The sequence below is a fragment of the Camelina sativa genome, chromosome 1 (genome assembly GCF_030686135.1).
Source record: "Camelina sativa cultivar CO46 ecotype springtype chromosome 1, ASM3068613v1".
Taxonomy (NCBI): Eukaryota; Viridiplantae; Streptophyta; class Magnoliopsida; order Brassicales; family Brassicaceae; genus Camelina; species Camelina sativa.
In genome coordinates this window covers 26,674,444-26,733,033 of record NC_141880.1, presented here as the reverse complement: position 1 = coordinate 26,733,033, position 58,590 = coordinate 26,674,444, and the positions used below count along the sequence as shown (strand labels likewise).

General features: G+C 35.1%; 5 protein-coding genes, 3 non-coding genes and 4 pseudogenes across 12 annotated transcripts; 8 read left to right on the top strand and 4 right to left on the bottom strand.

Moving 5' to 3' along the window:
* Positions 1 to 11,537: 11,537 nt before the first annotated feature.
* LOC147950455 (uncharacterized) lies at positions 11,538 to 12,987 on the top strand. Its single transcript, XM_087513348.1, has 2 exons — positions 11,538 to 12,812; positions 12,898 to 12,987. The coding sequence occupies exons 1-2, from the start codon at positions 11,538 to 11,540 to the stop codon at positions 12,985 to 12,987; spliced, it is 1,365 nt and encodes a 454-aa protein (XP_087369474.1).
* LOC109125994 (uncharacterized) lies at positions 12,878 to 17,396 on the top strand. Its single transcript, XM_087463192.1, is given in 2 exon segments — positions 12,878 to 14,237; positions 14,240 to 17,396. Coding segments are annotated over 2 exon segments (4,101 nt in total). The 5' UTR covers positions 12,878 to 13,015; the 3' UTR covers positions 17,119 to 17,396.
* Positions 17,397 to 26,592: 9,196 nt separating this feature from the next.
* Positions 26,593 to 28,888, top strand: LOC104699095 (F-box protein At2g14290 pseudogene; annotated as a pseudogene). Its single transcript, XR_015564545.1, has 2 exons — positions 26,593 to 27,943; positions 28,663 to 28,888. The product of XR_015564545.1 is annotated as an F-box protein At2g14290 pseudogene (transcript).
* Positions 28,889 to 35,045: 6,157 nt separating this feature from the next.
* LOC147950454 (glucan endo-1,3-beta-glucosidase 12-like) lies at positions 35,046 to 37,271 on the bottom strand. Its single transcript, XM_087463183.1, has 3 exons — positions 37,052 to 37,271; positions 35,621 to 36,949; positions 35,046 to 35,288 (listed from the first exon to the last, which is right to left on the bottom strand). The coding sequence occupies exons 1-3, from the start codon at positions 37,107 to 37,109 to the stop codon at positions 35,254 to 35,256; spliced, it is 1,422 nt and encodes a 473-aa protein (XP_087319309.1). The 5' UTR covers positions 37,110 to 37,271; the 3' UTR covers positions 35,046 to 35,253.
* Positions 37,272 to 40,191: 2,920 nt separating this feature from the next.
* Positions 40,192 to 40,328, top strand: LOC147950453 (uncharacterized; annotated as a pseudogene).
* A 1,608-nt stretch (positions 40,329 to 41,936) lies between these two features.
* LOC147950452 (small nucleolar RNA U49) lies at positions 41,937 to 42,001 on the top strand. Its single transcript, XR_015565688.1, has one exon. It is a non-coding gene; the product is annotated as a small nucleolar RNA U49 (small nucleolar RNA).
* A 206-nt stretch (positions 42,002 to 42,207) lies between these two features.
* On the top strand, positions 42,208 to 42,358 carry LOC147950451 (small nucleolar RNA snoR2/U65). Its single transcript, XR_015565681.1, has one exon. It is a non-coding gene; the product is annotated as a small nucleolar RNA snoR2/U65 (small nucleolar RNA).
* A 40-nt stretch (positions 42,359 to 42,398) lies between these two features.
* Positions 42,399 to 42,479, top strand: LOC147950450 (small nucleolar RNA snoZ7/snoR77). Its single transcript, XR_015565652.1, has one exon. It is a non-coding gene; the product is annotated as a small nucleolar RNA snoZ7/snoR77 (small nucleolar RNA).
* Positions 42,480 to 42,755: 276 nt separating this feature from the next.
* Positions 42,756 to 46,198, bottom strand: LOC147950449 (nucleobase-ascorbate transporter 1-like). The gene is made up of 13 exons (XM_087463179.1): positions 45,826 to 46,198; positions 45,329 to 45,426; positions 45,032 to 45,208; positions 44,828 to 44,928; positions 44,638 to 44,713; positions 44,479 to 44,538; positions 44,201 to 44,388; positions 44,028 to 44,124; positions 43,848 to 43,934; positions 43,691 to 43,749; positions 43,519 to 43,610; positions 43,346 to 43,423; positions 42,756 to 43,264 (listed from the first exon to the last, which is right to left on the bottom strand). The coding sequence occupies exons 1-13, from the start codon at positions 45,899 to 45,901 to the stop codon at positions 42,891 to 42,893; spliced, it is 1,563 nt and encodes a 520-aa protein (XP_087319305.1). The 5' UTR covers positions 45,902 to 46,198; the 3' UTR covers positions 42,756 to 42,890.
* Positions 46,199 to 50,116: 3,918 nt separating this feature from the next.
* LOC147950448 (putative transport protein YPL264C) lies at positions 50,117 to 53,158 on the bottom strand. Of its 3 annotated transcripts, none has more exons than XR_015564539.1 (10): positions 52,866 to 53,158; positions 52,521 to 52,677; positions 51,978 to 52,152; positions 51,673 to 51,788; positions 51,496 to 51,563; positions 51,243 to 51,381; positions 51,072 to 51,138; positions 50,869 to 50,940; positions 50,707 to 50,772; positions 50,117 to 50,349 (listed from the first exon to the last, which is right to left on the bottom strand). XR_015564539.1 is itself a non-coding variant. In XM_087463169.1 (10 exons), exons 1-10 carry the CDS (start codon positions 53,067 to 53,069, stop codon positions 50,209 to 50,211), a joined length of 1,197 nt encoding a protein of 398 aa, XP_087319295.1. In that variant the 5' UTR covers positions 53,070 to 53,154; the 3' UTR covers positions 50,117 to 50,208. The 3 variants fall into 3 exon arrangements, 2 of the variants coding, with proteins under 2 accessions (XP_087319295.1, XP_087319297.1); XM_087463169.1 differs by having other exon boundaries at positions 51,504 to 51,563; positions 52,866 to 53,154; XM_087463171.1 differs by having other exon boundaries at positions 51,504 to 51,563; positions 51,978 to 52,147; positions 52,866 to 53,154.
* A 161-nt stretch (positions 53,159 to 53,319) lies between these two features.
* On the top strand, positions 53,320 to 56,262 carry LOC147950447 (glutamyl-tRNA(Gln) amidotransferase subunit B, chloroplastic/mitochondrial-like; annotated as a pseudogene). The gene is made up of 8 exons (XR_015564535.1): positions 53,320 to 54,040; positions 54,132 to 54,341; positions 54,441 to 54,581; positions 54,669 to 54,872; positions 55,013 to 55,210; positions 55,292 to 55,360; positions 55,726 to 55,843; positions 55,923 to 56,262. The product of XR_015564535.1 is annotated as a glutamyl-tRNA(Gln) amidotransferase subunit B, chloroplastic/mitochondrial-like (transcript).
* Positions 56,263 to 56,422: 160 nt separating this feature from the next.
* Positions 56,423 to 57,382, bottom strand: LOC104709677 (putative proteasome inhibitor; annotated as a pseudogene).
* Positions 57,383 to 58,590: the final 1,208 nt, after the last annotated feature.

Below are 58,590 nucleotides of genomic sequence, written 5' to 3'. Positions count from 1 at the left end.
ACATTAGTTTTGTAAAAAATTACAATCAAATGTCATTGGTTTTCTGACCAATTTCACCGATCCAATCCTATAGCCCCTAATTCTTTTTCTTTGGTCAAGTTTTTATTCCAAAAAAAGTTATACTGAAAAAGTGCGGTCGAATCCATTTTAAATTTGATAAATCTGCATAGACCGAACCATATTTGTACTGCAAAGGAAACTTTGCAACTGTTAATCTGCATATACTTAACCATGAAAACCATGAGTACCTTCTTTTAACGATACAGCGCAGGTCGTGGTGATAGAGTAATTATATTCTAAATTTATAAGAATATCGATCATGACCTGTCTCAAATAAATTTATTAAAGTTTATTAAATATAATATTTTAAATCTTTTATAAAATTTTATTAACTATATAGAAAATAACAAATTCAGAGTAAAATAGGTAACATAAGATTTAACTTCATACTAAATCGATAATTTACTATTCCATTTGTATATAAAAAAATCTTAAATATAGACATTAAAAGATAGTTAACTTCATACCTAAAAGGCATGGCCACGAATATAAATTCATGAGCATGTAATCTTTGCTTCTTTCCATTAGATTCACGAGCATAATCGATTAGTGATTAGTTTTTCTAAATCTAATTAAACTTGAAGAAGAATGTTATAGAAATTAAATAACTTTGTGCAAATTAGATGTCATTGAATAATGATGTAACTACAACTATATTATATTTTTAATAATGTAGAAAATTCTATATATTGAAGACAGGAAATCTGGAGGAATTTATTTTAAAATTAAAACTTTAAAATAATTAAATAGGATTGGTTGGAGCAAATATAGAGTTTCCTATAATATTGGAATGACAAAAAATTTGTTTAGTTTTGCAGAAAATTAGGCTGGGAAGTGGAGATAATTTAGGAACATGAGTCAAGATTTTTGGATGGATAGGAGGATATACTCGATTCACATACCTTATTTTTGCATATTTCAATTTTACCTTTTAATTTTTTAATAATATGTTTTAATGATAATGGCATTGGTTGTAAATACTTTCAAACTTCAAGACTACTTTGATAAAACTGCTGTAAAAATGTTAATATAGACATTAATTTTGTAGAAAATTACATGAAAATGCCATTAGAAACATTTTTTTTGTTTTTTTCCTACTAAATATTATTGAGAATTATTATTAGGCATGGGCGTTTAGTTTAATCGGGTTATTCGGTTTTTCAAAATTTCGGTTTTCAAAATTTTGCCGAATTAACCCGAAATAAAATTTGGTTCGGGTTATTCGATAATTGGTTTATTCAGGTTAGTTATCTGCTCTAAAATGTTTTCTGAACTAAACCGATTTTTTTCTATTTCGGTTTATTTTAACCGAATTAGAATAAATATACAGAATATAGGCAAAAAATGAATCTGAAAGATCTAATAACAAGCCTAATTACAATTTCAAAACTAAGCCCATTACCAAAATCCCATCGGCTTAGCATGGCAGGAGAAAAATCCCATCCAATCGCGAGGTACGAAACAAATCCCATCCAATCGCCAGGTATGAAACAAATATCCTGTTCGTCCAATTACCAGGTACAAACCAATCCCAGGTCCGCCCATCACGAGGCACGAAACAAATCCCATGTTCGTGTCCCCACACACAATCTCATTTCATATCACTACACATCAATCATCAAGTTTAATACGAACTCCCTAGGATGAAACTCTGATGGAGGCTGATGACAGGTAAGAGGCGACGTGAATTGATGGTGATGATGCACAAGTGGATTGCGAGTGACGGCAGGTGATGTTCGAGAGAGAAAAGCAATGATTCGATGGTGAGAAGTGTTAGATGGTTATATGGATTCGAAAATAAAGTGAAGAGTTTCTTAATCAGAAAGTGTTTAGAAACTCGGAATAATGAACGCATTCACGAGTTCGGAATGAGAGAAGAAAGATTCAACAATACTTGTTACATAAAACTTCGTCGCTACCCAACAAGGAGGCGTCACTTTTGGGTTTTATAATTAACCCTAAGGCTTGACACTCCAAACAACAGGAAGTTCAAAATAAAACAACAAGGCGTGTAAAGGAAATAAGAAAACAACGAAGCGTCTAGGTGATCTGTAGTAGTACAGAAGTCACTTGTATTAGTACAGAAGTCATGGTGACTTGTACATTATCCCCTATTGGTAATGACTTCTAAATAACTCGACGTAGTGATCCATTTGCCTCATTAAAAACCATACCGAGAAAACCCATTGGGACAAAACTCAGCTATGGGAAAAAGAGTACAAACTTCACACCTAAGTTATCTAGTTATCATTACCGGGTGAAGTCTTCAGGGTGGATATGTTGAAGACTTGGATCCTCGGTAGATTGAATGACCCGTCAGCTATGAGTGCATGAGCTTCCTTGGCCATCTCCTTAGCTCTTGAACGAGTGATCCTTCCCACGATCTCCGGTTTCTCTGCGGCTTCTGTCTCCTTGCTGGCCACGATCATATCATCCTCCCCCTCTTCAAAAGGATTTGTCCTCAAATCGGGATCTGCATAATAAGGAAGCAAGTCAGAAACATTGAATGTTGAAGATATATTATACTTACCTTGAAGATCAATCTGGTAGGCGTTGTCGTTGATCTTCTTGATGACTTCAAATGGACCATCAGCTCGTGGTAGAAGCTTGCTTTTCCTCTCTTCTGGGAACCTATCCTTGCGTAGATGAATCCACACCAAGTCTCCTTCTTCGAAAACGATCTCCTTTCTGCCCTTGTTCGCATGTTTCTCGTACTGCTTGGTTCTTTTCTCTATGTTCTCCTTAGCTTTAGCATGTATCCTCATGACCTGTTCAGCCTTTTCTTTGCCATCAAAGCTACACTTCACACTTAAAGGAAAAGGAATCAAGTCTAGAGGTAATTGTGGATTAAAACCATAAACAATTTCAAAAGGAGAGAATAGAGTAGCAGAATGCTTAGCGTGATTATATGCGAACTCTACGTGTGGTAAACATTCTTCCCATGACTTGAGATTGCTTTTCACTAAGGTCCTGAGGAGTGTAGATAGCGTCATGTTCACCACTTCGGTTTGCCCATCTGTTTGCGGATGACATGTGGTTGAGAATGATAGCTTGGTTCCGAGTTTAGCCCATAGCATTCTCTAGAAGTGTCCTAGAAACTTAGTATCTCGGTCTAAAACGATTACTTGAGGTATTCCATGCAGACGTACTACTTCCCTGAAAAACAAGTTAGCTACAATAACAGCATCATCCGTCTTGTGACTGGCAATGAAGTGAGCTATTTTGCTAAACCTGTCAACCACAACGAAAATCGAATCTCTACCATTTCTGGTTCGAGGTAAGCCAAGAACAAAATCCATAGAAATATGAGTCCAAGGTTGAGAAGGGATAGGGAGAGGAGTGTACAAGCCGTTGGGCTGTACTTTACCCTTGGCCATTTTGCAGATATGGCACCTAGAACAGACTTTCTCAACGTCTTTCTTCATTGGAGGCCAATAGAAGTGTTCTTGCAGTCCAAGTAGAGTCTTTGACACTCCGAAATGTCCAGCTTGTCCACCTCCGTGAGCTTCTCTAATCAACAGTTCCCTTATGGATCCTCTTGGTATGCACAATCGATCCTTATAAAATAGATATCCATCCTGCCTATAGTAGTTTTCAAAAGCAAACTTATGGCATTTGCTATAGCTCTCAGCAAAATCGATGTCAGTCTCATAAAGTTCTACTATTTTATCAAAACCTTCAAGCTTAGAAGACAAGGTAGAAACGAGAGTGTACCTCCTGGATAATGCATCTGCGATTACATTATCCTTACCTTTCTTGTATTTAACCGTGTAGGGAAAAGTCTCTATGAACTCCATCCATCTGGCATGTCTTTTGTTGAGCTTCTGTTGTCCTTTGAGATGCTTCAAGGACTCATGATCAGTATGAATAACGAACTCCTTTGGCCACAGGTAATGCTGCCATGTTTGAAGAGCCCGAACCAAGGCGTGCAGCTCCTTGTCATATGTAGGATAGTTTAGTGTCGATCCTCCTAGCTTCTCACTGAAGTAAGCTACTGGCTTCCTATCCTGTATCAAAACAACACCTATACCCACTCCGGAGACATCACATTCAATCTCAAAAGTTTTCATAAAATCAGGAAGTAAGAGAATAGGGGCAGTGATAAGCTTCTCTTTTAAGGTTGAAAACGCCTTCTCTTGTGCTTCCTCCCATCTGAATCCTACATCCTTCTTGATAACTTCTGTAAGTGGCGCTGCAATAGTACTGAAGTCTTGGACAAATCGCCTGTAGAATCCTGCTAGTCCATGAAAGCTCCTGACTTCTGCCACGTTTTTGGGTTTTGGCCACTCCTTAATAGCCTTGACCTTCTCATCGTCCACTCTAACTCCTTCTGCACTAACAACAAAGCCTTTGTTGTAGATGAGGATGTCGTCGAAGTACACAACCACGAAGACGCCAATGAAAGGTCTGAGAGCATGATTCATTAAACGCATGAAGGTGCTAGGAGCATTGGTGAGACCAAACGACATGACTAGCCATTCGTAGAGCCCTTGCTTGGTCTTGAAAGCTGTTTTCCATTCATCTCCTTCCTTCATTCTGATCTGATGATACCCACTCTTCAAATCAACCTTTGAAAAGACTGTTGACCCACATAGCTCGTCCAGCATGTCATCTAATCTCGGGATCGGATGTCTGTACTTCACTGTGATATTGTTAATAGCTCTACAGTCAACACACATCCTCCATGAACCATCTTTCTTTGGTACGAGCAAGACTGCTACTGCGCATGGATTGAGGCTCTCTCTGATGTGTTCCTTGTTCATCAACTCTTCTACTTGTTTCTGCAGCTCTTTAGTCTCTACAGGATTGGTTCTGTAAGCTGGTCTGTTCGGTAGAGCTGAACCTGGTACCAAATCGATCTGATGCTCTATCCCACGTATTGGAGGCAAGCCTGGAGGCATCTCTTCTGGAAATACATCCTTGTACTCCTCTATAATCTCTATCATCTCGCGTGGAAGCTCTTCTGCTGGCTTGGTACTAGCGAGTGTCTCTTTGTAGACAAACATGAATGTGGTCATCTCTGGGTCAAATAGCTTATTGAACTCGTTGTGATTGATGTACAGGCTGTGAGACACTTTCTCTGTATCCTTGCGGTTCATGTGAAGCTGATCCTTGTATATCTCGTTGGGTGTAAGTGGTAGAAGAGTGACCCTGCGTCCTTTGAACTCAAATGACTGCCTGTTGGTGTAGCCATCATGAAACACTCTTCTGTCAAACTGCCATGGTCTTCCCAAAAGAATATGACTGGACTTCATCGGAATAACATCACAAAGCAGCTCATCTTCATACTTCCCAATTGTGAGTTTCACTACCGCTTGCTGCGAAACTGTTAAAGATCCTTTGTTATTCAACCATTGTAGCTGATAAGGTCTTGGATGTGAAGTGGTCTTGAGATTAAGCTTCTGTATCATCTCTTCACTAGCAGCATTAGTACAACTACCACCATCAACGATCAAGGTGCAGACCTTGTCTTGAACCATACACCGGGTGTGGAAGAGATTCTCACGCTGCCCTCGATCATCTGGATGAGTCTGAACACTTAAAGCTCTGCGTGCTACTAACATCTCTCCCATGACTGCTGGTTCACCTTCTTCACCTAAATCAGACTCTGGTTCACTCTCTGAACTGTCTACAGGCACATCTCTACTCCTTCTTGAAGAAGAAACATCTTCTTGTTAGGACAGTCTCTGGAATAATGCCAGATCTCTTGGCATTTGAAACACCTGATATGACTTGTAGAGGTGCTACTCTTGGGCTTGAAATCGATCTTAACTTCCTCTTTGACTGTGGCTGTCGCGGGTTTGCTGTCCTTGGTGAAGGCGGGTTTACTGAACTCTCTTGGCTTGGGAATGTTAGGCGTAAACGTTGACCTCACTCCCTTTCTCTTGATCTGTGATTCAATTAGCTCTGCCTTATGTACCATTTCTTGCACATCTTCATAGTTCTGCAGTTCTATCTTGTCTTAAATCTCTCTGTTCAAACCTCCAAGAAACCTAGACATAACCATGTCTTCACTTTCTCTCAGATCAGCCCTGATCATAAGCGTTTCCAGCTCCTGATAGTAGTCTCTTACAGACTTAGTGCCTTGAGTGAGATGCCTTAGCTTGTTAAGAATCTCTCTCTGGTAGTGTGTAGGCACAAACTTCTTTCTCATCTGCGTGACTAACTGTTCCCATGTAGTGATAGCAGGCTCTCTCTGTCGATGTCTAATGAGTCCCAACTGCTCCCACCACAACAAAGCATAGCCATTGAATTCAGATATGGCTATCTTCACCTTGTTCAACTCATAGGTACCTTGAACTTGAAAGTTTGACTCCATCTTCCTTTCCCAGTCTAGATAAGTCTCTGGATCATTGGTACCATGGAACGAAGGATACTGAATCTTGAGATGATTCAGCTGCTGCCTCAAAGGATCATAATCCCTGCCGTGATCTCTGTTTCTGTTTCTCCTCATTGTCTCTTGGCTAGGATCTGAGGCTTCCTCTTCTTCTGAATACTCTCTATCTGTATCAAAGTATATTCGATGCCCAGCTACTGGTTCAGCTCGTCGTGGGCGTGTAGGATCTCTACCAGTTCTTCGATGCTCTCTTTATGTGCTTTGAGTGTTTCTTCTCTGGTTGAAACAAGTCTCTCTTCCCCCAGTAGGTGACTTAGCTGTTCTGATCCGTGTATGTTTGGAAGAAGCTCCCATGTGTGCCTTTCCTTTAGCTAAGCGGAGAGCCTCATTAGGACTAGGCGGTTCTGAAGAATTCTGATCTGAAGCGCTAGTTGCTTGAGCTATATCTTTGATCTGCTTCTCAAACTTATTACTGAGTTGTTCCATCTATTGCTGGAACTGAGTAGACATTGTCTTGTTTGCTTCTGTTATTTGCTTAGCCATGGCTTGGTTCAAAGCTTCCATAGCTTCTGGAGAAAGCTCCATTGTACCTGCAAAATAAAGAAGAAAACTCGAAGTAAAACGTTCCTTGAGTGAAAGAACAAAATAAACTCTAAGAATCGTAATCTAGACACAAACGAACAACAACAAAAAAAAAAGCAAATCCTAAAACTAAACAAGACTCACAACGAAAGCTAAAACAGCAGAGACTAACACAACAAAGAATTAAACAAATGAACAAAATCAAAACAACACAAAACGAGATTAGGGTTTAGAATCGCTCAGCCTTTGGCACCGAGTGGGCTCTGATACCACATAATACGAACTCCCTAGGATGAAACTCTGATGGAGGCTGATGACAGGTAAGAGGCGACGTGAATTGATGGTGATGATGCAAAAGTGGATTGCGAGTGACAGCAGGTGATGTTCGAGAGAGAAAAGCAATGATTCGATGGTGAGAAGTGTTAGATGGTTATATGGATTCGAAAATAAAGTGAAGAGTTTCTTAATCACAAAGTGTTTAGAAACTCGGAATCATGAACGCATTCACGAGTTCGGATTGAGAGAAGAAAGATTCAACAATACTTGTTACATAAAACTTCTTCGCTACCCAACAAGGAGGCGTCACTTTTGGGTTTTATAATTAACCCTAAGGCTCGACACTCCAAACAACAGGAAGTTCAAAATAAAACAACAAGGCGTGTAAAGGAAATAAGAAAACAACGAAGCGTCTAGGTGATCTGTAGTAGTACAGAAGTCACTTGTATTAGTACAGAAGTCATGGTGACTTGTACATTATCCCCTATTGGTAATGACTTCTAGATAACTCGACGTAGTGATCCATTTGCCTCATTAAAAACTATACCAAGAAAATCCATTGGGACAAAACTCAGCTATGGGAAAAAGAGTATAAACTTCACACCTAAGTTATCTAGTTATCATTACCGGGTGAAGTCTTCAGGGTGGATATGTTGAAGACTTGGATCCTCGGTAGATTGAATGACCCGTCAGCTATGAGTGCATGAGCTTCCTTGGCCATCTCCTTAGCTCTTGAACGAGTGATCCTTCCCAGGATCTCCGGTTTCTCTGCGGCTTCTGTCTCCTTGCTGGCCACGATCATATCAAAGTTAAACACCTAATCATTCTTTTATGCATCATATTGTACCATGTCATCATACATTATTATCATACCTCTAATTATCACATCATCACACAATATCAAAAAATAGACATAACCAATCAAAACATAGTTTCCAAGCCTATACAAACAATTCATGAAGAACATGCTTAGAAAGTAACAATTGTGTTTCGGCGATTACCACCCTCACCTTTGCCGCTTAAATGCTGAAAGTCATTCTCCTTTTCCTCCTAATCTCAGACCCAAGATTCATGAACACTCCTACAAAGCTGCAGCTCCATCCAACCTCGTTTGCCAACCAAACATTAAACTGTCACCATTATTCTATACAAACGAGCCTCGGAAACACAGACCTGTTTTTTTTTATAAAAAAAATTGGGTTTAAGTTGGGCGGGTACCCGAATTGATAGGGTTTTATTCGGGTTTACCCTATAAGATTATGGGTACCCATTGGATTTTTTTCTGAAATCTAATATATTAAAGAAATAATCAAAAGGGCTCACAGCCAATCTCACAAAAATTGACCTTTTTGCCCTTAATGAAAATTGCCCTTTAAAAATTTTCGGAGAAGCTTTTTTCACCTATTTAGGTTGCTGAAACGCACCACATTCATCCTCAGACTTAAAATTACTAATTTGCCATTAATGAGATTCCAATCTGGACCTTTTTACCCTTTTCTAAGTTTAATTTTTTTTAAAAAAAAATTAAAAACGAAAATTAAAAAAAAAACGAAATTTGTTTTACAAAATCGGAAATCTAATATATTTATGTAATATCTCTCTTTAAAAAAATGGAAGATAAGTATTAGAATATATTACGAATATTTCGTTTAAAGAAAATTTCTATTTTAAAAAATAGTAAAATTGTAAAGATAATTATGACGATTTTCCTTCTAAGCTATATATATAGAGGCTCAGCCAAAACAGTAGAAGTCGGATTCACTAAGCTAAACATATAGTTTTCAGAGTATAATTTTTCTTTTGTATTATTTTGGTTATAATGAATCAATTTTACTATTGTATGATTTTGATTTTTTTTTTAATGTTGATGTACTATCCATATGCTTTGGTGCTTTGCATGATTAATTTTTATGCTGCCATAAATTTTAATTTTTTTTGTTGAATCAAATCAAAAGTTTTACTCATTTTGTACTGTTTGATTGTGTTTTAGGTGTACGAGCCATGGACCATGGATGTTTTTTTGTATATCCAAAACAAGATTGGACGAACAAGTTGATAAAGCAAGCAAAAAAATCAAATTGGTAAAGTATTATTAATAATTGTGTTTATTTCTTTTTTTTAGTGGTGATTGTTATTCAAATTTATTCTCTTGGTTAAACATGATCATATTTTTATTTGATAATTTTTTATTCTACTAGCAAATGAGCAATTACAACTTTTGACAATTTTCTATGATTCATCGGAATCTAATTTTTATGGTTTTTTTTTGTAGTGGTTGTTTGGAAAGCAAGATCAAGCAATCATAGACTTTGTCTATTGTTTCTCCATCTTTTAAAATATATATTTTGTATTATTTTCTATATTTTATTTTGTAGTTTAGTATTTTGAAATAAACTTTTATATGTAACCTAATACATATTTTTTTTGTTTCAGTTGAATTCATGGATAATCATTGATCATAATTGTAAATCTACGAAACTGAATATAATGAAATTTAGGTATTAATTTTTGCTAATCTGAATCCTTAATTTTTTTAAAATAATAGGTATTTGGTTTTTTCTTTCTTTATTTATTTTTGGTTTTATTGTTAGATATTGTTTTTTCAAAGATATTGGTATATTCGTTTTTGGGTTTATTTTTGACATCATATTCGTTTAAAAAAAACCCACAAATCTATAGACTATTAATTTATACCTACGTCCCTCAGTAGCTAATTAAAATAATATATTGATACAGAGAATTTGATGCAGTCTTACATTGTCAGAACACTGTAAATATAGTGTTAAAAAAAATATATATATATATATATATAGTGTAAAATGTGTATGCATATTATATTTTTGTCGACATGTGTAATATATAAATATATATGTATATACGTACACACGTGACATATATGTAATGGTGTTATTATGATGAGCTCATGATAAGAGAGATCAATGACAATTTATAGTTGCACAAAAATTATGGTGGATTCTGTTCATAACAAATTTATGATAATTTTCTAAAAACTTGAATTTCTTTTTGTTTACAAATAAATTTAAATTATAATTTTAATTATATGTAATATATTACAATTTTTTTGTTTTAGTTGAATTTATGGATGTTCATTGACCATAATTGTTGATCTACAAAATTGAATATAAAGAAATTTAGATATTAATTTTTGTTAACTGAATCCTTAATTTTTTAAAATAATATTATTACTAATATTTTTTGTAATGATTATAGTTGCATAAAATTATAATGAATTATATTCATAAAAAATTATAGTAATTTTCTAAAAACTTTAATTTCTTTCTATTTACAAATAGATTAAATATTTTTTATGACTAATATTTCTTCATAAATATTTGTGACTAATATTTCTTTTTCTTCTTAAATTGATCGAAAGATTAGGAAGAGCTGATCTTTAAATGCTAATCTATAAAATATAAAAAATAATACTTATCTCCATGAAACGTTATTAGAAATCCAAGACGGAGACAGGAGACATTATTGGCAATGAATATTGCTTTGTCCTACTCATGTTGCAACAGCAAAACTTTAGTTTGACTCATCAACTGAGAGGTCGGCTACGGCATTCAAAGAGTTTCACCGACTAAAACCAGCCTCAACTGCATATATATATATATACAAATAATAGTCAAATAAACGAGTATAAGTTATCTCGGTAAATAACAAAGCAATAATAAAATATATAAGAAATAAGTGGGACAACCTGAATCAGCGTTTATGTATTCTTATAATTCACTCATATATAATATAGTTGTATACATACGTAAACCAACGAGATATTAGACCAGCTATAAGCATGAGTCTTACTTCGACAAACTAATAAATCAGTATATAAACATGTCTCGATCAGAAATCAAACATTATGTAATGAAATACACGTTCATGTACTTAGGAAAAATTAAAAAATATTATAATGAAATCAGATCAGCATATATTTAAACAATAGTGACCAAAGAAATTGAATTAAATAAACCGAAGCATGGATATGTGGGATATGTGGGCTTAGACAAAAATATTGCAGACGGCCACTCAGTTTCCCTTGTTGGGCATAGGACTCTCCTTCTCATCTAGTGTCTTTCATTAGGTCAGAGTTGTGAGCATTTGGAATTTTACACGTGTTTTTTCCTCGATCTTACCCTTGTTTAGCGCTGCCGTAAACCATTTTCAGATCAAATCTTCAAGTTTTTTCTCTGTTTTTCATCGAGTTCATCAAAAACCACTGTTTATCAAGAAGCTCTTTTCGTAACTAATTCCAGTTCTCACGATGTCTGCTGCCATGGATAAGGCTCTATTGGCGATGTCTTTAGAAGAAGAAGAAGAAGATGTTCCATTTGATATGCCTGACCTTCCAGAATTCTCTTCAGTTCAAAGAAACAAGATAAGCTTGGTTGGTCGCCTCCTCAACCCAGACTGTCAGGATATGCAAAGCCTAATTCGCAATATGCTTAGGAAGTGGCAGAAAGTGGGTAAAGTCACTGGAATTGCTCTCTCGAAGGAAAAATTCCAATTCATCTTCAACTCTGAGCATGACCTCCAAGATGTTCTTGACAAAGGTACCCACACCTTTAATGAATGGTCTATAACAGTAGATCGATGGTATGAGTTCCCTCCTCCGAACTATCTCCATAGCATTCCTATATGGATTCAGATTTGGAACCTACCGATCAATTACTTCACGGTACCAGCCATTACATCTCTTGGGGAACTTATTGGCCAGGTTCTTGAAGTCGCCTTTGATCCAGAGAGACCTCAACTCCAAGGGTTTGTCAGAGTAAAGGTTTTCTTCGACGTGTCAAGACCTTTACGAAGATCAAAGGTTATAAACATCAAAGGTGGATCTACTACAGTGAAGTTTCAATACGAGAGGATCCAGAAGAGATGTTATGAGTGTCAAAGGTTGACCCATGATAAAGAAGTCTGTCCAATCTTCATCAAAAGAATCAAAGAGGAAACACTAGTAAGAAGATCAGGAGAGACATCAAATAGGCAAAAGAAGGATCCAGTACTGAAAGAATCTGATCCCTTATTTGGTGTTTTGAGAGAAGAACAGGTTGGTGTAGACTCTCTCACTGGAAGACCTAGCATAGCCCCTGAAGTATTAGAAGGTATGCGCCAATACCTCTTAGCTGCAAATGGTGAAGCCAAATCAACCAAGGAAGAGAGGGTGAAAAAATCTGTAGGTGAAGTCGAAAAGGACCCTCTGGCAAAAAAATCAATCCTTCAATTGGACCCTGCTCCAGTGGTCCACTTAGAATTAAACAAGGAAAAAGGGTTGGTTTTTAATTACCATGAAGATCAGTCCTTAAACAGTTCACTGTTAGATGAGGACCGCTCTATAGGATTAAGCCTTTCCAGTCAGCAACATTATTTTCACCGCACTCCTCTGGACAATTCTTACCCGATAGAGGATGGAGGATTCTCAGAGTTTGGAGGAGAGATGTCTCTCGGTCTGTCCCAACCTTTTCAGAGTAAATCAACGGTTTTCCGGACTGGTTTCTCTGAGGCTGGTCCGTCCGGGTTTATCTCTAAAAAGGGCAAGGCAAGGGGAAGACCTCCCAAAAGCAACAGGAAACCAAAGCCATTCAAAACATCGGATAAAAGTGATGTTCAAACCCTAAAATCAGGCATCATGGTGGGAAGAAATGACAAAAGAAAAGCAGAAGATGAAGGAACAAGCTCTGCTAAAGCTCAAAAGCTTATCCTTCGAGAGGTGATCCCAATGGGGGGATTGCCTAATGTCCAATGAGCCTTTTGAGCTGGAATTGCCAAGGCTTGGGACGGTCTCAAGACTTGGCTCTTCCTCGTTTCAGGGAATTGCGTCAAAAACTCTTTCCTGAGATTCTGTTTTTAATGGAAACTATGCATGATAGGAACACTTTAGTAGATGTACAAGAATGGTTGGGGTATGACAAGGTGTATACAGTGGATCCAGTAGGCAAGTGTGGTGGTTTAGCTGTTTTTAGTAAGAATAGTGTACAAATAGAAGTAAAGTTCGCTGATAAGAACCTTTTGGATCTACATGTTCAGTTTGGGACAGTGGTCTTTTTCATCTCCTGTGTGTATGGAGATCCGGATTTCCTGAAGAAGAAAGTAGTTTGGGAAAGGATTACCAGGATTGGTATAAACAGAAAAGAGAGTTGGTGCATGGTAGGTGACTTCAATGATATTCTTCACAATGGTGAAAAACTGGGAGGTCCGAGAAGAAGTGAATCATGCTTTAAACCTTTCTCAGAGATGTTACAAGCTTGTCAGATGGAAGAACTTTCTAGCAAAGGCAACGGGTTTACTTGGGCAGGCAGGAGATATGATCTTTGGATCCAGAGCAAACTGGATAGAGTTTTTGGAAATAAACAATGGTTTTCTCAATTTCCAGCATCAAACCAATCCTTCCTGGAGTTCAGAGGATCGGATCATCGACCAGTTCTCATGAAGTTACTATCCTCACAAGAGGCATACAGAGGTCAGTTCCGTTTTGATAAAAAATTTCTTCATAAGCCAGAAGTAGAAGCTGAAGTTATAAAAGCTTGGAATTCTTCTTCTTCACGCCTTGGAACGACAACGTCTGATCGCATAAGAATCTGTAGAAAAGCCCTGAGCACTTGGAAAAAGGAAAATAATTCCAATGCGAAAGACAAAATCCATCAAGTGGAAAATGCCTTGGAGAAGGAACAATCTCTCAGTCTTCCCGACTTAGAACATGTTGGATTCTTAAAAAGGGAGCTCTCAAGAGCCTACAGGGATGAAGAAACTTATTGGAGCCAAAGGAGCAAAGAGAAATGGATGCGTTGCGGAGATAGGAACACGAAATTCTTCCAAGCCTCAGTAAAGGGTAACAGATCAAAAAAAAGGATTGAAAAACTGAAAGACATCAATGGGTATGAACAATTTTCAGAGGCAGCCAAAGGGGAAGTGGCATGTGCTTATTTTCAAAATCTGTTTACGTCGTCTAATCCATCGAGCTTTGAGACCTGGTTTTAGAACCAGTGACAGACGAAGAAATCAAAAGTGCAACCTTTGCCATTAAGCCGTCTAGTGCACCTGGAGCCGATGGCATGTCAGGGTTCTTCTTTCAATCTTATTGGGAGACGGTGGGATCTCAAGTAACTTTAGAAGTTAAAAAGTTTTTCGAAACAAGATCCTTTCCGAAAGAGTGGAACTACACTCACTTGTGTCTGATTCCTAAAACTCTTCACCCAACTGAAATGGCTAATCTCAGACCAATCAGTCTATGCTCAGTGTTATACAAGATAGTGTCCAAGATCCTAGTGAAGAGACTACAACCCCTGCTCCCTCTGATAGTATCTGAAGCCCAGACAGCCTTTGTTACCGAAAGACTTATTTCTGACAACATACTGGTAGCACACGAAATGGTCCACAGTCTTAACGTACACCCGACTATCTCCGCTGAATACATGGCAGTGAAATCGGATATGTCAAAAGCCTTTGACCGGGTTGAATGGAGTTACCTTAAGTCACTACTTGGTGCTTTAGGTTTTCAAGAGAGATGGATTAATCTGATTATGTTTTGTGTAACATCAGTCACCTACTCAATACTCATTAATGACCAGCCTTTTGGAATGGTTACACCACAAAGAGGACTAAGACAAGGAGATCCCTTGTCCCCTTTCTTGTTTGTGCTTTGTACAGAAGGTTTAACCCATCTACTCAACAAGGCTCAATCGGCAGAATTGATAAGTGGTATTCAGTTCAGGGATAGTGGTCCAATAATCAATCACCTATTATTCGCTGATGACAGCCTCTTCGTCTGTAAGGCAAACAGAGATGACAGTCTTATGCTCCAACAAGTTCTCAAGAGATACGGTGAAGTTACAGGACAAACCATTAATCTGACCAAATCATCTATTACCTTTGGGGCAAGGATACAAGAGCAGCAAAAAAAAGAAATCCAAGAGATTCTTAACATACACAATGAGGGAGGAGCAGGTACATACCTTGGTCTTCCTGAATGCTTCAGTGGCTCCAAGGTACAAATGCTGAACTACATCAAAGATAGATTAAAATCCAAACTTTCTGGATGGTATGCTAGATCCTTGTCTCAGGGTGGAAAAGAGATCTTGCTCAAATCAGTCGCCTTAGCCATGCCAGTCCATGCCATGTCGTGTTTCAAACTCCCCAAAACCACCTGTGACAACCTTATCAGTTCTATGGCTCAATTCTGGTGGAGCTCACACGAACATAACCGGAAAATACATTGGAAGAGCTGGGATAGTTTGTGTCTCCCAAAAGCACTCGGTGGTCTAGGGTTCAGAGATATTCAGCTCTTCAACCAAGCACTCTTGGCTAAACAGGCGTGGAGACTTATCCATTTTCCAGACTGTTTTTTCTCCAAGGTAATAAAAAGCAGATATTTTCCAGACAATAATTTCACAGAAGCTGTTCTTGGACAGAGACCATCCTTTGGTTGGAGGAGCATTCTACATGGAAGAGATCTCCTTATGAAAGGACTGGTTAAAAAAGTTGGAAATGGTCGTTCCATAAGGGTATGGACAGATCGTTGGCTCAATGATGAAGAGGAGGGAATGAGAGCACCTTGGATCAAAAATGATTTCATCAATCCCAATATGCACGTTCATGAACTAATATCTGTTTCAAACAGAGATTGGGACCCTGGCAAACTAGAAGAACATTTCTTCCCTGCAGATATTGCCCTGATCAGATTGTCTAAACCGGTTGTCTCTTCAGAAGACTTTTGGACATGGAATCATAACAAGAGTGGGGATTTCTCAGTGAAATCAGCTTATTGGCTAGCAGTAAACACAAAAGACAATCCTCTATTGTTGGAAGCCTCTATTCAACCCTCTGTTAATCCCCTTAAAGAACAGATGTGGAAACTACAGACTGAACCAAAAATTAAGATTTTCTTATGGAAGATGCTTAGTGGAGCGATGCCGGTAGCTGATCTTCTTTCTCATCGAGGATTGAAAGTTGATAGCAGATGCCAAATCTGTGGGTTAGAAGGAGAATCAATAGTTCATGCTATATTCAACTGCACTCTCTCTAGACAAATCTGGGCATTATCAGATTATCCTTTGCCTGAAGGAGGATTGGTTGATGCCTCGGTGTTCTCAATCATTCAACACTTCCTTGTCAACAAGGATAATTTAAAATGGCCTCTCACATTAAGAAGAAGCTTCCCATGGATCATATGGAGAATATGGAAAAACCGGAACCTTTTGTTTTTTGAAGGTAAAAGCTTCTCTCCTCTAGAATCGGCTCAAAAGATAAAACAAGATGTCAATGATTGGTTTATTGCCCAGGAGGTACATAATGAAGTCGATACTACAAACTTATTACCGTGTCAGACAGATCCCTCTTTCAGGTCTGTTTCTTCGTTTCCTTGGAATCCTCCGGTCAGAGGCTGGTTAAAATGCAACATTGGTGTTTCTTGGTCAAAGAGAAATAGATTGGTTGGTGGTTCTTGGGTTTTAAGAGATAACACAGGGAATGTGTTACTTCATAGCAGGAGAGCTTTTAACAAGGTTAACTCTAGAGATGAGGCAAGTTTATGTGTTTCTGTTTGGGCAATAGAATGTATGCACAACCATAAAATGAATCATGTAATTTTTGCCTTAGAGGATGTGCAGCTTGTTGGTGCTGTTCTACGACCAAATGCCTGGCCTTCTTTCCGCTACCAAGCATCGGAGATATGGAGAGTTCTGGGAAGAATTATATTTTGGAGATTTGTAATTGAAGATGCCTCGGCGAGTAGAGGAGTCACTCTCATTGCCAAAAGTGTAACTGAAGACTGTCGCCTGCAATCCTATGTAGCGATTGGTCATCCCTATTGGTTAAGCAATGTTTTTGAGAATGAGAGGGTTTATTAATCCTCTTCTTGTTTCAGTAGGCTTCCCTTAAAATTTTTTGGTATAGGGCTGATTTCTCGAGGAGGCTTTTGGTTAGATTGCCCATCGGTTAAACGATTAAGTGTAGAAGTTTAAAAAATCATATCTTGTAACATGTGGACTTTATTAACTAATATATTCCTTCAGATGAAAAAAAAAAAAGAGGATATGTGGGCTTAGTTGCTTCAGTAATTGTGAGACAATAATCAATAAAGCATTATAATGAAGAGCTATCCCTACGAGGATAAATTAATCATTAATTGATGTATATATTATGTCTTATTAACAATTGCAGTAGCATATTATCTAATGTTATAACCGATTCACAAAATAAACATGAACGAAAAAATAATACAAATTAGACACATTACTAATAAGAGGCATAAGTCGATTATAAAGGAAAGCAACAGAAAGAATAAGAAGAAATATTATAAGGAAAGAATATTAATTGGATTCGGGATTTTATATCTCAGAGGTTTTTCAAGAAAGAAAGAGATTAAGAAAGATTAGAAAGAGTTTTTATAACAATTTACAATTATTGTTAATTTAAAATTGCTTTAGATGGATAAATAATTTATAATAAATTGTAAATTTCTCATTTTGTTTAATAAAAAAAATCAGAAATCTAAATTTTATATCTTATTTAAAATTTAAAAGTAATTGAAAAATAAATACTAGAGTATATTGCAAATATTTCTTTGTGAATATCTATGTTTTTAAAATTATTAAATTTCTACAGACCTTTTGTTTTACTTTTAAAATTATTTTTCTTTTAAAAACGAAAATTAGAAAAAAACGGAAATCAAATATTCATATCCCATTTATTTATTTTTTTTAAATGGAAAATAAATACTAAAATCTTTTGTAAATTTTTATAGATAATTATGACGGTTTGATTTATATAGAAGGAACTGAAAATCTCGAGAGGATATACTACAAATATCCATTTATTTTGAAGATATGACATAATCTTTTGTGATCTCGACAAAATCTCATAAGGTTGCTTTAAATCTCCGGAAACACCATGTTATTCCGGCTGGATACTCTATCACCAAAAGGAGGAACAAAGATTCTAAATAAGACAAAACGTCTTGACAATTAAATGTATATATATTGAAAATATAAACGAGTAATGTTAACAAATTATTTTTCTTTCACTTTTAAAAATAAAATGTTTAAAAAACGAATTATTATTTTTAAACGAAAATTAGAAAATCTCGGAAAATAAAATAATCGTATTAATTTTTAATTATTAAAAATGGAAAATAAATATTACTGTTGAAGATAAATTATAGCTTCTTTTTAAGTTAATTCTTTTCCATTCATATTTTTGTTGGAATCCTTTTTAGCTTTATAATTAATTTAATTTACTTTTTGGTTTGTTAAATTAGTTGAACTATTATTTAAAAATATATTTGCCCACACAAATTTATAAAAGAATTGAATTAGTGATATATTTGACCACAAAAAAGTTTAGACAATAATTGCTTTTCAAAACGTTTTTGCCCGCACGAGTAAATTTTTTTTTTTTGTTAATTGAATGTAATTTATTTTTTCGCAAAAAAAAATTATAAATAAGTGTTTAACTTTACTGTTGTAGGTCTAATGTTGACACGGGCTCAGTTAGAAAATATATGTTTAACTGAAATAGAACTGATGTAGCGATCGAATGGGACGTCTCTTACGGCCTTTGAGAAAATGCCTAAACCAGATAATAGTATGGTGAACACATGTGTAAATAAGCTTATCGCATATGAGAGAATATATAAGCCTCATAAACAACAGAGATTGTACAATGAGTTGTTACCTATTCTAACTGAGGAGCAAAGACGTGTTTATTAAGAAATCATCCACAATGTGAATCACGACAAAGCTGGTATGTTTTTTGTTCATGGATTTTCTGGTAATGGGAAAACTTTCTTGTGGATTATTTTTGGTGCTAATTTAAGGTCTAAAGGTAATATTGTTCTGAATGTTGCTTCAAGTGGTATAGCTGCTTTGCTTTTGGAAGGTAGTATAACAGCTCATTCAAGATTTGGTATTCCAATCAATCTTAATGAATATTTTGTGTGTACGATCGATGCCGAAACTGATCTTGCTGACTTAAATAGAGAAGCAAAGCTCATAATATGGGACGAGGTTCCAGTGATGAATGAGCTTTGTTACGAAACTCTGGATAGGAGTTTGCGAGATATTATGAGCTGTGACCAGATTTTTGGATTTAAAATTGTTGTGTTAGGAGGTGATTTTAGACATATTATACTTGTTATTACAGAAGGAGTAAGAGTAGCGAAAGTTTTAGCATCTATCAACTCATTTGTTCTTTGGAATAGTTGTAAGGTTCTTAAACTTACCAAAAATTTGAGACTTCGCAAGGCACGTAATAGTATGGATGCGGGTGCTCTCGCCACTTTTTCAAAGTGGCTTCTTGATATCGGGGATGGCAAAATTAACAAAACAAATAGTGGAGATGTGGAGATAGAAATTCCGGATGATTTATTAATTAATACAAGTGGAAATCCTATTCAAGCAATAGTTAAAGAAATCTACGGTGAAAATTTTGCAAGCAGAACTGATCCAACGTTCTTTAGGGAAAGACCTATTCTAAGTCCAAAAAATGATGATGTTGATAAGATAAATCAATTTATGCTTAGCAAGCTACCAGATATGCAAATTAAATAGGATATGGAACATGGATATTGAAGTAATAATTTTCAAAAATACTAATATTAAATACATATCTAAAACTCCATCTTTATTTTTTTATTTACAGGTGAGGAGAGACGATATCTTAGCTCTGATAGTATTGATACATCAGATACAAATGTTCATGATAATATGATCTACATTCATGAATTCCTAAACAGTATACAAGTTTCTGGACTTTCAAGCCATGTTTTAACGTTGAAGATAGGAGCACATGTCATGTTGCTAAGGAATATAGATCCTAAGAGAGGTTTGTGTAATGGTACAAGGTTAATTATTACTCAGATGGCCAATCATGTAATAGAAGCAAGAATCTTGATAGGAAAAAAGGTTGGTGATAGAGTACTTGTCCCTAGGATGTATGTTAGTCCATCTGATGCAAAGTTTCCCTTTCGTATGAGGCGACGACAGTTTCCTGTTACCGTGGCGTTTGCAATTACTATAAACAAAAGTCAAGGTCAGACGATAGAACATGTTGGATTGTTTCTACCGAAACCGGTTTTCACACATGGACACCTTTATGTTGCCTTCTCTCGAGTCACAACCAGAAAAGACTTAAAGGTGTTAATTATAGATAAAGATGTGAAATACCAGAATAAAACACTTAATGATGTTTTCAAATAGGTATTTGAGACTGTGTAATTATGGTTTATAGTTGGATAATTGTTTTGGATATTTAGACTTTAATTCTATTTCTTTTCTTAAATAAAGTGATTTTTAATATCTTTAACACTACCTCTATTTTATAGTCAAATATAGACTTTCACATTAGAGAAAACCATTTTCTAATTTAGACTTATTCTATATTACAAAATAATAGATAAATACATTGTAGATGGTCTAAAATATTAATTAAATTTTTCACATGATTATATTTTATTTGGTTTCAACAATGTTGTTTGAAAACATATAATTGTTAGTTGTATCATAAAGTGTATATATAATTTTAGATCATATTTATTAACTACAAACTTTACCTTTAATCTGTTATTATATATACAATAATAAATATTAAAATATTTAATAGTCAAACCAAAGGTGAGACACTAAAACGACTAAGACGCAACGTTTAATCGTGACTGTTTGTATTCTTACAAATTCAGAATCCCCTTTTCGTTTTCGATAACAGAGAAGAAACAGGAAAAACCCTAATTTGAGAAAATCATGAGATTCGATAAAATTGCTTATCTTCTTCCCGGAAGAACTAATTGGCGTATACACGCCAAGGTCTTACATTCTTGGAGTATAAACGAGTTCTTCACAAAAACAGTACTGCTTCTTGTGGATGTTGAGGTTAGCGTCGTTAATTGAACATCATTCTTACTTAAATTTCAATTTTTAACAGTTCTTATATATACGACTTCTTACACAATAAATAAGTGTTTAACTTTACTATTGTAGGTCTAATGTTGGCACGGGCTCAGATAGAAAATATATGTTTAACTAAAATAGAATTAATGTTGCGGTCAAATGGGATGTCTCTGACGGCCTTTGAGAAAATGCCTAAACCATATAATTGTATGATGAACACATGTGTAAATAGGCTTATCGCATATGAGAGAATATATAATCCTCATAAACAACAAGAATTGTAAAATGAGTTGTTACCTGTTCTAACTGAGGAGCAAAGACGTGTTCATGAAGAAATCATTCACTCTGTGAATCACACCAAAGGTGGTATGTTTATTGTTCATGGATTTGGTGGTACTGGCAAAACTTTCTTGTGGATTATTCTTGGTGTTGATTTAAGGTCTAAAGGTAATATTGTTCTGAATGTTGTTTCAAGTGGTATAGTTGTTTTGCTTTTGTAAGGTAGTAGAACGGCTCATTCAAGATTTGGTATTCCAATCAATCTTAATGAATATTATGTGTGTACGATCGATGCTGAATCTGATCTTGTTGACTGAATTAGAGAAGCAATGCTCATAATATGGGACGAGGCTCCAGTGATGAACAAGCTTTGTTACGAAACTCTGGATAGGAGTTTGCGAGATATCATGAGGTGTGACCAGATTTTTGGAGTTAAAGTTGTTGTGTTAGGAGGTGATTTTAGACAGATTCTACCTGTTATTACAGAAGGAGAAAGAATAGCAACAGTTTTAGCGTCTATCAACTCATCTGTTCTTTGGAATAGTTGTAAGGTTCTTAAACTTACCAAAAATTTGAGTCTTCGCAAGGCACGTAATAGTATGGATGCGGGTGCTCTCGCCACTTTTTCAAAATGGCTTCTTGATATCTGGGATGGCAAAATCAACGAAACAAATAGCGGAGATGTGGAGATAGAAATTTTGGATGATTTGTTAATTAATACAAGTGGAAAACCTATTCAAGCAATACAGTAGTTAAAGAAATCTACGATGAAAATTTTGCAAGCAGAACTGATCCAACGTTTTTTAGGGAAAGAGCTATTCTAAGTCCAAGAAATGATGATGTTGATAAGATAAATCAATTTATGCTTAGCAAGCTACCAAGTATGCAAATTAAATAGGATATGGAATACGGATATTGAAGTAATAATTTTCAAAAATACTAATATTAAATACATATCAAAAACTCCATCTTTATTTTTTATTTACAGGTGAGGAGAGAGGATATCTTAGCTCTGATAATATTGAAACGTCATATACAAATGCTCATGATAATATGATCTACACTCATGAATTCCTAAATAGTATACAAGTTTCTGGATTGTCAAGCCATGTTTTAACGTTGAAAATAGGAGCACCTGGCATGTTGCTAAGGAATATAGATCCTAAGGGAGGTTTGTGTAACGGTACAAGGTTAATTATTACTCAGATGGCCAATCATGTAATAGAAGCAAGAATCTTGATAGGAAAAAAGGTTGGTGATAGAGTACTTGTCCCTAGGATGTATGTTAGTCCATCTGATGCAAAGTTTCCCTTTCGTATGAGGCGACGACAGTTTCCTGTTACCGTGGCGTTTGCAATTACTATAAACAAAAGTCAAGATCAGACGATAGAACATTTTGGATTGTTTCTACCGAAACCGGTTTTCACACATGGACACCTTTATGTTGCCTTCTCTCGAGTCACAACTAGAAAAGACTTAAAGGTGTTAATTATAGATAAAGATGTGAAATACAGAATAAAACACTTAATGATGTTTTCAAATAGGTATTTGAGACTGTATAATTATGGTTTTATAGTTGGATAATTGTTTTGGATATTTGGACTTTAATTCTATTTCTTTTCTTAAATAAAGTGATTTTTAATATCTTTAACACTACCTCTATTTTATAGTCAAATATAGACTTTCACATTAGAGAAAACCATTTTCTAATTTAGACTTATTCTATATTACAAAATAATAGATAAATACATTGTAGATGGTCTAAAATATTAATTAAATTTTCACATGATTATATTTTATTTGGTTTCAACATGTTGTTTGAAAACATATAATTGTTAGTTGTATCATAAAGTGTATATATAATTTTAGATCATATTTATTAACTACAAACTTTACCTTTAATCTGTAATTATATATATAATAATAAATATTAAAAATATTTAATAGTCAAACAAAAGGTGAGACACTAAAACGATTAATACGCAACGTTTAATTGTGACTGTTTGTATTCTTACAAATCCAGAATCCCCTTTTCGTTTTCGATAACATAGAAGAAACAGGAAAAGCCCTAATTTGAGAAAATCATGAGATTCGATAAAATTGCTTATCTTCTTTCCGGAAGAACTAATTGGCGTATACACGCCAAGGTCTTACATTCTTGGAGTATCAGCGAGTTCTTTACAAAAACAGTACTGCTTCTTGTGGATGTTGAGGTTAGCGTCGTTAATTGAACATCATTCTTACTTAAATTTCAATTTTTAACAATTCTTATATATACGACTTCTTACACAATAAATAAGTGTTTAACTTTACTATTGTAGGTCTAATGTTGACACGGGCTCAGATAGAAAATATATGTTTAACGAAAATAGAATTGATGTTGCGGTCGAATGGGACGTCTCTTACGACCTATGAGAAAATGCCTAAACCATATAATAGTATGATGATCACATGTGTAAATAGGCTTATCGCATTTGAGAGAATATATAAGCCTCATAAACAACAAGAATTGTACAATGAGTTGTTACCTGTTCTAACTGAGGAGCAAAGAAGTGTTTATGAAGAAATCATTCACTCTGTGAATCACGCCAAAGGTGGTATGTTTATTGTTCATGGATTTGGTGGTACTGGCAAAACTTTCTTGTGGATTATTCTTGGTGCTGATTTAAGGTCTAAGGTTAATATTGTTTTGAATGTTGTTTCAAGTGGTATAGCTGTTTTGCTTTTGTAAGGTAGTAGACCGGCTCATTCAAGATTTGGTATTCCAATCAATCTTAATGAATATTATGTGTGTACGATCGATGTCGAATCTGATCTTGCTGACTGAATTAGAGAAGCAATGCTCATAATATGGGACGAGGCTCCAGTGATGAACAAGCTTTGTTACGAAACTCTGGATAGGAGTTTGCGAGATATCATGAGGTGTGACCAGATTTTTGGAGTTAAAGTTGTTGTGTTAGGAGGTGATTTTAGACAGATTCTACCTGTTATTACAGAAGGAGGAAGAGTAGCGACAGTTTTAGCATCTATCAACTCAATCTGTTCTTTGGAATAGTTGTAAGATTCTTAAACTTACCAAAAATTTGAGACTTCGCAAGGCACATAATAGTATGAATGCGGGTGCTCTCGCCACTTTTTCAAAGTGGCTTCTTGATATCTGGGATGGCAAAATCAACGAAACAAATAGTGGAGATGTGGAGATAGAAATTCTGGATGATTTATTATTTAATACAAGTGGAAAACCTATTCAAGCAATAGTTAAAGAAATCTACGGTGAAAATTTTGCAAGCAGAACTGATCCAACGTTCTTTAAGGAAAGAGCTATTCTAAGTCCAAGAAATGATGATGTTGATAAGATAAATCAATTTATGCTTAGCAAGCTACCAAGTATGCAAATTAAATAGGATATGGAATACGGATATTGAAGTAAGAATTTTCAAAAATACTAATATTAAATACATATCAAAAACTCCATCTTTATTTTTTATTTACAGGTGAGGAGAGACGATATCTTAGCTCTGATAGTATTGAAATGTCAGATACAAATGTTCATGATAATATGATCTACACTCATGAATTCCTAAACAGTATACAAGTTTCTAGATTGCCAAGCCATGTTTTAACTTTGAAAATAGGAGCGCATGTCATGTTGCTAAGGAATATAGATCCTAAGGGAGGTTTGTGTAACGGTACGAGGTTAATTATTACTCAGATGGCCAATCATGTAATAGAAGCAAAAATCGTGATAGGAAAAAAGGTTGGTGATATAGTACTTATCCCTAGGATGTATTTTAGTCCACCTGATGCAAAGTTTCCCTTTCGTATGAGGCGACGACAGTTTCCTGTTATCGTGGCGTTTGCAATTACTATAAACAAAAGTCAAGGCCAGACGCTAGAACATGTTGGATTGTTTCTACCGAAACCGTTTTTTCACACATAGACACCTTTATGTTGCCTTCTCTCGAGTCATAACCAGAAAAGACTTAAAGGTGTTAATTACAGATAAAGATGGGAAATGCCAGAATAAAACACTTAATGTTGTTTTCAAAGAGGTATTTGAGACTGTATAATTATGGTTTGTAGTTGGATAATTGTTTTGGGTATTTAGACTTGAATTATATTTCTTCTCTTAAATAAAGTGATTTTTAATATCTTTAACACTACCTCTATTTTATAGTCAGATATAGAATTTCACATTAGAGAAAACCATTTTCTAATTTAGACTTATTCAATATTATAAAATAATAGATAAATACATTGTAGATGGTCTAAAATACTAATTAAAATTTTCACATGATTATATTTTATTTGGTTTCAACAATGTTGTTTGAAAACATATAATTGTTAGCTGTATCATAAAGTGTATATATAATTTTACATCATATCTATTAACTACAAACTTGAGCTTTAAGCTGTAATTATATATATAATAATAAATATTAAAAATATTTAATAGTCAAACAAAAAGTGAGACACTAAAACGATTAAGACGCAACGTTTAATCGTGATTGTTTGTATTCTTACTAAATCAGGATCCCTTTTTCGTTTTTGATAACAAAGAAGAAATAGGAAAAACCATAATTTGAGAAAATCATGAGATTCGATAAAATTGCTGATCTTCTTCACGGAAGAACTAATTGGCGTATACACGCCAAGGTCTTACATTCTTCGAGTATCAGCGAGTTCTTCACAAATCAGTACTGCTTCTTGTGGATGTAGAGGTTAGCGCCGTTAATTGAACATCATTCTTACTTAAATTTCAATTTTTAACAACTCTCATATATACCACTTCTTACACAATTGTTATTAAACTGTCAAGGGTAACACAATTGAAGCTAGCGTTTTACCAAATACACTCGCTAAACTCCGGAAATATATCGACGATGGTGACTTGTATGATATTAGAACTTTCAAAGTAATCAATCCAACCCTGAATGAGAGGAATACTCATCATCATGATCAAATTAAATTCATGGACAATACCACTATGACGATGGTCCAACAATTGAGTCCAAAGAATTACTTTTGATTCGAGCATTTCGATGATATATGTCGTGGAACAATAAATCATCCCTTCTCTTTTGGTAAGTATTTCGTTAATTTATTTAATATTGGTATGGTACAATCCGTGAGTATAGTTAATTGTAACTTTGTGGAAGAATAAATCATCCCTTCTCTTTCGGTAATCATCTTTTTCTCTCTCTTTATCTCTCTCTCCTTCTCCAGAAACCAAACCTATCAATTATCAAACTCGAAACACCATGGAAACTCATAACCCTGTCAACTGGTCGAAGCTCCCTCTCGATATCCTCAGATCTCTGTTTGAACTTTTGAGTTTTGTGGATTTCCATCGAGCGAAGATGGTTTGTTGCAACTGGTATTCTGTTTCGAAACAAACAGTTCCCCGGGAAAGCAGATCTCCATGGCTAATGCTTTTTCTTGAAGACGGTACTGATTGCATGTTGTACAACCCATACGAAAAAGTTATGGTTTACAGGAGAGCAGCTGGGAGAAACTCTACTTCAGGGAGTCGATTCCTGGCAAGCTGCGGTAAATGGTTCCTGATGCTAGATTCTCGATCCAGATTATATATTATAGATGTGTTAAGTACTGGGAATAGGATTGATCTTCCTCCATTAGAGTCGCTCCTATCAAACGACTCCGCTCTGAAGCGTAAGGAAGATAGAGATAGGGAGTTTGAATAAGAATTAACTAGTGGCTCTGTTTACTCATTATACGCTGATGAGATTAGGGGACGTCTGTGGGTAGACGAGAAGACGCAAGAGTTGTCTTTAGTCTGGTTCTTTGACGCCCCTGCTTGTTTTTTAGGGTTTTACAAGCAAGGGAATGCTCATTACGATCTCATTCGGATTAGCTATGGTATCCCCAGGATGTTAACTGGCCTACTACGTCTGGTTCTTCGGGGTTACCGTCTATACATTTTAACGACGCGTCGTTTCGTTCGAGTCTTAGATTTTTCTAGGCAGCAAGGTTTCGAAGAACTCACGAGGAGTGATACTTACCCATCCCCAACGTTTGCTCGTCTTGGATATGATTGTTATTTTAGCATCGTTGTTACTACAGCAGGAGAGGTTTTGTTGGTCACAATCACAACCTCTGAAAGTAGCGAAAGGGCCTTCCGCGTCTACAAGATGGATCCTAATGCTGACCCAGACGACCACATGCATGATCTTCTTGACATAGATTCTCTTGGTGATGAAGCCCTGCTTCTCGACTTGGGTATCACTGTGCCTGCTAACAATACCCTTGGTATCAAACAAAACTCCATCTATTTCACTCATCATAACCTTATCCGTTCCAAGACCAACTGGAAGAAAGTCACCCATGTCCTTCCCCCTAATGAGGTGGACATCTGTGTGTTCAATCTTTCAACCAAGACCCTCGAGCCCTTCCCTGCTCCCTCCAACATGACTCTCAAGGATGCTCGATGGATTTTCTCTATCTGAAAGAATGTCTGAAAAGAGGAATGCGTTCTCCTTCTCATTATAAAGTAAGATAAGAACATGCTTTTTTAACCAATTTATAAGTAGAATTTTTCAGGCCCAGCTTTTTGGTTATCTTGCCAATTAATACATAGAATTTTCCTTCAAGTCTTAGTATAAGATATTGTTTCTTGCTCTGAATTCTGCCTGAAGAGAACAAAACATGGCAGAGTACATAGAAATGCAGATGCTCTCAAGATGTTAGGTTAGACAGCTTCATCAAAGTTCTTTGTTTCCTTCTTATGATTCAAAATATATTCTGTCAAATACATGCTAGGGTAACTCCCAACCTCCTATTAGTTAATGTAGTAAAACATAATATTCGTACTGGTTCAGCAGCCACCTTGGTCCCTAATTTACCTAACATAATCATATATACAAATATGTAGTACCCACATCTTCATCTTACCAGCCAAATTCATGGATATTTGGTAGGTGCAACTTGAAAGCATAGCATATTTAATAACTGTTAATACAGAACAAACAAATATTACTAAAGTAGAAGATTCAAAAACAGAACAAAAATGCGAAGTCGAACATATACCCAAACTTAACTTTTGAAAGAGAATAATGGTCAAGGGAAAATGGTACAGATAATGTTGTGGAAGTTTGTTTTGCATACCTTATTCATAGGTCCAATACAAACGTATCAAGCTGGTATTCTCATCTTCATAAGGAATATGTTCTATTGTGGTTTTTAAAGCCTTTTCTCTCAAATTTGCACCAGGCCATCGCATTAGAACAGACGCAGCAATCTTATGAAGTGATAGCACAAGTGGGTGTGGAGCCTCCTTCGATAAAAATGTAACTGTCAGCCTAAAAGTAGTTAGCCCCTAGCATCTCACCAATATGTGTAAGGAATCATACTGAGTAAAGTTAGTTTAGCTAAACACGATCTCATTATAAACTACAAATGCTCAGGTCTTCACAGAAAGCAAGTAACTTCGTTTAAAGGATTAGCTTATATTCACCATCCATTCCATGAAACTTTACGCATAAATTGCGTGCTTCATTCCAGTTGATTTCATGATATGGTACAGTGAAAAGCTCCTTTCTCAGCGATAAAACAGGAGAAGTTATGGAAACATTGGCAAGTAGACCATCCGAAAATGACACCACATCCTTCCTAGAGCATGAAAAAGTACCTTATTCTGATGTTTCACTGTGCACTAAATCTATATAGAAAATAAGAACTACAAAACAAGCTGTAGCAAAAGAAAGCCATATCCATCATTTTAAATGCACACGCAGTTAAAACATTTAATAAGTGTGTTTTGAACAAGCGTGAAAGTAGAGAAGTTTACAAACTAGATTACAATTACAAAAAAAATTCTGAGATTTACTTCACTTGAGTTTTCCATCATTGATGGTATTCCATTTCATAAAGTCTGAGATATTTCCTTATGAAGCTCCTGACCAATATAACTATATCTGAAGCCCAATAATATAGTGAAACGTATACAAGCATAAAGAATACAAAACGGATACATACATGGTTACAAGTTATAAACCCAAACCAACATATAATTTTGTTTTAATTATAAAATCTAAATCTTAATTCTCATTTATAAACCCAAACCGATATATAAACTCGTTTAATTGTAAAATCTAAACCAAACCAATATTTATCTTTCTTTAAATAAAAGTATGTAAAATTTGTTTCCTTAATTTGTTTTGTTTTTTTTATTTTAATTTTGTTTTATTTTTTAAATAAAATATTAGATAGAATTTAGAACAAATACAAAGGTTCACGCTTTTTTGTTTTTGGTCAACATAAGTAGAGACTTTATTTTCCCTAAAAGAATCCTCAACTAATCTATACAATAAAAGTTGGCTAACTCTCATGTACTTACAAAACCTCTTGAGCTTCTCGCCTCCTCTTCTACGTTCTCAAAGCTTAAACATTCGATTTGAGATCCATCACCTAATCTCTCAAGATGATATAACTGCTCTTTAAGACATTGAGCTAAATAAAAACATAATGTGTCATGTTTTCCATTAATGTGTTCTTTAAATTACTGATGTGATTATAATTAGCGCAGGGTGCAAACACATACAAAGGAGGACGTGTGAATTGCAAGAGGTTGATACTCGCTCTTCTAATTATCTTATCGACATTATCACTAAGTACAACATATATATGTACTCTTGTAGTTTTGCAGCCTCACGTATCACGATCCGAAATCAAGATGATGTCTCATAGTCTTCTACAACCGAAAAGGCTGTAGTCGATTAGTAACTTTTAACAAAGACGGGGATGCATAGCTTTCAAATGATACACTTAAAGATGTTTACTTTGTCTCATTGACTGTATTTGTTGCGACTTTGGTCAAATGGGACAGAGACGCAAATGTATATACCAAGGATCTGTTTGGATTAATATGTGAAAGGTTTCTTATTCTCTTTCATATGTCTGTTTATTATCGAATATTTTAACGTGGATTCTTAGATAATTAAATCATCATGGTTTAAGTATCGGTTATGGGTGAATCTTGGATCTGAAAACCAAGTAATGAGAAAAACTTTATTTGCAGTCTCTTTATCTACAACATGAGGAGTAGTTTTACGATTTTCGGTTTCGAAATCCCGGAAATTTAATTATGCTACATTATGAAGTACATGTGAAGTGGAATAATAAAATTATTGGAAATAGCAGCAGCTTTATAAGATATAGCAATGTAAAAAAACTCCTGAAAATAGCAGGATTAAAAGAGGTAGAGATATATCCACTAGCAGGTTTTACATTTTCATAAACATGTACCACAAAATGAGCTGAAATAAGATTCCTTCTTTCTTGTGACCATTTAGAAATAAAAAGTTAAATACTTTTTTGACCTATATAGAAGTTCCTAAAGATTTAGTGAAAATATACCAGTTTGACACAAATTTGGCAATTAATTGCTAGATTAACACTCCAATTTATCCAATAACTAGAATGACACAATTTTTAGGTAAAATGACTAAAAACCCAGATTTTTTTTAGCTTTTTTTTAAAAACGAAAATATAATATAGCATTTAATATTTTGATTTAAAAAAATGATTAATGAAAAATATAAAATGATTAAAAAATAGACTAAAACCCCAGAAAATATGTTTTTTTTTTTTAAAACGAAAATACAATAGCATTTAATATTAGCATTTAATATTTTGATTTAAAAATATGATTAATGAAAAATATAAAATGATTAAAAAATAGACTAAAACCCCAGAAAATATGTTATTTTTTTTTTTTAAACGAAAATACAATAGCATTTAATATTAGCATTTAATATTTTGATTTAAAAATATGATTAATGAAAAATATAAAATGATTAAAAAATAGACTAAAAACCTAAAAAAATTGTTATTTTTTTTTAAAACGAAAATACAATATAGCATTTAATATTTTGATTTAAAAAATATGATTATGAAAAAAACAAAATGATTAAAAAATATGATGTTTATTGTTTTAATATAATTTTTAAAAATAAAGTATGACTAAAAAATCTGTTGTCACTATATCAACATAAAACAAATCTGTTATCATTGTATTCATATATAATAAATCTGTTATCAAGCAGCAGATTTTTTAGTAGGAAAAAACAACTGTCATGACATAAGAAAATCTGCCATAACGTATATTGTGCATGTGGGTCAATATAGCAATTTTAAAAAGACTTTCGAAAATCTGTTATCAAACAACAGATTTTTCCATCAATCCAAAAATCAGTCATAACTTACAAAAAATCTGTCACCACTATATGTCAAACTAGCAATTAATTTTACGTTTATTAATCTGTCGCAATGTGACAGATTTTTTAAGTGAAAAATAAAACTGTTACAACAATCATAAAAAATCTGCCACAAAATTCCAAGAAAATTGACTAAAACAATGAAAATCTGTCATGACTTTATAAATAAGTCTGTCGCGTTAAGAAAATCTGTTGTTCACAAAAAAACTGTCGTTACACACTTCAAATAAATCTGTCATAGAAACAAAATCTGCTGTCAAACTCTGCAAATTAATCTGCCATCTAAAATAAGTCTGCCAAAGAAAAACTGCCATCGACAATAAATCTGCCACTTACAAATTAATCTGTCATTACTTGTATGGCAGACTTTTATAAAAATAAAAAAAAAAAACGAAATTGCAGGAATTTTTAACCAAGGGTAATATTGACTTTTTTTTTTCCTAACAAAGCAAAAAAGGGTATTTTCGGTATAAAACTAACCCAACTGACCCTTAAATTTTAGGAGTTAATCTAGCAATTAACTGCTCAATTTGGGTCAAACTAGTGATTTTCCCAAAGATTTAAGGTAGAGGGACAAGCAACTTTTCAAGATGTTAAAAGGAAAAAAAAACATCCCACGATGTTTTGGAAGCTATAATATAGGGATTATTGTTGATTTAGGCATTTGTGAGCAAAACTATCATTTTAGGTATTTTTGTCCATACTTACAGAAATGAGCATTTTTTGTAGGGCAAAAAGACTAATTGTCCTTGGTGGAGCTTTGCTTTTTTTTTTTGCTTAGAATGTTTAATCGATTCAGTCAAAATTAAAGCAATATGTAAACAATATGTTTACAATATAAGAAATTTACATATTGTTTCACGTTTTAGCAAGAGTAGAAGAAAGAGAGAGAGAGAGAGAGTTGTTGACTTCTTCTTCCGGAACTTCTCTCATCAATGTATAAGCCAAATTATCTCATGAACACCTCCTTGCAGTGTTTACACCTGCAGAAGGATAAATATAGATGACCAAGTGATAAAGATTAAGATCAAACACTAACAGAATAATGTTAAATCAGACATCTTTGTGCAAAAATAACAAACGCAAAAGCCAACATTTCAAAAGTAAATAACAAAGTTTACCATAGATCAAACCGTTCAGATTACAAAAGTGCAACAATACCATGAGATGTAGAAATTAATGACTATGAAGACGTGCTTGTTGATGGATTCTCTGAAATTAGTATGATCCAAAGTCAACTAAATGAGGAGAGTAAACCAAAGAGAGAAAGGGAATTCAATAATAGAGGACAACACATGTATTAAGTGGAAATATAACCTAAGGACTGTAACTAATGGAACCCAATGACTGAATCAAACACCATATATGAAAAAAAAAACTATACCCTAAACACTATAACTGAGGGAACCCAAGAAATAAATCAAACACACTCTTATAAAGGAACATTAAACCCTAAAGAACTACAACTAACAAAACCCAAGTAACAAATTAAACACACTATTAATTAAGAAGCACTATACCCTAAGGAACTAAAACCGATGGAACCCAAACAACATATGAAACACACATATTGTAAAGGACATGATTAAAACCCCACTAGATTCGTTTCTGGAGTACAGATAAAAAAAATTACAACTCATTCAAAGATGACACATAAAGAGAGCTCACATACCTTCCAACTTCTGGCGATTCTCACAATGCTTCCTGCGATACAGAGACGCATCAAAGAAGATGAAAGCGTTGTTGTAAAATGGAAAAAATTTGGGATTTTTGTTACCTTTGAATTAGAGAGAAATGAAGTGTAAGTTGCATGCCAAAAACGAACCTGATAGTTCGAAACTCTCCCTCTCTTCTCCTCAGCCAATCTCCAAATTACAAAGGGGAAATTGAAACTTTCAGAAAAATTTAAAACCCTACAAATTGAAATTAACTTCTCCAGATCTCTTTATTTATATTCTTAGCTAACTAGATTATGACCCGCGGTGTACCGCAGAGCAAGTTTTATTTTTTGATTTTTTGTTTTGTTATTATACTATTTTAATACTGATTTTGCTAATGTAGAATTTTAGTGATTTAGTATATAATTTGTGGTATACTGCACAACAATTTTTGTTTAATACAATCTTAATTAAATCAGTTTGATTCGACATATTTATATTACTGTTGTTAAAATAGTAAAATAAGGTTTTAACCTGTATTGAAGTATCATATTAAGGATATCTTATTTTTAGTATTATCATTTCAACCATGTAATGTCATACAACCCGTCATATAATATAACTCGTTTGCGTTATTTTGAAAATTTAATACGTTTAAAATATTCATATGTTAATCTTTTTATTAAGTTTAGATATATTAGTTATAAATTAAAAACTTCTTAAATTATATAATTTACTATTTACCGTAAATTTACTATATATGTATGTTGAACACACACTTTTTAAATTAATTAAGTAATATATGTTCGTTTTAAAAAATTCGAATCACAATATATGCAGGAAAAAAATATATGTTTTTATTAACTTTATGTATTATATGATTATTCACTATATTTAAATTAAAAAAAAAAGATGATAAGAAAATAAATTTATTAAATATGGAATAAATCTTCTAAATATCTATATTAATTACAGAATATTATCTATATGGATATTTAAATTATTTTAATTCTGTTTGGTTATAAGGATAGTAGAGAGAATTAACTAAACTTGTTTGAATATGAATATAAGCATTAAATAATATTCAATGATAAATGTTTCCATAAACATATTTTTGAGCAAAAAATGGTGCAAAAATACTAGTATAGATTTTTTTGGGGCTATATTGTTTGTTTAGTTGAGAAAGAAGATCAGAACAGAGAGATTACAGATTGCGAGAGGGGGAGAGACAATCGATTCGATTCTTTGGAGAGAAGGGACAATTTTGTCTTTTCAATCTCTTAAAAATGACTAATTCTGTGAGTACGGGTAGAAAGCCCTATTCTTATAATACCTTTGGAAAAAATGCCGATCTCTTAATTAACTCCTATAATATATGGATATGTTAGTGGTAAAATTAATGAACCAAAGAACATCTATTTGAGAAAATGCTGAGATATGTTAGTAATGTTGTGTTGTATTTTATTTTTTTTAGTGTAAAAAATATCTTTAAAAGTTCTAAGTATATAAAAATGAAAAAAATAACATTAACAAAATTGAATAAACGAAAATTCTTTGGTTTTCAAAATGCAACAATATAACTAAATTTTGGTTATACTCAATATAATATAATTTTTTTAAGTACTTTAATAGATAAAAACCCACACGTAGTGCGGGTATTCTCACCTAGTTATAGTAATTACCACAAAAACTGTCACAAACATTTCTCTACTTCTGCAGCTTACCCAACATTAATAATTCCATTACCTAAATATTTAATATCAAGAACATCGCGCGTCTCAGTTGATATTAACAACACAACATTTAAAAAGTCAGAAGTTACAAAAATTAACTAAAAACTTCCGGCCAAACAAAAATACATCAAGATACGAATATATATATATATATATATATATATATATATATAATTAATCTCTAAATCGTCTTCCTTAGTATCCTGTCGGAAACTCGCATCTTCCATACTCTGCATATTCACATTAAATCAAAAACCAATCAGCTTCTTTGAGATTAGATTCACAAATCAAACTTAAAATATCTAAAAATAAATATCATAGGATTCTTTTTTAACACCAAGATGACGTAAAGCCACGACAAGTTAAAACACTAGTGGTCTACTATATATGTTCACGTGGGAACATTTGACCTCTGTCGTCCACACATCATATAATTAAACCCACATCTACACTACCCTAAAACTACGCTACCCTAATCAGCGTAGGTTAGCATGAAAGCCCCAAAACCTACTCTTAATATGCGCCACACTGATTAGCAAGAAAAAAGAGGAGTTACACTCACTTGGTGGTTGGCTAACGACGTAAGCGGCGCCGCCGAAGTAACAACTCCCACCGGCGCGTCCTTTCTTCTGATAATAACTATTAAACGCAAAGGAAGCGTGAGCCTCAAGTGTATCAGGACTGTTACAGTTAGCACCAGGTTGAATCGGACGGCAATCAGCACCACCTTCACCACAAGCATAATCTAAACCTTTTTGTAACCTCTCTTCACCAGCGTCACCGTTAGCTACACACCAAGACTGACCATTCAAACTCTTCGAGACACCTCCTCCACCACTCATAGGAGGCGTCGTGACCTGGTGATCTCCGGTAACCGGAGTATGACCGCCGTCACGGTAATGTTTAAGCCCTTCAGTAGTGAAAGGGATGTCGTAAACTTTCTTCTCATCAGGGAAGAAGAGACCATAGTTTCTCTCAGAGGTCGGACCTAGCTTCTTGTTCTCGTTGAACAGAGCAAAGAGATACACCGTTAGATCTGCTTTAGGACGTAACGGTGTACCACCACCTGTCAAGATCCGACGTATTAGGTTTCCGTTGTAAGACGCTGCGTTTGCTATGGTGGCTCCGACTTCGTTCTCGTCTCCTTTCGACGGCCAGCCAGTTTCCGTCACAATGATCTCGATGTCGTCGTACTTTAAAGCCGACATAGCTGCGAAGACCGCGTCGATCTGAGCGTCAAAGAGATTAAAGTATCTCAAACCGTTGCCTGAATCAACCATTCCTGGATTCTCTCTGAGTAAAGCGTAGTCTAAAGGAATGACGTCAGAGTTGCCTTCGTAAGCAAAGAAAGGGTAGACATTGATCATGAGTCTTGAACCAGTCTCGCGTAAAAAGTCAAGCATTGGTTTAATGACAGTGTCAACGAGTTCTGGTCGGAAAGATCCGGAGGAAGAAGGGTAAGAGTTTTGAAGAGCGCTCAAGGCAAGAGGTGAGGAGATTTTGATGTCGGAGTGGAGATTGAAACTGATTAAAGCTTTGTGGATGTTTCTCATTGCAGGGATAAGGTAGATAGTGGTGTTGTGTGGATCAACGAAGACTTCGTTACCAACAGCGATTGATTCTATCTGTGTTGAAGGATGGTAAGCAGCTACATTGCGTTTGACCCACGAAGCGGCGAAGGAAGCTCTCTTTGCGGCGGAGAAGAGTATCTCGTTTGGGACATCTACTGTGACTTTGATACCAGATCCGGATAAAGCTTTGAGAACTGATGGGTCTGCGTCAAAGATCTTGACTCTGTTGATTCCTTGAGATTTAAGGAGCTGGACTACTTTGAATGCGGAGGGTAGTTCATCGGAGATACGGCCGTAGTTTACGCCGATGGAACCAGCATCTGTAAGAAAAAAAAAAACAGAACATGAGAACAGAGTAATGAGAATGTGGTTTTGTAATGTAATGTTATGTTTTCTTGATAAATGTAATGTAATGTTGTTACCTGAGAGAGAAATGGGTGAGAGGAGGATGAGGAAGACGAGAGGTGTGAGAAGATCCATACTCAGCTTCTGGTGAGAAGTGAGTTGGGGAGAGAGAGATGAGAGCTTAAGAAGGAGCCACAGAGAGATTTAGGGTTGTGAGAGAGTGGTGTTGTGGGAGAGTGAGGGGAGGACTAACTAAAGTGGTGGTGGTAAACAAGGTAAAGAAGACTGGGTCTTATTATCCAAAAGGAATTATTACTAAGTGAATAAATTATTAGGTTCTTACGTAATCTTTCTTAGTGACAGATTTTTTTTTTTTTTTTTTTCACTGAATAAATTATATATTGATTGACATGTTGGATTACTAAAATACAAGACGGATTAACAAAAAACCATCCCAATAAAAACTGACTGAAGATTTAAACTATAAACTAGCCCTATCCTCCTCAAAGAGATCTTGTAACCAAGATGGATATCCGGTTGCTACATACGATTGACACCAATCCTCTCTTGTGACGCTCTTAGCTATAAGGTGAACTCCAAGATTTGAGTTTCTGTCTTCCAACACCAGGTTCCAATCCAAAAAAATTTCCAAACTTGCTCCCAGCATATGGAACTGAAATTTAAGAGATGGTCATGCTTTTGGTCTAAGTACAGCTTCAACGAAATCTTTGTCCTCTGAAACAAAACTAACTTTGTTGTAGTTGAGACTTAACATACTTTCAATGGTCCAAATCCAGGCTTGAAGTTTCGCATCCTGCTTTGAAATCACATAGCCAAAAGACATTCTACTATGCAGTAAGACCATACCTGCATCATTTCTCAGAACCCACCCTGCTCCACTTACATTTGAGACATTGTCCCATGACCAAGCGAGGTTGCATTTAACCCAGCCAACTGATGGACGAAGCCAACGCTTTTTTATTTGGGAACCTTGTTGTTTTACCCGCTCAGCCGTAACTTCATTCAAAGCTTGAGCATGAATCCATTCTTGCACATTTTCTCTGATTTTGCTGATCGTGACAAGAAGACTGAAGCTTTTCCCTTCAATACAAAGAAGATTCCTGTTTTTCCAAATTTGCCAGAGAATCCAAGGGAAGGCTTTCCGAGTTTCTACCTGTACTTTTGGATTTTTGCTAACCAATAGCAGGTAGTACATGTTCTGGTATAGTGACTGAGAATCAAACCCATTTTCAGGGCAAGGGAAATTGAATAGAGCCCAAATTTGTCTTGCTACCGTACACGAGAAGAGGACATGGTTTGACGATTCTCCTTCATTGCCACATCTTTGACATCGTGTGTCCACTTTCAAACCTCTTGCTACCATTTTGTCAGCAACTGGAATTCCACCAGACACAGCTTTCCACATAAACGATTTAATCTTTAATAGAGTCTCACATTTCCATATCAGATCTTTTATGTGGAGTATAGAAGGCTGCATCATAGCTTTGGTTACTAACTCAATCTTTTCTCTTTGGTAGGCTGCCCAGTAACCGGATTTCACCGTATAAGCTCCACTCTTTGTATGTTCCCAGATAAGATAATCTTTTGACAAAGAGACCGGTTTGATTTTCTGTATCAACTCCACATCCCTTGGATAGAAATGATGATTCAGCTTAGTCAAATCCCAAGTCAAAGTCGAATCGTCTATCAACTCATTAACCTTCATATCTAGATCAAAGATTATGTTCTTCATTAAGGGAGCTCTCATAACCCCATCCAAAAGCCACCGAGTAGACCAAACAAAGGTGGACTCACCATCTCCAATCATTTGTCTCAAACCTTTTTTTAGTAGGTCCCTACCATGCAAGATACTTCTCCAAGTGAAGGAAGGTCGTCCTCCAAGTTCAGCAGATAGAAAATCTGATTCATCAAAATATTTACTTTTGAAAAAAGCAGCGAACAAACTGTTTTCTTCTTGAATAATCCTCCATGCTTGTTTAGCCAACAAAGCCTGATTGAAGATTTGAATATCTTTAAATCCAAGACCCCCTAAATGTTTTGGTAGACAAAGTTTATCCCATGCAAGCCAATGCATTTTTCTTTTATCCTCTACTGAATCCCACCAGAAGGCAGACATAGCCGATGTCAGATTCTCACAGGTCTTTTTTGGAAGCTTGAAACACGACATTGCAAAGACTGGCATTGCCATTGCCACAGATTTGAGCAAAATTTCTTTCCCACCATAAGACAGAGTGCGAGCATACCAACCAGACATTCTGCTTTTCATCTTGTCATGGATATAGGCTAACATATCTGCCTTAGAGCTGCTAAAGCATTCTGGTAAGCCCAAATAGACTCCTGCTCCTCCTTCTTTGACAATTCCCAACTTTCCTTGAATCTGAACCCTGACACAATTGTCCACTTTGCTACCAAAAGTGATAGAAGATTTATCAAGATTGATCAGCTGACCGTGACAGATTTTTTTATCTAGTGTATTTGAGTATTTCAATATTCATTTCACATGTGACAATGTCATATAATTTGCATCACCTTCTCCCCTATGATCCATTGATCCCATCTTTCACATGTTATTGCAGTTTGTAAACTTTGTATGTATATGCTTAGAGTTTACAGCTAATCATGAGTAGAATTGATGGGGTTTTTATGAATCTGAATCATTTTGTTTTTGTTTTACGTAAAGTTGAATACTTTATTTACTAGTGGTTAGCTGTTTAGTATTTTTTATTTAGTGTGTAGGGTAAATAGTGGTTACCTCTATTTAGCTGTCATAAAAATTCTTATAGATCCTTCCTTTGAAGTAAAATAGAAAACAAAAATAAGTAAAGACAATAATAGAGGTAACATTGCACGCCGACCCTACCATGTTTTGTAAAATTCTTTATACTACTAGTTTGTGAGATGAGTCTCCAACCGTAGAAATTAGAAAGAAAATATCAAAATAATTTCAAAATTTAGAGTCACTCGCTATTTTTTTTGTGAAACAATTTCCTAATACAAGTCTAGTAGATAAAAGTACAAAAATTCTTGTAGACAGACTTTAAGGTGTGAGAAGACAAAAGTTACAAAAATGTCTAAAGATTCCTGACGAGCTAGCTAGCTACACAAATTTAACAAAAAATGGTAAGACTTTGAAATTGCTAAATTTTGAAGAGATCGAGATAGTGGGCAAAAGAGAGTGGCACCCACATGATAGAAGATGAGCCGTTCGCAGAACACGATGCCTCGTGCCTTAGGACTCTCTCACACGTAGTCTCACTGTTCATTCCGGTCCCATTAACCCTCTTCGCTCTTGTCTCCTTCCACACGTGTGTGTGCTCGTGCCTGTACTGTTAAAGTTACATAGCCTAATGGAGTAAATCGGTTTAGCCGGTTCTGGTTTAATAGCTGAAATAAATGTGCAACAAATGGTTATACGGTTTCTGAAGTGTTTCTATTTGGATCTCCTTTTATATTGGTTGAAAAAAAATTCTTGCTTTTCTTTTCGTGATTATTGAAATACAGTTTAGAGTAAGGAAAGGAAAGACTCTAAACGTCAAAATTAGCTTAGAAGCATTCTTGCTAAGGTAAATGAAGAATTTTCAGACAATTGACACAAAACAAAAAGTAGTGGACCATGATTTATATTGTAGTACATATGGAAATCATATGAACTTGACGTATTGTGACAATGGGCGTCTGTTAGTAAAAATATTTCCCCTTCGATGGTTTATGTGGTCAATAAATGTGTAGATGGGTTCCAAAAGTGTTATCAAGAGAATACTGAAAGAAACTTATAGAATTTATTCTAATTTGTGAGTTTACAAAGAACAAAGAAAAGAGGGGATTCTTACACAAAATGCCATTTATTTGATTAAAATCTTTTGTTTTTGCCATTTGTCTCAATAATTTTCAATCTTGCCATTTTTAAATATGAAATCTTTTAGAGTTTTTTTTTTTCATAAAACACATACTTCATAACAAAAACTATATCTTAAAAAACACTGAAACCTAATAAATCCAAACGTTATGTATAAATTTGTGTTCGTAGATATAAAAAATGACATTTTTGAAAGTTTGTTGGACAAATGGCAAAACCTATAAATACCCCTCAAATAAGTCCATATATCTAGTAATTAACTCAAGAAAAGAGATATGTATCTCTAAATCTTTGGGTAAAACTCTGAATAGCTGCATCAAATGAAAAATACAAAACCATATATGGATTGGACTACTTTTTGTTTACTATTCATAAATTGTAACTTTTTTACGAAAATATTTGACTTTCCACATACAAAGAGATCCACAGCAATCATTTACTAATTGAATTCTATAATCTTTTTCCAAATCAAATTGCAAAAAGTTGAAATTTTAACCACTTTAAGCATTCACTTTTTAAGAATCAGACTAAAAAAAATATATGTATTGTCTACATGTTCATATTTTATTTTGATTCCACAAACTTGGTTTTAAAAAACTATTTTTCTCAAAATCTTTAATAGGTATAAAATAAAATAAAAGAATTGAAAAACTATTTGAGAACCGCAAGGTCCACAGGACCACAACCATGAAGACCAATCTTGCTTGTTTCTTTTAAGTTCTGGCTTACCCAATACCAATAGAATGGGCTACTCCAGTCATGGAATTGTTACGTCACTGGGGTTTTAGAATAGGTTTATGGAAAAGTCATTTCGGAAAGCCCTTTGGATTTAGTATATCTTCCGGCCCACATATACATACGGGCTATTATTGGGCCATATGTTAACTCTGTCAAAACGCTAGGGTTTACGAGAAGGAGATTAGGGTTTTAAAGTTAAGCCGACTCGTACCCCTTCTATATAAATTCAGATTCTCTTCTCTCTCTCGTATCATCATCCACTTTTTTGTAGCTTATTCAACCTAATTTTTACACAGTTCGTTGCTAGTTTTTCGATTCTCAATTTTTTTTTTTTTTTTTTATTAAATTCCCGATGAAGAAGCAATCCCATAGATAGGAAGTGCCGTATGACACTTTACACAACAACGGACTGAACGAGGATTGCATCCGGTGAATTACCCATCCCCCGATCAGTCTAACCCGGCTCGTATCCGGATCCCAAACCCGGATCCGTTTACGGTCGAGTACTTGACTCCTCGGCCGGGTCTTCACCGTACTTCCCACCGTTCTGTGTTCGTTGTGTGGGTGATTTGACAAGGGTTCGCTGAGGGTTTTTATTTTTTCTTGATTTATTAAAATTGTCCGATGCCACGTCGACGGTAGCTCTTATGTGGCTATGATCCTCGATGCTACATTGGACATAAACAGATGTACGTGTTTCGCTTACTGATAGGAACCTGTGGATCTCGATTATTACACGATCTACGGAGCCATTTCGGCGATTACATTTTAGATTTTTGAAAACCATTTTTTGATTATTGGGAAGGTTACCGATGATGATTATTGCTAAAATATGGAATTACCGTCTGAGTTTTATACTCTTTGATGTGAAAAACGCTGGCTTACTGAGGCTTCCCAATTTTTTTGAAGTTTTTAACTTTCAATCTTAGCTATTTCCTTCGAATCATGTTTTGAAATTATTGTTTAAACCATTAGCCAAGATTAACTGTTATTTGGGATGGTGTTAATGACTGTAATAATTATGACATGGTTTGAACACGAAAGATATGGAACATAATGGTGATTGTCTTCACCAGAGCCCAGTTTGTTTAATAACTGGAATTCATAATGAATTCGTCGCTTACACGAACATAATTCTAATGGAAAGGAAAAAAAATCTAGAAATATGAACAATGTAAATGATCTTATTGAATCTACATAAGAAATAAAATTTTGAATTTTACTTCCAACTAGGGTCATAATATAAAGACCGCTACCAAAAAAAAAAAAAGAATCATCGGGAATCAAAGTTTGAACTACTACTATGTAGGAGGGAAGAATCTGTTGAGGTTAAAAGGCAAAGTGTAGAACTCTTCATTACGGTTATCTCCTCTGAATGTTCTGAACTTGACCCACCAAGGCATGCCTCTGTCTTTCTTTGATCTATCTACTTCCATTGTGTTGTCCATGAACACTGCTATGATTAGACCAACTGTTGCTGGAGACATGAATATTGTGTTTAAGAAGGCGTTGAACCATCCTGCGTTTGTGTGAACTAGCCCGTAATGTCTAGCGTCCCAGTAGTTGACGAAGAACTGAGGTATTGAGATTCCGAGAAAGAGTGATAGACCGGTGATCATTAGGTTTCTCATGCTGTTCATGTTAGTGAACTGAAGAAATGATAGACCAACCGCAGCTGCAATAAAGATAAAACAAATGACAAATGTTTTCTTTCAGTGAGATGATGTTGTGTATTCAGTTTTGTGATGGTCTTTACCAACAAGGCCGAAGAGGACACAGTGCAATGCTGCGTATATTGGGACTGGTATCGATGCAAACACAACTCCGAATTTGCCTGATCAAAACAAACAACAAAGCTTTTAAACTGTAGGATCCGATACAATAGAATGAATGGTAAAGCCTATAACAAGTATGAGTAAGTTTTTGTACCCAATGTAGAGAAGAAAATCATGAAGCCTGCGGATACTTGAACAACACGACGGCTTCCAACTCTTGTTAAGCCTAAAAGTCCTACATTCTCACTGCAAACACATTTTAACACCTTCATTAAAGAGCAGTGAATATGCGAAAACGATAGCTTCCAAGAAGTTACTTTACTTACACTAGAACAGTAGAACCTGTGCCTGTTCCGAATAGACCATCAAGCAATACACCAATGCCCTGAATTTTTAACAAGAAACATTGCATAACAGATAAGATATAGGAGAAATCTAGAGGCTGCGATATGCATTTATATGTGTCTTTTTATATCACACTACCTGCCATCCAATGCCTCTACTCAATACATAAGCAGGAGGTGGCGTGGCTATGGCTAATCTTGAAGCTGCCATGTAAGCTCCAGTAGACTGCACAACTCATTAAATTAATCATCTCAGACCCCCTAACACAATTAAACTTAAGTTACTTGCAATGACTCTAACAATGTTCTGCTTCTTTACCTCGACCATGGATACAAGAACTGCAGACATCATAGCAAACGAATGGCCTACTGAAAACGTTGGAGGCCCCCATTGGAGAGGGTATGGAAACTTGAACCTGACGACACATTATAAGCACAATGAGATATGTACTATGTAACCACAATACATGAGGAAACTGAGCTGCTGAATACCATGGAGCTGTTGATATAAGATTTGCTTTGTCTGTTCGACAACTATGTTGTGTAAGTGATGGTTTGCCTCTGTAAGCTCCACTTGCGGTAAGGATAATGGCGTAGATCCAAACAATCGTTACACAGATCAATATCGGAAACCTTTCAAAGATTGGGACATCTTTAAATGGTCTGACATGTTTTAGATACTGCCAAGAAAGAAAGAAAATAGCATAAGCAAAGAGAGAAATAACTTGGAGAGCAAGCAAAGAAAGTCTAAAACAACACAAAGGTTTTACTTGGGTTAGTCCAATGACAAGCAATAGCATCGGTAGTCCAATCTCAATGCAGTTCCCGAGCTATAAAACAAGACAATCAAAGTTTTAAAAGAGATATTTCATTAATGTTTAAAGCAAAGTCATGGTGTGGTCTGTGGAGTGGGGCTTTGTATGAGTTACCTGGGGAAATCCTCGCTGGAACATACCGAGACCAACCAATCCAACAACTGGTGCCATACCAAGAGGGCTAAAAAACCTGAAATTGAAAAAGATGAAAAGCAAGTAATGAATTTGGATAAGAATCTCATAGTATAGTTAAGACAATGAATGTGTCTTTCAAAAACAAAAAACAACACAAGTAATGATATACCTTGAGAAAAGACCCCATACTTGGCTGTAGCCAAGAATGATCTGTATGCTAGACGCGACGATCAATGCCCCTTGTATAGCTCGCATCGTGTGAATAAACCTCTACAAGAACATACTACATTGTTACTATGTATAAACGAGACAGTTGTACGAGGAAAAAACAAATGATCTTGTGTTTTCTCATTAGGCTTTTCTTTTTATGTACCTCATGGTCATTGGAGATTTTTTGCAAGGAAGAGTCGCTGATAATGTAAGCAATGGGGACAACAAAAGCAAAAGAGCCACCAACAACAGCAGGCAACCTGGTACCAAAAAGAGCTTGGAGAAGTGTCTTGATACCAGCTACAAAGAGTAGTGTCTGTATAACCCTAGCTCTGTCCCCCTTTTGAACACAAAAAAAAAAAAAAAAAAAAAAAAAAAAGATACAAGGAATTAGATTGAACAACATAGATACTGATAAGCCAGCCGTAGCTGAGTAGAGAGATTATATTAAAAGGCTTACATCAGAGCCACCCATAGCTGGAACAAGCAATGCGGGTATAAAAGCACTTGATCCAAGCATTAGAATGTAGTTTTGAAAAGCTAGTAACACCGTTTCAGCTGCAATGAAAACGTTTACCAAGAGGTTCAATTTTATAAAAAAAATTGTGTTCTACTACTAAATACATTACAAGCAACAAAAGGGGTTCAAAAGACACAATCAGCAAAAATTTATATCTCAAGCTGCAAAAATGTATGTAGTAGAAGAACAAAATGAGTTCGTGTTAATCAATCAATCAATCATAGCTAATTTTGCACTACGGAAAAAAAAAACAAAAAGGCAAATCAAAGAGGTCCCATAAACTCCGGTTTTGGTTAATTACGAATTAAATTAAGGTGGTCATTAATTAATTAGTCCCATAAACAAACACAAGATAATATTCCATTGCATAAACTATATAGTTTTGAAACGTCGCATATATATACACAGAGAGAGAAGAGAGAAGAGAGGAAGCGTACGCCAAGGAGGATTAGAGTCGATGCAATATTCAAGGTCTTGAAGCTGTTCCATAGGAGGATGAGTTATCTCCGCCATTGGAGTCACCAAAACAAAACCTTCCTTTTCCGATGAACAAACAACAGAGGAAGACGAAGAAGAAGAAGAAGAACCAAAAAAAAAAAAAAGGTAAAGTAGAGAGAGAGAGATATAAAGTAGCGAGAAAAAGAAAAAAAAAAAGGGAAAAAAAAAGGGAATATGCAAAGAAGAAGAAAAAAAAAAATGAACTGCGAGAGAGAATTTAAAAGCTTCCCTCTGTAAGTGTAAACTTGTTTTCTCTCTCTCTCTCTCTCTCTCTCTCTCTCTTTCCTCTGGCGTGGTGTTGAACTGTTGATGAGTTTCTTCTCTCTCTCTTTTTTTTTGAATTAATTGTTTGGGATATTACAGATTTGCCCCTGATTCGTTTGCCTGTTCCACCAATTAAGTGCTGCTGAGGTGGGGCCCGTTCTTATAACGGAGTCAATTTTTTTTAGTTCTCACACTTCTCAGGTTTGTTGGCACTTGCATTGCATGAGAGAGATCTCTTAAATGCAAATCTACTCTTCTTTTTTTTTGGTTCAAACTTCATTAAATTTTTGAATAATACAGCAAAAATATGTAAAAAAAAATTAATTTAGTTTAAATTATGATACTTTATTCATTGATATATTTTATTATTTATAGCATGAATTAATAATTATTTATATATGTACTTGACATTTTAATATGTATGATAATAATGAACAAAAAATACATTTTTTACATAAGGATGCTAAAAAAAAAATCTTATTATTTTATTAATTTTTATACCAACCCGATTTGAGATTGGATAATTTTACAATTTTGTAATATTTATTAGTTTATCAGATATTAATTTATAGAACTTATTTGTTAACTCTTTTTTCTTTTATTTTATAGATAAGTTCATTTTCCTTACCTACACATTTAAGATTCTTCTGGCCTTTTTTTTGTTTTCTTAAAAAAAAATTATTTATCTTCGTAAGAATTAATTTTGTTATTTAATCATATATATACGTTCGTACATTACAGAGGGTTTTTCGATTAAATCATTCATAATCGAACTTTAGTAGAATATAATACGAATTTTAATAAATGTCAAAGATTGCATAAAAAAAAATCTACTCATCAGCATGCTTCGATCTTTAGATCTCTCATCTTTTTATGGTAAAAAGAGCCAAAAATTAAATTGTTGAAATTCGCAAACCATTGGACAGAACATAAATATCATTTCGGCAGGCATATGGTTTTTCTGTCTTTTGTGTGGGAGCACGTGTTATCTTCCTTAATTGTGACTATTGATACCACAGATTTACATACCACAGACAATAAAAATCTTTACATTTTTAATAGTAGAAAACAATTTGGTGTAACAAGAATAAAGAATGCATTAATGTCTTAAGGAAAACTGCCTTTATTTGTTCTCTTGTTTCTGGGTAATATTAAAGAGAGAGTATGAGTTGTTGAGTAAAACTAATATACTGTATTGTTAACTCTTTTTAAAATTATATATATATATATAGGGCTTTATGATCTGCATAGATTGCAAGGTTTGTAACTAAGGAATTTTAATCCTTTTTAGCTTACTCAAGAATTTATTTTGAATTTGATTCGTTAATGATCAAATTCTTGTCTTAAACATCTGGTCTCTTTAATTTTATCATAAGAGAAATGTGGGTACGTAGTTTAATTTCTCTCTTAAACAGTGTATGTAATCAGGGTTTAAGCGTAGAGAAAATCTACTTCTTTCCTATAAAGTAAATTTTTACTCATTGTCACATTTAATAAAAGAATCTCATGAATAAATATCACAACAAACCCATTTGTAGTGGTGGATCGATCGACTGGAACTATGGAGTAAAACTTTACATAGTTCCAGTTTTGGCTCGTTTTCTCTTGCATATAAACACTACATGTTGGCTCATTTTGGACATTTGGACTCATGTGTTTTATAAGCTAGTGATGATTTTTTTTTTCTTTATTTTTTGTGTATTATAAATGTTATAGAATATAGATTTTTAGTGTTGAACTTGTAGAAACTGTATGAGAAGAAAAAACTATAAAAGAGAACCATTAATTACGTACACACACAAACCATATTTTCTAATTAAGCTAATGGACGTAACTCCAACATGCATTCTTCCAACATGAAATTATCGTATCTCTTTTTCACATTCATGGACAACAGCTTCACAAGTACATGTGTCAATTTCTAAATTTCTTTTTTATCTCTAATTCATTATCTCTTCCACCATTGATCATCAGTCCATTTGAACAAATTGTAATAATAATTCTGCGAGCATAATCCAATTCACATTTTGTAATATTCGAATAAAATGCAAATGCTAAATTTACTACATCGAATTCATGTGATCCATGCGTTTTTAGTCCTCATCACAAGACACAACTGCTGTAGATCTTCGACGGACAAGATGAAGCTCACGATCGATCGGTAATAGGTTACTCCCGACAACATGAAAAACTTAACCTTAGATATTTATATATATATATATATATATATTTCGCCAAACCACCTGGTTTGACATGTTAAGAAAATCTCATACCATAAACAAGTAAACAACATCGTTCGGTTTGTTGAATAAATCATTTTAAAACAATTCGTTTTAATTACTATAATGCTCACCACACACTAAAGGATTGAAAGGCGTTTAGGTCAATAATATTATTATTTTGACATGCGCGCAAGTCAATAATATTTTTGCATGATCTTATAACTCGGCTTATATGAGTAGGCTTTAATTAGTTAGTACTCTAAACTAATTAAATAACTCAAAATCTTCACGTTCACAAATCACAATAATAGTTTTGTGAAAGATTAGACCATTTCCCCTCGTGAATTATACATTTTAAAACATCACTAAAAAAACGAAAAGCATGTGAAACATAAATAAGAAAAAGTATAGTCATACATTAAAACACCTTTCACGTGAATTATTCTAAGGAAAAAAAAAGGAAGAACGGGTGAAGTAGACTCACACACACAACTCGACCATAGGACGAAGCAAACTTGATGAGCAAACAATTCAAATATCATCAGTTTCTCTTTCATGACTAGCCATTTTTATAATAATATGGGAAGAAGAACAACGCTCTCTTCCAGCCCGTCGGTCCTTTTTGCGGCCACCGACTGTTTTTTTTTTTTAGAAGATTCCGACAAATATTTACTTTTCAAGGGAATAGATGCTTCCGATTTATTTATATATATTTTTGAATTGAAAACCACTAACAAGTGAGTTTAATTCATCTTTTTCGTACAGCTACCATGGAATCTGATCCACATGTAAACTTATCAATAAGAAAGAAGGAGAGAGAGAAAGATAATGATAAAATGTAAAATGCTTCGGCTATTACCAAAACAATAAATTCGATTCTCTTGGATTGAAAAGTGTTTTAAGTAACAACTAAAAAACTACTAGTATAAAAACTTAATGGGTATGGTTTATTTATGTAGCTGGTATTACCCAAAACTAATTAACACAACAAATGACCAAACTGTTGTCTTACTTTTTACGTTGGACAAATGATCTATCACATCGGTTTTAATTAGGTATTTTTCAATCAAATTAGAAAATTCCGGATTTCCATAATGATTTCAAAGCATACCAAATAGCAAAATATAATAAATTTTCAAATTTAGTGTAGTAGCTAGAAGCCATACAATAAAAACTTTAGTATTGATTTTGAATATTTGTTTCTTTAGTAATATAAATTTTCAAATTAGTTTTATAATGGATATTTTGCCTTTTTACCCTTACTATTTATAAAAATGGACAGTATACAGTATATGCAACCCTTTGGATTGGAGCCAATATCTTTTGAAAGTATTTGTGATTTTTTTTTTTGTTTGTGCCAAACCAAATATCAATTCCTGTACTATAGTTTTTAGTGTATGGCTTTTAGTTATTACTTCTTTCCTTAACTACGAAAGACTAATTTGCAGTGACTGAGCATGGAACGGGATGCACTAAGATCAGATGGTCTAACGACTACCATTACACCACCTCGTTTGTGTTACACTTTTTGTTTGCCCTTTCTGCCACTTTCATCTTCTACTTTCCAAAATAAAATGTTTTCATTGTTTTTTTTCTTCTACGATGGTGCAGTTTATTCAAGAATAATTCCGGACATGAAATTAGATTTTCAGCACGTGGATCTTAAATACTGGGTTTGGCAAATAAAAATCAATGAAATTTGATACCCAAATTTGGAACTAGGTGGTGGGGGGGGGGGGGGGGGGGGGGTTGCAACTTTGCATTGCACCAAACAAGAAGCGAGCCAAAAATACAAAATCCAATTTTCAAAAAATGGAACAGTGCTATGCTATTGGGTTACTCAGTATCTTTAGCAGGTCCCATATAAACCGTGTAGCTCACTGATATGATAATGAGCAAACACCCAACAAGTCGGCTAAACAAACCTGACGATTCTGCTTTTCCCGTGCTTACTGTCCATAACTGCGATAACACCACCTAATACGAGAAACACATATCAGAAAACAAAGTCTTGCTGCATCATCACTATGTTTAATTCTGTTTAACCGATTCAAAACAAATGAACAATATAGAAATAAACTTCATATCCGAATCGAAAGAAAATAATAAACCGATCAAATTTTGATGTCTTTTAAAATCTTTTTGAGTTAAAGAAAAAGTTCACTAAAATCGAATTCATACGGATAAACCACCCTTTAAAACGAAACCGAATGGTATTCAGTATTCACGATTCAATTCTATGTTTTGAAAACCCAAAAAAAAAAAACTCCAACTGAGAATTGGACTAGAGGCTCTTATTCTAAACCCAACTATTCTATGGAAGTGGAAGTATACCTCCATGTACAATATGTTTGCAGCTTTGCTGATTCTCTCAAGCTGAAGCCCACGTGCCAAAAGCACCTTAAACAATAGAAAACTTACTCAGCAATCTAATTACTTGAATTGCCAACAAAAATCAAAACTGTGCATAAACGTAATGTTATTGAATGGCCTCACCTCTGCGCAAAATGCCAGTAACCCTAGTACAATCATGCTAATGAATGTGTCAAACGCTGGCAGGACAAAGCTCTGTATGAGAAAAAATTCATCAGTTTTGAGTAATGGTCACCCAACATTTGGTGCAGTAGATGCATTTCTTGGTTTCCTAAAACTTCATCATATTCCGTTTCAACCGCCACATATATATTCACAAAACATACCTCCAAGGAAAACATGCAAATTGCTGCAGCAGGGCAAGCTACCAAACCAAACGAGAGGACAGTAATCCTGAAAAAGTACACACCATTTAATGATTTTTTCCGGACTTCAGAATTTTCGCTAAAGAAGCAAAACATGTGGGTTAATTGACACATCTGGATCTTAAATCTCACACTGGCTGTTCCGATGCTTTAGCAGCTGCCTTTATGAGACAATAAGTGATTCCTCCAGTAATTGATGAAAATAAACCCAACAAGAACGCATAAATATGATGGTTCCCTTTTAGATTTTCATTCTTTGCTTCTGATCCAACTGCCAAGAAAGATAAGTGAAATCAGCATGACGTCTTTGTTTCCTCATGCATAAAGGAGAGAGCGAGGAGCAGTTTATGAAAAGTAAAAATAGAGAACTATTTTGTTAACTCACTTCTGTACCTTGGACACTTAGTGTTGGGCCAAAGATAAATAGCACGCCAAAGAAACTGCAAGCAAGACCTAGACCAAAATGAAAACATAAAGAAGAAGTCATAAAATGAACTTGCTTTGTTGTCAGTTCACAATTCATTTCAGGAGTTAATTAAAGCTAAGGGAAAAAGCTCTGTACCTCCAATATCAGTTATTTTCAACTTCTCATGCAGAACAACACGTGCTGCAATGGAAGCCATAACTGGACTCAAGAAGCTTAGTACAATAGCTTGGGACAAGGGCAACATTTGGATGCTGAATGTCAGTAACAGTGAAAAACAGTGTTAGAAGTCTTATTTTGCTACCAGTGACAGATTGATTAGTGGGGGATAGACACAGTTGCTAATAGCAACTTCATTTTAAATGATGCATTTGTTTTCAATTTAAATTTAACAGGCTGTTTAGGTCTACAGACGGAGCAGAGTACGGATGTGTAATAATTACCTAAAGATGAAACTAAACAATGAAAGGTAACCCACAAGGGCTCTGGAAACCAAAAGCTTCCTGGCATGCGCAGGTCCAAAAACTGGTTGTCCAGTTCTTTTCAACCAAAGGTATGATAGTATCAAGATAATTGTGCATCTCATGAACGCGGTCTCAAACAAAGGAATGGGCTGAACTGTCATAAACAAAGGACATTAGAGAGAAAAAAAAATCAATCAATACACTATATAATACACATGCCAGCTCAAGGCAACACTAAAACGCTGAAGGAAGACACAGATTGAGGTAAGCACTTGCACTCATCTAAGCAGAGATTCCATTACAACTAGAAAAGACAAGTTATTAAACAGGTCCAAGAAACAAAAAAGTTCTCTCCCACCATGTGAAGAAAGAACAAGAAGCAGAGCATCAGCAAAAGTAATTTCAACATTTTCTCTCGTCTTCCCATAAAAGCTACTTATCATCATCTTACACAAAACCATGAAACTGAAACACAAGGACGAAATCACAAGATACCACTATAGAGGAGAGACAAAGAAGTACTGACAGAAAAAGTATCTGAAACTAACTCCATGATGAGATACAGTATCGATGACAAGGCCATACACAGTAAGCCAGAGTAACGAGACCCACTCCAAACCCATGAAGAAAACTGAGTCACTGGTGATATCTCAGTTTCAGTCACTTTAATCACTTGCTCCTATACAAGTTCCAAATCAAATCCAACAAATTCAGACTAAAATCTGATCTCAGTTCTTGTCAATAACCTAAATCTCGAATTCTAACAACATAAATTTTGTAGAAATTGAAGCCACTGGCAAATTCATCGAATCAATTTCGAACTAAAGAAGAATCAAATCCATTAAAAGCTAGAGGAGTCGCTCTTACTCTTGGTTTGCGCCGAGTGTAGGAGGCGGAGAAGATGTTGATCCTAGGTCTTTGGTTTTGATTCAGGAGAGGGATGATTTCGTCGGAAGATGATACAGGGGCCGAGGAGACGCCGTCTGACACCGGAGAATCTAGATCGCGGACGGTAAGCTCAAGGGCGAGGTGTTCGTCGGCGATTCTGATCTCCGGAGACGAAGAAGCCATGATTACGAAATCAACATCTAACAGACAAAACGGAAAGATAACGAAAAGTCAAAGAGACGACGCTTCCGTATACATTGTTTTTGACGTTTGCCGTTAGAACCCACGTTAACGGTTAAATAAAAAAGTAAACCACTAAACTAGAACAGTCTGATTTTAATTGGGCTTAAAGAAAGACATAACAGGCCCAATAACTCAATTAAGCCCAATTCGGATTACACCTTGGTGAAAAGATAAGTCGACGGCTCTACTCCTCCGATACGATTCCGGTGAGAAGTGATGCGAGCAGGTTCTGTCTGCTTTAAGCTCCTCATTTCTGATTCTTTGAAACATTCTTAGAAAACATGTCGACGACATTGTTAAGGACAATTCAGCTAAACCAGTTCTCACTTCTTGGAACTGCCTTGATTAGACGGAGGAGTAACAACGTCTCCGTGAGGTGTTGTCGAAGCCAAACAGCGACGACCCATGAAGCTAAACAGACTCCTCCGTCGAGGGTTGCACCGAAAAAACCATAAAAGCAACAAGCTTGATGAGATTCTGAGAGACTACGAAGCTGTAATTGGGATAGAGACTCATGTGCAGCTCTCTACATTGACAAAGGCGTTTTGTAGCTGCTCTAACAATTACGGGTCGTATCCAAACACAAGTATTTGTCCAGTTTGTATGGGTTTGCCTGGTGCGTTGCCAGTTTTGAATTCGAAAGTTGTTGAATTTGGTGTTAGATTGGGTTTAGCTTTGAACTGTGAGTTGTCTCTCAAGTCTAAATTCGATAGGAAGCAGTATTTTTATCCAGATCTTCCTAAAGTTATCAGATTTCTCAGTTTGATATCCCTATTGCATCTGGTGGCTATGTGGATTTGGATATTCCTCTTGAGTTTGGTGGTGGCCATAGGAGATTTGGTATCACTAGAGTTCATATGGAAGAAGATGCTGGCAAGTCACTCCATTCAGACACTGAAGATTACTCTCAGGCATGAGTTCATTAGATTCTTGCAAGGGTTTTAGGTTTCCAGGCTAGATGTTTGTGTTACTTATGGTTTGGTGTATTATTATGTGGTGCAGGTAGATCTGAATAGAGCAGGGGTTCCTTTACTTGAGATAGTTTCTGAACCTGATATGAGGAGTGGTATAGAAGCTGCTGAATACGCTTGTGAAATGCAACGGATTGCGAGGTATTTGGGAGTTAGTAATGGGAATATGCAAGAAGGCTCTCTTCGCTGTGATGTCAATATCTCAATCCGTCCCATTGGGCAAGCTGAGTTTGGCACCAAGGTTTCTTTCTTTGTCATTTGTAGATCTCTTCTTAGTTAAACCAGTGAAAGGGATGGATCAACTCATTGCATTTTTTATTTCATCTGGCTGCTGATACAGGTGGAGATAAAGAATTTGAACGCATTTTCAGCAATGAGCAGAGCAATTGACTTTGAAATATCAAGACAGGCACTTCTCTACGATCAAGGCAAAGCTGACCAGATTGTAACCGAGACTCGGCTTTGGGATGAAGGCGCTCAGGTTCTAAGATTAATTAGGTTGCAGTAATATCAATATCTGTCTTTTTTTTTTCATATCCATCAGAAACTAACTTGAGTAGGTGTTCAGAAAACGGTAACAATGAGGAAAAAAGAAGGGCTTGCTGATTACCGCTACTTTCCAGAACCAGATCTTCCAGAAGTTATCCTTACACAAGAATACGTTGATAGCATCCGTGCTTCTTTACCAGAACTTCCTGAAGCAAAGCGCAGGAGGTATGAGGCGATGGGTCTAGGCATGCAAGATGTGCTTTTCCTCGCTAATGACGTCAGTGTAAGTCCTACTTACTCTATGTCGATGATATTTTAGTTTCATGTTATCTTCACAAAATGCTGAGAGCAAAAGAGTAACTATTGATATTTTTTGAATAACAGCAAGACAAGTTAACTGTTATTTGAATGAATGGCTCTTAGGTTGCAGAATATTTCGATGCAGTCATCGGTAAGGGCGCTGAAGTGAAGTTGGCAGCAAATTGGATAATGGGAGATATTGCTGCTTACTTGAAAAATGAGAAACTTTCTATCAATGATATGAAACTCACTACCCAAGAGTTGGCTGAGCTGATAGCTGCCATCAAAGATGGAACCATTAGCGGAAAGATTGGAAAGGAGGTCAGTTTCATTTCAGGTTAAAATTTCATCATCTTTCGTTTAGATCAATGCAAGTTATTCCTTTTATTTTTTATTTTGCAGATACTGTTTGAGCTATTGGCCAAAGGTGGAACCGTCAAAGGAATGATAAAGGAAAAAGATTTGGTTCAGGCAAGTCCATGCTATACCATAAAAGAGTTAAATTCAGAGAATTACATATTTCTAACTGAAGAAATGGGTATCTTGAAGCTTCATTTTTCAGATCATATTTTATGAAATATGGTTTGTAAGACTAAAAAGATTATGTAGTGGGACATTGCATAAATCTATTTGCTAGATGGGGTAAGTTCATAGATGGGGTCAGTCCATAGGAACGTCAGCAGTATATATCTTCATGGTTCTTAGGGATAGGGGAATAGCTAAGAAATGTTGCTATAGCTAGGTAGTTAATTAAAAGTAGCAATCCGAAGTGACTCGGCTAACCTATTGTAAAGAGATCAAGAATGATTTTTGCTTATGTGTGACACACGCTGCAGATAACCGATCCTGCAGAGATCGAGGAAAATGGTAATTAAGGTGGTCTCCGAGAACCAGAAGCAGCTTGAGCAGTACCGCAGTGGGAAAACTAAGCTTCAAGGCTATTTTGCTGGCCAGGTATGGCAGTTACCGTCTGCATTTTTTAAAAAACTTGTACCTTGTGAACCAGTTCAAACTCTTAGATGCTTTGTTACAGGTTATGAAAATGTCAAAAGGCAAGGCAAACCCAGGTTTACTGAACAAGATCCTCCTGGAGAAGCTCAATGCCAAAGACTGATTGAAGCTTCAGCATTGACACTTTGACAGAGTTATTGCTCTTGAAAATGGTATAGAGTGATTTGTGCTCCGTTGGATAATGCTCTTGAATTAGAGTGTCCTGTACAAATATTTTTCTTTGGAACTGCATTGCCATCAAATTGTTGTCTAAGAGGCAGACCATCATGTCCTACACACCATCTGTTGCTTTTCCAGCCAACCGTGCTCTAAAACTTTACTTCTATGAACAATAAAACTTTCCCTAATACGTTAAACCAAAAGGAAGTTCAAAAGCAAATTAAACCAAAAGTTAAAAAAGATGTTTGAACATTCAGTTGGGGAATAAAACCAAAAACAAAACAGCTAATGAATACTGAATAGTTCCTGAAAAGGAACAAAGAAATGAAATTACACCCATACATTCTTCTGTTTCTTCAATAATAATACATAGGAGGCCAGTATGTACTATGTATTGTAATCTGGATGAACGAGTGGGACATAAGGAAGTGGCGCCACACCCTGACCCGCTTGCGGTTGTATCAAATATGGCGGCAGGTGACGTGGTGCTAGCTGAGCAGGCATAAGAGGAACTCCAAACATTGTTGTGTCATTCGTAGAACCTAATGGATCATCAAGCATTCCGACGTGATCTCTAGGCTCTTCTTCATTTGTCTTAGCTGATTTTGACTTGGTTGCAGAAGAAACATGTTTTAGCTTAAACAGAATCTCACTCTTCAAATCGTTCACTAGCTTCTTCAAATTCTTGAACTGTGCAACGTAAGCCCTCTCCTCTTTCGGCTCATCATTATAATTCCCAACTCTGTCAAATAAATTTAGAAAAATTAAAAAAGGAAAGTTTTGAGTACCTTGAGACTCAAGCAAAAGTAAAGAGAACCATGACATACTCTATTTGGAGATGAGCAGGTTCTTTTCCATCCTCAGTTATGACAACAACAAGAATTTTATCATTCATCACCAAGCACTTAACCAGAGCTTTCTTCACTTTAGTCTTTGATCCCTTTACCGGTTTTTTATAAACAAACGCATACTCCTGGTCGAATTCGTTCCACCCTTCAATCCCAATTCCCAAACCAAACCTAGAAATCGAGAATCGAACAAATCAGAATCCTAAAAACCCTAGAAAGAATAGTATACCAAAAGAAAACCCTAAAACGAAATCATGAATACTAACTCTTAGTGGTTGATGACGATAGAGCGTCGTGAACGAAGGCAGGACGTCCTGTGGCAGTGAGGATGAAACCGGAAATTGCGAAAGAAGCGTGAACTACGAAAGCTACTTTGTCGTTGTTATTGCGAAAACCAGGCATAACTGACCTCACCACACCCATCACTGCATGAGGAGTCGCCATTAATTGATTCCGTCTGTAGAGTTCTCGTGAAGTTTAGATGTTCTCCCTTTAGAGTTTCTTGTTTCCCAAGTAGTAATGTCAAAAATGTATCTAGCTGAGCGTAAAGGTAGTTACACTAGTTCATTAGTTGGTATAATTATCGAGAAGAGAAAGTATTTTATTGCATTTTTCTTTTCTTTTGCTAATTTTTCGGATTAATAACAATATCTCTATTCACCACAAAGATATCTACTAACAAAAAAAAAAAAAAATCACAACGAAGATAAGTTAAAGAGGGTAAAATTAGTTGGTATAATTATCAACAAAAGAAAATTAATTTCATCGTTTTTCTTTTCTTTTGCTAGTTTTCCGGAGTAATAACAAATCTCTCTATTCTACCACAAATATATGGGGAAAAGTATAAATAAAGGATCTTTTTCTAAAAATTTGGCCATCTACACTTTTTTTTTAGATTGTCAATTGTGACGAAAATGCCCCTATTAATAAAAATAGTGAAGTTTTTAGGAGTTTGAACCAATAAACAAACAGAAAACCCATGTTAGTATACAACTGTGTAAAAAAAAATTTGAAAAAAAAATGTTTTGGATGTCAAAAATCAGTTTGTAATTTGCTGATTTTTGGTCTAAAATTGTTTAGAATAGACTTTCTACGATTTTTTCTCTTTGTGAAACATTTAGATTGTTCATTCTACAGTTTGTACATGTCCTACGAAGTTTAGACGGAAGATTTGTTCTAAAAATTTCATATTCTGAATTTTGTATGTTCTACAAAATTAAGAATATGAATTCTACATTTTTCTTCATTCTACTTCAATTCAGAATTCGTTTTCTACGTTTTACCCTATATACTAAAAGAAGTAGAAGATATATCATAGAAAATTTAGAATTTGTAATCTGTAAACCTTAGAATACCCTTAAATAGAAAGAAAATAAATTAAATAAGGAAAGTGAATATTTTTAAAATATTTTTTAAATATTCTTAATTTATGGTTAAGATTTCGTAATTCTTGTTTAAATTTGTTCTAATAATTTTTAGAATACATATTCTAAATAATTTAGAAGCTAAACAAATTAAGAAAAATCGACATTATACCTTAACGTGATCGGTCACCATCTCTTCCACCTTCCACAAAAGCTTTCACTTACCTGTTTATGATGCAAATCTATGTTACTTGTGGTGTATGGACACTGGATGCCAAGAAGGAGTGGAGATTTATTGATGATGAAGAAAAACGTGCTA

Coding starts and splice junctions, on each gene's coding strand:
- LOC147950454 (XM_087463183.1), bottom strand. CDS start 37,109: ATGGATCTTCTCACACCTCTCGTCTTCCTCATCCTCCTCTCACCCATT. Junction 36,950..37,051: donor CTCACCCATTTCTCTCTCAG/GTAACAACATTA, acceptor TTTTTCTTACAG/ATGCTGGTTCCATCGGCGTA. Junction 35,289..35,620: donor CGTCGTTAGCCAACCACCAA/GTGAGTGTAACT, acceptor GTGAATATGCAG/AGTATGGAAGATGCGAGTTT.
- LOC147950449 (XM_087463179.1), bottom strand. CDS start 45,901: ATGGCGGAGATAACTCATCCTCCTATGGAACAGCTTCAAGACCTTGAA. Junction 44,539..44,637: donor TCCAGCGAGGATTTCCCCAG/GTAACTCATACA, acceptor CTTGTTTTATAG/CTCGGGAACTGCATTGAGAT. Junction 43,750..43,847: donor GTAGAGGCATTGGATGGCAG/GTAGTGTGATAT, acceptor TTAAAAATTCAG/GGCATTGGTGTATTGCTTGA.
- LOC147950448 (XM_087463169.1), bottom strand. CDS start 53,069: ATGGCTTCTTCGTCTCCGGAGATCAGAATCGCCGACGAACACCTCGCC. Junction 51,564..51,672: donor GAAAATAACTGATATTGGAG/GTACAGAGCTTT, acceptor ATTTTGGTCTAG/GTCTTGCTTGCAGTTTCTTT. Junction 50,350..50,706: donor CAAACATATTGTACATGGAG/GTATACTTCCAC, acceptor TTCTCGTATTAG/GTGGTGTTATCGCAGTTATG.
- LOC147950455 (XM_087513348.1), top strand. CDS start 11,538: ATGTCTGCTGCCATGGATAAGGCTCTATTGGCGATGTCTTTAGAAGAA. Junction 12,813..12,897: donor TTATCTCTAAAAAGGGCAAG/GCAAGGGGAAGA, acceptor CCCTAAAATCAG/GCATCATGGTGGGAAGAAAT.